The 72089-nt window shown below is 38.7% G+C and overlaps 2 protein-coding genes and 1 long non-coding RNA gene across 4 annotated transcripts in view; 1 reads left to right on the forward strand and 2 right to left on the reverse strand.

Moving 5' to 3' along the window:
- Positions 1-371: 371 nt before the first annotated feature.
- slc3a2a (solute carrier family 3 member 2a) lies at positions 372-11241 on the reverse strand. The gene is made up of 10 exons (XM_062066071.1): positions 11081-11241; positions 10250-10453; positions 9991-10175; positions 9318-9491; positions 8325-8419; positions 8117-8241; positions 3845-3954; positions 3492-3769; positions 3185-3404; positions 372-903 (listed from the first exon to the last, which is right to left on the reverse strand). Exons 2-10 carry the CDS (start codon positions 10444-10446, stop codon positions 764-766), a joined length of 1524 nt encoding a protein of 507 aa, XP_061922055.1. The 5' UTR covers positions 10447-10453; positions 11081-11241; the 3' UTR covers positions 372-763.
- An 18682-nt stretch (positions 11242-29923) lies between these two features.
- On the forward strand, positions 29924-60136 carry snx15 (sorting nexin 15). Of its 2 annotated transcripts, XM_062067024.1 has the most exons (7): positions 29925-30148; positions 44002-44158; positions 44222-44337; positions 49983-50247; positions 50317-50478; positions 53301-53495; positions 56781-56954. In XM_062067024.1, the coding sequence occupies exons 1-7, from the start codon at positions 30050-30052 to the stop codon at positions 56882-56884; spliced, it is 1098 nt and encodes a 365-aa protein (XP_061923008.1). In that variant the 5' UTR covers positions 29925-30049; the 3' UTR covers positions 56885-56954. The 2 variants fall into 2 exon arrangements, with proteins under 2 accessions (XP_061923006.1, XP_061923008.1); XM_062067022.1 differs by lacking the exon at positions 56781-56954 and adding an exon at positions 59791-60136 and having other exon boundaries at positions 29924-30148; positions 44002-44337.
- A 5053-nt stretch (positions 60137-65189) lies between these two features.
- The window catches only part of LOC133662248 (uncharacterized), a 52455-nt gene continuing 45555 nt past the window's right edge, over positions 65190-72089 (reverse strand). The window contains exon 3 of the long non-coding RNA XR_009828081.1: positions 65190-65858. This is a non-coding gene — a long non-coding RNA (uncharacterized LOC133662248). The remainder of the gene's footprint in view (positions 65859-72089) is intronic.

Genomic DNA, 72089 nt, shown 5'->3' on the forward strand with positions numbered 1-72089 from the left:
GGACAGCCCTAGGTGCTTTATAAACAAGCTCGTTGCAGCATAATATAAAGTGAACAGATGCGTTGATATTGTATGTACTAACAGCTCTTAGCAAGAGCTCTGTATGAACTGTACTTTTACAACAGATATGATTTATGTGCACCGTTGCCAGGTGCTGTATTACTTATGCCATCTTTGACATAAAAGGTGATGTTTTACAGATGGAAATTAGCTTAGCACTAAAATATATTTTGTAGAAAGCATGATGTTTACATAAAGTGAATTCAAAACATAACCATCAATAAATGAAGGTCAGGAGCAGTTAACTTTTTTTTTTTTACAAAAAGGCACCTTTAACCCCCCATGTGTGTCACACAAGACAAGTACAAGAGTTAGTACAGAACTTTCTGTTTATTAATTTCCGTTGAGAACTCTTTTCTTGTCATACACACCACTCCTTGCCACAGAGCCAAATGACAAATAAGTAAATCTTCTTAAGAAAATAAAAAAAGCCAAACAAGAATGGAATGTGAGACTTTAGTAAACAATATGCATTGAGTGTATGGCCGACACCACCAACAACACTTGAAAATAAAAATTGTAACAACCGGCCATATGCTGGTAGTTTGAGCCAAATCCTGTAAAATGTGTAAAAAGAAACGTTCTGTATCGTCCCAAATTCCTCAAATATCAGTTTGGCTATCGATTTATGTCTAAAAACAGAAAGCAAAAAAACCTAAAACCGTCAATCTAGTGGCGACTTGCCTGCAGCTTGACACCATCTTCAGCCTGTGTAGGGGAAGTGCAGGAGGACGCCTTGTCCAGGTGCCAGGGTGACTTTGTCCAGGGGGACTGTGGAATCTACCGCTAGCTCTGGATCTGTGGACACCTTCACTGTTGCAGACTCTGGCAACTTCATTTCATCTGCAGGAATGAAGAAGTGTGTTAAAAGAAAACACACACATATACATACACACATGAAAAAATGTGTACACATACACGATATTGCCAAAAGTCTTCCTAAACCATAGGGTTCAATATGATGTCGGTCCACCTTTTGCAGCTATTACAGCTTCAACTCTTCTGGGAAGGCTGTCCACAAGGTTGCGGAGTGTGACTATAGGAATTTTCCACCATTCTTCCAAAAGCGCATTGGTGAGGTCACACACTGATGTTGGTGGAGAAGGCCTGGCTCTCAGTCTCCGTTCTAATTCATCCCAAAGGTGTTCTATAGGGTTCAGGTAGTAATGGGCCCGGCAACACCGATGCATCGGCGCATGCGTCGAGCTCATAGAGCAAAACCCTGTGTCGGTGCGCGTACCGCTTTTAGAAAGTCACGTGACCGATCACGAGCTGTTTCGGTCACGTGACCGATACGTGACTTGTGTCACACTGACGCCTCCTCTGTGCCCTGTGAGCGGGTCTTTTCTACAGCCGGAGAAATAATAACTAAGAAGAGAAATCGTCTAAAATGTAATACGTTGGAAAAACTTTTTCTTTAAAATAAAAATGTGTAAAAAATTTTTTTTTTTAAATTCCCAGTCCACAAGCATCCTCATTCACAACACATTCTCTTAGATTTCCATGTTATGATACATGTTCACAATATTTATTGACTGTATCTAAAAAAGATAAAAAATATATTTGTATTTAAATTAAGATATGAAATAATCCTAAGTGAAATACAATGACTTGGTTTGTATTATTGTATATACTAGGTCATAAAATCAGTGTCGAGTCGGTCCATAGGTTGCCTGTAGGGATTTTTAATGTCCAGCAGATGTCAGTATTTAGTGACACAGTATCGACACAGTATCAATACAGTTTTGCAATGTGTCGAAACGCTTCATGACGCCTCATCAACCCATCACTAGTGCAGGCCAGTCAAGTTCATCCCCGCCATACTCTGTCATCCATGTCTTTATGGACCTTGCTTTGTGCACAGTCATGTTGGAAAAGGAAGGGGCCCTGAGAGCGGCCCGTTCTTTCACAAATGTTTGTAGAAACAGTCTCCATGCCTAAGTGCTTGATTTTATGCACCTGTGGCCGGGTCAAGTGATTAGGACACCTGATTCTGATCATTTGGATGGGTGGCCAAATACTTTTGGCAATGTAGTGTACGTTAAAACACAGAGACTATTTCATCCCTACAAGCCTGTAGGTTTCCTGAAATTTCTCTGCTCTTAAAATAAAAACAAAATATACATCAAATATATATTATAAATAAATATAAAATCCCCTGAAGATCAAATATATATTATAAATAAATATAAAATCCCCTGAAGAGCAGAGAAACCTGTGAAACAGGCTTGTAGGGATGAAATAAAACACACACACCTTTTTTTCATGACTATTTACATTGTAGATTGTCATTGTGGAGTTATGTACTTAACAAAAAAAGGTGAAATAGCTGAAAACATGTTTTATATTCTACTTTCTTCAAAATAGCCACCCTTTGCTCTGATCACTACTTTGCACACTCTTGGCATTCTCTCGATGAGCTTCAAGAGGTAGTCACCTGAAAGGGTTTTCACTTCACAGGTGTCATAGTTTTGATGCCTTGAGTGACAATCTACAAGGTAAATAGTCATGAAAATAAAGAAAACGCATTGAAATGAGGTGTCCAAATATATACACTACCGTTCAAAAGTTTGGGGTCACATTGAAATGTCCTTATTTTTGAAGGAAAAGCACTGTACTTTTCAATGAAGATAACTTTAAACTAGTCTTAACTTTAAAGAAATACACTCTATACATTGCTAATGTGGTAAATGACTATTCTAGCTGCAAATGTCTGGTTTTTGGTGCAATATTTACATAGGTGTATAGAGGCCCATTTCCAACAACTATCACTCCAGTGTTCTAATGGTACAATGTGTTTGCTCATTGGCTCAGAAGGCTAATTGATGATTAGAAAACCCTTGTGCAATCATGTTCACACATCTGAAAACAGTTTAGCTCGTTACAGAAGCTACAAAACTGACCTTCCTTTGAGCAGATTGAGTTTCTGGAGCATCACATTTGTGGGGTCAATTAAACGCTCAAAATGGCCAGAGAAAGAGAACTTTCATCTGAAACTCGACAGTCTATTCTTGTTCTTAGAAATGAAGGCTATTCCACAAAATTGTTTGGGTGACCCCAAACTTTTGAACGGTAGTGTATATATAAAAATGAGGACTAAAAAAAAAAAGGTGGTAGAACTTGCCTGTTGGCGGCAGCTTGAGTTGGAGCGTCTCTGTGGCAGAGCCCCAGTTGACCGCTGTGATGAATCGGTCACTCTGGTCCCAAGAGCGCAGGAAGGAGAGGGAGGAGGCGGACGACTGGAGAGAGTAGTAGTCGCCGTGAAGGAGGGAGCGCTCTTTACCTCGAAGGTCGCTGAGGGATTTGAACCAATTCCTCACTTCTATGTATTCTTTACGCTGAGCCTTTGCAAGACGGTAAGCAGAACACGTTGAAAAAATTGAATATGTGTTTTTTTATGTTAAAAAGCACTTTTTCTTCACCGCGCTTACCTCCGAAGTGTCGTTGACGTTAGCTCCCTCCTCAGGCTCTTTCTCGATGTCCCAAACCATCTTGGGAGATTTGTCGCCTAGCATCTGGAGGCCGATCTCATCGCCGTAGCTAAAAACGGGCGTGCCGGGCATGGTGAAGAGCAGCAGCTGATGGAGGCGGATCAGAGCCTGAGACGCAGCCCGTTTGGACAGCTGTTCTCCTTCGGCGGCGCCAAGACCCCAAGCGAGGCTTCTCTGCTGACTGTGCAGGGAGTCCAAGGCGTTGATGCGCTGCCCCCCTGCGGACCAGCACAGAATGGTTCACTTTCACACCTGAACTGCACTGGACTGGGTGACGAGTGCCGGCTGTTTACCTTGACTGTTGGTGCTGAGCAGGTCCGACAGCACCAGATCAGCACTGGACCCATTGACCAGCTGGGACAGCTCAGTGGCCGAAACGCCTTTAACCACACCCATCAGCAGCCTGACCAAATCAAACAAATTATTTTTATCTCCCTGAAGTGTCCACAAGGGGGAACAATTCCCAAGAATAATGTTCAGCGAATGTCAAAAAACTGCTCATAATGAATGCAGCCATAAAAAAAAGCCTATTTTGATAGTCTAAATCAGGGGTGTCAAACTCAAATACAGAGTGGGCCAAAATTTAAAACTGAACAAAGCCGCGGGCCAAGGTTGAACAAATGAACCTTTTAATAGGGACCCAAACAAGTTTTGCATTGAATATTCAACAAGCAAGGATTATATAACTTTATAGTGACATGCAAAATCGAGTTTCAAATAATAATAATAATTAAAAAATATCAATGGCATATCAAATACAATTTAAATAAAAATTCAATGCCTCTTTTCTATTTGCAGCCTTTGAAAATAAAATAACAATGAATAAACCAACCATTCAGGACTTTAAACTGCTCAGTTTGCAACACACTGATGTAATCTGATGTGCCCAAGCCAGATACCTGCCATCTTTTCTTGGATGCTAGTTCATTAATGTCGGGGCTCAGGCTTTGAGCTGAGGCAACCTTCATTGTCGAACGAAGGTGTTCATCAGTCATTATATCTCGTAGTCTACCCGGACCACAGTCTTGGGGGCGTCGTCACGTCCGCTTTTCATCCAGTCTAACAACGTGCCGGCCCAGTCACAAGATATGTGCGGCTTCTGTACGCACACACACGTGAATGCAAAGCACACTTGATCAACAGCGATACACGTTACACTGAGGCTGGCCGTATAAACAACTTTAACACTGTTAGAAATATACGCCACACTGTGAATCCACACCAAACAAGAATGACAAACACATTTCGGAAGAACATCCACACTGTAACACAACAGAACAAATACCCGGAATCCTTTGCAGCACTAACTCTTCCGGGACGCTACCACCAAACGCCCCCCCGCCCCCATACACACACACACCTTATAGCGTCCCGGAAGAGTTAGTGCTGCAAAGGATTCCGGGTATTTGTTCTGTTGTGTTTTTGTTGTGTTACGGTGTGGATGTTCTTCCGAAATGTGTTTGTCATTCTTGTTTGGTGTGGATTCACAGTGTGGCGTATATTTCTAACAGTGTTAAAGTTGTTTATACGGCCACCCTCAGTGTAACCTGTATCGCTGTTGATCAAGTATGCGTTGCATTCACTTGTGTGTGTGCAGAAGCCGCACATATTATGTGACTGGGCCAGCACTCGAACTGGATGAATAGCGGACGTGACGATTTGGGAGTCTCCCGGGAGGGTTGGCAAGTATGAGAATTAGCGGTGAATGTGGTGTTACCGCGGCACCGCCGCTGTATATAATCGGCGGGCCAGCTCTAGGGTTAATTTGATATCGCCTCAAGGGCCAAGTGAAATTACACGGCGGGCCAAATTTGGCCCAATTGTCTAAATCCTGTAATACATCGCTTACATTGCATAATCAGTAAGAAATACTATATTATACAGTAGGGATGTAACAATATCAAAATCTCACCCTACAGTAACACGGCACGATATTATTGCAGTGATGTCAACAGAAAACATGAGTTGGAAAAAATGGCATATTGTGGAAACTTAAGTGCTAATCACGCTAAATGAAAATTAAAAAAACATGCTCAAATACAACCCTATTTATTACTACCAAGACGTATTTTCAAAGTGCAAAGAACAGCGAAGGAACAGTGTGTCAAGTAACAAAGTACATAACTTTCAGGTGAGTGTCTTTAAACGGACATTGCAAACATGCTTTCATGAGGAAACCTTGATTCAAATGCCTCATGCTTTGATGTGTGGCATGCCTTACATCTTGGTTTTCCGTCAATCTTTTCCGGGTGATGATTAATGAAGTGACTTCTTGTGCTGCTTGTATTTCCCGATTTGTAGACGATCGCGGTCTGGAGAACATACTGTATGTTGCATGTCTTATACCTTTTCTCCTCTTTATTTTTCTTGACTTCGAAGCCAAAATGCATCCAAACGTCCTATTTTAACTTTTCGCTCTGCTATTATTGAGCAGCGGTGCACAGGGGATTCTGGGAAATGTGGTTTGCTTCTCAGACTGGCTCCCTCAATAGGGCCAGAAATTAAACTACATTGGTGGGTAGTTCTGCACGATTAATTGACATGCCGTCTTCAGTATTTGAGTGACAGCCAGAATTGTTGAGCCTCGCGTTTGTTCATCTCTCGCTTCAGAGAGAAAGACATCTCACTCTGTGAATCGCTTTTATTTAACAGTAGAATTACCTGAACGCAGTGAGCCCTCTTTTCAGTCTTTGTTTGGGTGGGCAGAGAGCGAAACACACACACACCGCATCCCTATTCGACACCGGTCAGTAAGAAGTGCCGCTAAGTAATAAAATCAGGATTTTGATTACAAAACCAAATGTCTTGTTATAGGAATATTTCAGCTTCAAATTGGATGGGCAAGATAAACCCAACACGGGCGAGCGAGCGAGAATGCCGTGATCATGTGACGGCAATAAACAAAAAGGTCGACAGTTTTTACAACTGGGAAGAAAAAAAAAGCACTTTAAGATGTTCAATGTTTAAGTTGCTTACAAAAATAAGAGTCCATTTTATTTATTTTGTATAACAAAGTTATTTACCTTCCAAAAACCATACAATGGTAAACAATTCCACAGCAATGAGAAATAAGTTCCTATCATTTTAAAAGGTTACTTGCATTGTTGTTATATTATGATTGTATTACATTATTAAAATAGCATAGATTTGATCGATTATTTCTTCAGTTTAAGAGCATGATGTCGACAAAAGCTCAGAGTCTGTCTGCATTAAGCCAAATATTATTGGATTGTGTTTTAATGTGTGGCACCTTGAGACAAGAATATGTTGACAGCCCGTCTAAAAGTAGCCATGTCTTTCTTCACTTATTTTCACATTTTTATGTATAAAAATCGCTAAATTCATCGCAATTGCAATTTAAAGAAAAAAAAATTGCAATTAGGTTGTTTTCTCAAAACCGCATTTACGGTCACAACATTATTGTGAGTTTTGAAACTGCGGTATGTACAATAACGTTACATCCTTGGTATTGTTGCGTCTGACCAGTCCTCCTCTCGGGGAATAAAAGTCCCTGGTCAAGCCCAAGTTCTTTCAGATGACATATATGTTGAGTAAGAAGGACCATCAAGACAGAATAGGAATATTATCAAGTTTTACTAAAGCTTTAGGAGACCAGTCCTACAGTCCGTTAATAGCGGCATCTAGAAGCGGTCTGAAAGCCAAACGGAAAGAGACAACTTATTGAATACGAAAACAGCCCCAACCCTGCCCAGGAAGGAATACAGCCTCATTGTTCTAATGCTGATAAGGTCAAAAGGGAGTATGCTATACTCTCACATTCCAACCCTTCAAGGAAAAGCACACAGTTTACAAGCAAAAAGAGTACACATGAGAAAATATTAGCTTCTTTAAACATGACTATGAATAAAGAAAGAACTACTGCATCTGGCTCTGATAAATCTTGGCTGACATTGCTTAACACGATAAGTAATGAATAATTCCGCTGATAATCACAGTGTAAAAAATAGCGTTCAAAATATAAAACATTTTCATGCATTTTAATCCATTCATCCGTTTTCTACCGCACCTGCTCAAGAAGTTGCATTAATGGTAAGAAGTATCTTATTTATTATTGGTTAGCTTCAGAAAAACAATGTTATTAAAAAGAATAAGAGACATATTATAAATGTTGGTCTTACTTAAAAATGCACGCATTTAGTTGTATTCAGTGTTAAAAAAATATTATATGGCTCTCAAGGAAATACATTTTAAAAATATTTGGCTTTCATGGCTCTCTCAGCCAAAAAGCTTCCCGACCCCTGATCTACGTCTATCAAAACATCTTCCTGCTGGAAAATGTAGAGTGAATTGACTTGTGAGCACCCTCTGGTGGATTCATAAATGCAGCACTCTCATTTCCCCTGCAGGTAGAACCATCAAACCACTTTGTAATTTATATTAACATTAAAAAAACAACTATTTACAATTTTAAAGCACAGAAAAATACATCTAGGAGTGAATGCCAAAAAGCGGGGGAAACAAACCCTCGGTTGTTGGATTGCTTTTCGTCTCCACGCCTAAAATTTGAAAAACTTTCCCACGTACATTATCTTTCCTTTGCTTACTTTTTTTTAGCATCCTCTGTGTCATTGCCTTGAAGTCTGGACCAGTCCAAAGCGTTGGGGGCTGAGGCGAGGTCGCCAATCTTGATGCCGTCGAAGCCCTTGTCGAGCCAGTGTTTTGCCGCAACCTGAAAGGCAACGTCAGCATTTTTTTTTAGCCGAAAGGACGCTGAAAGAAGGTCAGAGTGAATAAATACGTGACCATTCCTACCTCAACCTCATTTACAATATCGTTAAGGACATCATTGCTGAACCAGGGAGATGCTCCCAAATAGTTTGGAGTCAGGTCAAGCACCACAGAAATACCTGAAGAAAAATGAGGAATAATGGTCTTGACTAGAGAAGTCCGATAATAACAGACTGTCGATATTATCGGCCGATAAATGCTTTAAAATGTGATATCGGAAATTATCGGTATCGGTTTCAAAAAGTAAAATTTTATGACTTTTTAAAACGCAGCTGTACAGAGTGGTACACGGACGTAGGGAGAAGTACAGAGCGCCAATAAACCTTAAAAGGCACTGCCCTTGCGTGCCGGCCCACTCACATAATATCTACGGCTTTTCACACACACAAGTGAATGCAAAGCATATTTGGTCAACAGCCATACAGGTCACACTGAGGGTGGCCGTATAAACAACTTTAACACTGTTACAAATATGCGCCACACTGTGAACCCACACCAAACAAGAATGACAAACGCATTTCGGGAGAACATCCGCACCGTAACACAACATAAACACCACAGAACAAACACCCAGAACCCCTTGCAGCACTAACTCTTCCGGGACGCTACACCCCCCACTGCACCCCCCCCCCCCACACACACACACACACCTCAACCTCCTCATGAGCATGTCCCAAATTCCAAGCTGCTGTTTTGAGGCATGTTAAAAAAAATAATGCACTTTGTGACTTCAATAATAAATATGGCAGTGCCATGTTGGCATTTTTTTCCATAACTTGAGTTGATTTATTTGGGAAAACCTTGTTACATTGCTTAATGCATCCAGCGGGGCATCACAACAAAATTAGGCATAATAATGTGTTAATTCCACGACTGTATATATCGGTATCGGTTGATATCAGAATCGGTAATTAACAGTTGGACTGTATCGGAATATCGGCAAAAAAGCCATTATCGGACATCTTTAGTCTTGACTACGAGTTTTAATGATCAATAAGTGATTGTATGAGCACTCACCCTTCTTGTGGGCTTTCTCCAAGATCTCACACAGGTTCTCCTCGCTTCCCTGACTAGGGTCGATAGTTTTCAAGTCCAAAGTGTTTGAATTGTCCATCTGCACGGTGTGAAGTGGGCCGAGCACCAGACCTTTCACCTTCAGCTGGTTGAGGTTGTCCAATTTTTTCGGCACATCTGTACACACACACACACACAAACAAGCAAAACAGTTAAAAAGGAAGACACTGCTGCTTTGTTTGTGTGCTGACACAAAGCAGGAAGATGTGAACAATCCCTCCAGACCCTCTGGAGGCCCTGAGCACAAGAAGGTCTTTTATGCGAGAACGAGTCACGTGTATTGGATTTTTGCCAAATGGCCGTCGGAAACCTAAACCTCCCCTCTGGCAGAAGAATGCATCCTCCCATCTCTTTAAAAAACTTCAATGTGGAACCATAGATAAAGCGAAGGATATAAAATTGCAGAAGTTGTCTAACATTCAGCTGATACGATACGCTAAAGAAGTGACTCAGTGTCCTTTAGACGCTCTACTATGTCAGCAGTTTAGTATCAAGACCGCTGAACCCTGAGCTTTGTCACAAGACTCAACAATGAGGCCATTGCAACACATACCAAAGTCTGGTCTGGTGCGGTGGTACGGTTGAAAGAAGGAACTAAACAGTGCCACGTTAGTACCTGCCAGTCCATCTGAGAAAGCCTCAGGGTCAGATATCTGGTACAGAGGTCCCTCGTTCCACCAGTGCATCTCCGGAATGGGTTTGCAGCGGGGAGCCTGTACGATGATGACGATGGCTCCAGCCAGCATGCCCACCCAGCCCAGCCAGAAGAGGATGAGCAGCACCCAGCGGGTCCTCACCCATCTAAAAAGAGAAAGGCCTGGGAGTTTGATTGACCGACCCGATGAGAATTAAAAACACTGATGATGAATTCTTACCCTGGAGTGCCGGCAACCTTCATGAGTTCTTCCTTGGAAAGGCCGGTGAATGCGACCTCCTCCTCGGAGACCTTCACCTTGACGCTGCCGTTCTTCTCGCCTCCCACAGTCTGGCCCTCGCCGGTCATGGGCTGCTTCTCGGGGTCCAGCTCGTTGAGCTCCACGTCTTTCATGTCTACTTCCGAGTCCTTAGTCATCTTCAACCTGCAGTCAAGGAGGACAATTATACAGGGCGTGATTGCATCATTCCATTCAAGGCAAAAAAGTGGAGTAAAGGTGGCTTAAAAAAAATGCTAAAATATACCATTTTAATCGGACATTTTTAAAAAGTATTTTCTATCGAGACTAATACACGTTTTTAACTTTATTGAAAGAAAACGTGCGTCACCCGTGTGACGTAATGGGCCCTGAACGTTACACGAGTCAGCTAGCTAGCTTACTCACTAGCTAGCATGGACTAACCGGCTAAACTCGTCTAACGTACCTTTTTTTTTTTTAATAAGAAACATTTTACAACTTTTTTTTTTTTTTTAAGTCACCTCCGTGGCAAGACTGATTGTTTCCAGATGGCACTTTAGTTAGTTTTTGTTCGTGTCGTAAAAAATGTTGTTTCGAATATTAAATATAAAAAAATCATACAATCATAAATATACCGATTAAACGGTTATTTTGGATATAATACGAGTTGTTTTATTGTTTCCGCGGTTATTAATTTAAAAAAAAGAAGAAAAAAAGATGAAACCGCTTCCGTCATCAAGACAACAAAGCTGACGCGCACGTTGATTCACATTTACGGAAAAGTAGTGGATAAAGGAAAACATGGCGGTTTACCTGTGAGGTGTAAATTATAAGTCCGTCCTGTTTGGAAGTTATTTGCCGATTCTTTAGAAGGTACTTTCTTCTAATCCGCTCACCAAGGAGTTTTGTGTCTTTATGGCGCTGCTCTGCTGGCCACGCCTCCCACAGTAGAAAAGGGGAGAGGGAGGGAGGGAGAGGGTTCAATCCAAATATCGCTTATAACGATACCAAGAGTCGTATGATAGGATAGGCCAGGGATCGGCAACCCAAAATCAATCAATCAATCAATGTTTATTTATATAGCCCTAAATCACAAGTGTCTCAAAGGGCTGTACAAGCCACAACGACATCCTCGGTACAGAGCCCACATACGGGCAAGGAAAACTCACCCCAGTGGGACGTCAATGTGAATGACTATGAGAAACCTTGGAGAGGACCGCATGTTGAAAGAGCCATATTGGACCAAAAATACAAAAAAAAAATCTGTCTAGAGCTGCAAAAATTAAAAGTCTTATACAAGTGTTATAATGAAGGCAACAGATGATGTAAGTGTCTACATTAGCCTACTATCAAAATGACTTTAAAAGTCTTATATAAGTGTTATAATGAAGGCAACAGATGATGTAAGTGTCTATATTAGCCTACTATCAAAATGACTTTAAAAGTCTTATACAAGTGTTATAATGAAGGCAACAGATGATGTAAGTGTCTATATTAGCCTACTATCAAAATTACTTTAAAAGTCTTATGTAAGTGTTATAATGAAGGCAACACATGATGTAATTGTCTATATTAGCTATATTAGCCTACTATCAAAGGCTGACGCAAATCTTCGTTGACAGAAATGTTGTATTTAAATTTTTATTCTACACATTTTTGCAACATTGGAAATCATTAGTAAAATGGAGCCTTCTCACAGGATTAGATAACTTCTGGAAATGACTGGCTCAAAGTGGCCAAAGGTATAGATGTGTGTGTCCAAGTTAAAGGAAACGGCAGGCTGTCTTCTTCTAATGGATTCATTACAATCTTTGCGAGCTGGGTAACGTTTGCTGTGGTCTGGAACAACATGGGAAATGCAGCCAAAATTACATACAGATAATGTGTCACGAGACAAATTAAATACACAGAGGACACAAGTGAAGGAAATTAAATGAGCTCAAATATACCTACAAATGAGGCATCATGATGCAATATGTACATACAGCTAGCCTATTTAGCATGTTAGCATCGATTAGCTTGCAGTCATGCACTGACCAAATATGCCTGATAAGCGCTCCGGCAAATCAATAAAATCAACAAAACTCACCTTTGTGCATTCACGCACAGCATAAAAAGTTTTGTGGACAAAATGAGACAAAGAAAAGGAGTGGCTTAAAAAAATATTTCTGTGGCAGCATCGGAGAAAGTTGTACGTGTAAACAAACTAATGTGAGTTCAAGGACTGCTGAAATTAGTAGGACTCACCAAATACTCTCATCAGTGAAACATGTATAACATAAAAAGTGGGATTTCTAACACCTGGGAAGGTTTGTGTCATGTTTGTTCTCCTACAGAAACTATATTAAAACAAAAAATAAATGTTTTTTTTCATCTTTTTCCATTTTCACACATCTCTGAAAGAGGTCCAGGGAGCCACTCGGGCGGCGTTAAAGAGCCGCGGGATGCTGACTCCCAGTATAGGCCATAGTAGACTTATTTATCCGCCGATGAGGATATTATGTGGTTAAAAAAATGAATGACAGTCAGTATCATTATTGTTCGATTCTCTTCTGTTATTTTTTTACAAATACTTTTCACTTTTTGTTGTTCATGTTGTGACATTGTTAAAACGGTTATACTTTTAAAATGTTGAATAAGAATGACAGCCAATGCTTCTGTTTTGGTATTTTGCACTATAATATTAACATATTTTTGTTATTGTATTGCTCACAAATAGCTTTTGTTGATTTATTTTTTTTTGCCGACAAATCTTATCCTGTGTTTTATTCTGATTATGACCAACATACTAAAGCAGGGGTCCCCAAACTAACCGAAACCGGCCCGCCAGCGTACAAAATCTGGGCCGCGGGAAGTCCCAAGTTTAAAAATAAATAAATAAATAATATATATAATTTTTTTTATTATTCTTTTTAAATCTGTCCTTTCTAATACATTTTCTTACCACTTGTTACTCTCAGTGTCTCCTAGCCGCTCAAGCAAATCATAATATCTAAAAATGCATTTTCCCATCGATAACGTGACATCATCGCGCTCGGAATATATATATATTTATATATATATATATATATACACACAGTCATGGTCAAAAGTTTACATACATTTGTAAAGAACATAATGTCATGGCTGTCTTGAGTTTGCAATAATTTCTACAACTCTTATTTTTTCATGATAGAGTGATTGGAGCACATACTTGTTGGTCACAAAAAACATTCATGAAGTTTGGTTCTTTTATGAAGTTATTATGGGTCTACTGAAAATGTGACCAAATCTGCTGGGTCAAAAGTATACATACAGCAATGTTAATATTTGGTTACATGTCCCTTGGCAAGTTTCACTTCAATAAGGCGCTTTTGGTAGCCATCCACAAGCTTCTGGTTGAATTTTTGACCACTCCTCTTGACAAAATTGGTGCAGTTCAGCTAAATTTGTTGGTTTTCTGACATGGACTTGTTTCTTCAGCATTGTCCACATGTTTCAGTCAGGACTTTGGGAAGACCATTCTAAAACCTTAATGCTAGTCTGATTTAGCCATTCCTTTACCACTTTTGACGTGTGTTAGCCATTCCTTTACCACTTTTGACGTGTGTTTGGGGTCATTGTCCTGTTGGAACACCCAACTGCGCCCAAGACCCAACCTATGGGCTGATGATTTTAGGTTGTCCTGAAGAATTTGGAGGTAATCCTCCTTTTTCATTGTCCCATTTATTCTCTGTAAAGCACCAGTTCAATTGGCAGCAAAACAGGCCCAGAGCATAATACTACCACCACCATGCTTGACGGTAGGATTGGTGTTCCTGGGATTAAAGGCCTCACTTTTTCTCCTCCAAACATATTGCTGGGTATTGTGGCCAAACAGTCCAATTTTAGTTTCATCTGACCGCAGAACTTTCCTCCAGAAGGTCTTATCTTTGTCCATGTGATGTCAGATGAAACAAAAATTGAGCTGTTTGGATACAATACCCAGCAGATTTGGTCACATTTTCAGTAGACCCATAATAAATTCATAAAAGAACCAAACTTCATGAATGTTTTTTGTGACCAGCAAGTATGTGCTCCAATCACTCTATCACAAAAAAATAAGAGTTGTTATTGGAAACTCAAGACAGCCATGACATTATGTTCTTTACAAGTGTATGTAAACTTTTGACCACCACTGTATATGTATATATATATATACACTACCGTTCAAAAGTTTGGGGTCACCCAAACAATTTTGTAGAATAGCCTTCATTTCTAAGAACAAGAATAGACTGTCGAGTTTCAGATGAAAGTTCTCTTTTTCTGGCCATTTTGAGCGTTTAATTGACCCCACAAATGTGATGCTCCAGAAACTCAATCTGCTCAAAGGAAGGTCAGTTTTGTAGCTTCTGTAACGAGCTAAACTGTTTTCAGATGTGTGAACATGATTGCACAAGGGTTTTCTAATCATCAATTAGCCTTCTGAGCCAATGAGCAAACACATTGTACCATTAGAACACTGGAGTGATAGTTTCTGGAAATGGGCCTCTATACACCTATGTAGATATTGCACCAAAAACCAGACATTTGCAGCTAGAATAGTCATTTACCACATTAGCAATGTATAGAGTGTATTTTTTAAAAGTTAAGACTAGTTTAAAGTTATCTTCATTGAAAAGTACAGTGCTTTTCCTTCAAAAATAAGGACATTTCAATGTGACCCCAAACTTTTGAACGGTAGTGTATATATATATATATATGTATATATATATATACAGTCCGGCCAATTTTTTTTAACCCAATGCGGCCCCCGCGTCAAAAAGTTTGGAGACCCTTGTACTAAAAGAACAATCACAAAATCATGAAAGGACCTTGAAAATGTTGAAGTCAAAAGTATCAGTGTCAGCATCGGCGATACATACAACCCCAGTACAGTATGTCCTTGATGTCGGATCGAGGACAAAATATGCAAAATAGCCCGAGGCGACTCTTAGAATTAGACAAACTTTATTAATCCTACGTATAGACGAAACCCCAAAGTAGTTTGTGTAAAACTGTGAGTGTGAAAGTGTTGATTAACAGCTGAAACTCATTGTTTTACCTTTCACCCAGACTGTACAAGACAAAACTAGAAAACAGGGTCTGTAAAATGTGTCTTGTTACGAGGGACCGAGTACATGAGGATGCTCAAAAAATCCACAAAGTGAATCTGCCATTTTTGGTTAGCGGTGCCATTGTTTCCCTTTTACACAGGCCATACTTCAACTGACTCTTCCCAGGAAGTTCGTTCAATCCCCACCTAAATATTATTATAGAGGTTTTTTTTTAAATAGGGACAGATACAAAAACATAGACATCTGAAACAGTTATCCGATGCATGCATCACAGTGTTTGTAGCCAAAGCTAATTTACAACACTTGTCCCCAACAACAACAACAACACAGATCCAACATCATTAAAATAGGAAAATAAAAAATAGAATGAGTTGATAATAATGATAATAGTAATAATACACAGTGCAAACTAGATAAAAGCCAAAAATAATAATAATAACACAGACAAAGTGCAGACTAGATAAAAGCCAATAATAATAATAATAACACAGACAAAGTGCAGACTAGATAAAAACCAATGAGTAAAAATGAGTAAAAACTAAACATGGGAACACGATTGTTGCTCAACTAGCCATCATTTTGTTTGTTTTTTGAAAGTGACAAGTGCAGGTTTACTTTTCAAAGTGTCCGGTAAAGAGTTCCATAGTTGTGGTCCTTTTATTGAAAAGGCAGTCTGGGCAAAAGATGTTCTACGGAATGGAACACAACAGTTGCCTTTTGACACTGCTCGGGTGGTAGATCTGGTACCACTTTGCAGTCTTGTAATTGCCTTGCAGAGCAATTGGGGAGCAGAGTTATGCAAGCATTAAAAACCAGTTTGACTGTGTGTAACAAAATAAAATTGGTAAAACTTAAAATATTGAATTTGGTTAAAATTTGGCAATGATGATATCGTATACTCTTCTTGTCTAGAACTTTCAAGGTGCGGTTATAAAGACACTCAATGGTCTTGATTGATGACTGGTGTGCCTGGCACCATGTGGTTAAGCCATATGATATGTGTGACAGAATCATTGCATTCATAAAAGTAAAAGCACAGCTAAGACTTAAGCAGTGTCTTATAATCTTAAAACAGCCTAGGTTTGCCTTCATGGTTTTACACATTTTCTTAATGTGACTTTTAAAATTCAGCTGATAGTCTATGATTATGCCCAAATATTTGACTTCAGGTACTTGTTCATTGAGCTCCTCATTAATTTTTATATTCAGGTTTGTTTGAGGTAGCTTTTTTATGGAGAAGCAGACAGAGTTAGTCTTTTTAGTGTTTAGGGTTAAACAGGATGACTCCAGCCAAGATGCTATTTTGTCTAATTGAGCATTTAACTTCTCAGCAACTAGAGTACAGGTCTTACCTGATGTATATACCACTGTGTCATCCGCATACATCTGTAAATTTATATCTGTGCATACATCTGGTAGGTCATTGATGTATAGACTGAATAGTATAGGTCCCAAGACACTACCCTGAGGTATCCCTGTTTCTATTTTGCGGAAGGAAGATCTCACATTATTAATGGTGACACATTGTTCACGGCCCTTTAGATATGTCTCAAACCAGGACAATGACTGTTTGGATAAATTGAATTTAGTTAGTTTTGAAATTAAAATGTCATGATTGACTGTATCAAATGCTTTTTTTAAGTCTAGAAATACTGCACCGACCAGCTTTCCTTTGTCAAGAGAATGTTTGATCCTTTCAGTTAAAAAACAAGTGGCAGATTCTGTAGAATGGTTACGTCTGAATCCGAATTGTAGGGGAGTCAAATAGTGATTTGTCTCAAGGTGGTGCATTAGTTGTTCCGAAACAATCTTCTCCAGGACTTTAGATAAAACTGGAAGAAGGCTGATAGGTCTATAGTTAGATGTCATTCCAGCATCACCAGATTTTAAAAGTGGTATTACCTGTGCAGTTTTCCATCCATCTGGGAATTGCCCAGTTTTAATGGAAATATTAATAAGATGGGTAAGAGGCTGTATAAGGATGCCGCTATATTTTTTAAGAAAAGCTGTGTCTAGGTTATAAATATCCTTTGAGTAGGTGGTGTTTAGGTCATGTATGACATTTAGGACAGTTGTCTGACTAACCTCCTTGAGCTGAAATGAGCTGTCTTGTTCATTAGGTATGTCTGTTGTTTGATCATCATTAGTCCTACAAGAGAAACCAGAGGAAAGGTTTTTGACAGATTCTATAAAGAATTTATTGAACTCATTTGAGACTTGTGTACAAGATGTAAATAGAACCTTCTATACTAGACACATAGGCAACGATACATTGTGGAAATGATGAGTTTTGATGCTTAGGTGTGCATTGAGCTTTATCAAAAGTTTCATTGATGAACTATTTAAATGATTAATTGTGATGAGATTTCCACCGCTGCTTGTGACTCATTACCATTAACAGAGTGGGGGTTGCATTGTATTCTCTCTGATGACATTACGCACACAGTCAGGCAGCAAACCCTTAGATAAAACAGGGGTCGGCCACCTACAAGGTTTAAAGAGGAATTGGACCAAAAATAAAAAAATAAAAATCTGTCTGGAACTGCAAACAATTAAAAGCCTTATATAAGTGTTATAATGAAGGCAACACATGATGTAAGTGTCTATATTAGCTATATTAGCCTACTATCAGAGACTGACGCAAATCTTCGTTGACAGAAATGTTGTATTTTGATTTTCATTCTATACATTTTTGCAACATTGGAAATCATTAGTAAAATGGAGCCTTCTCACAGGGTGAGATAAATCCTGGAAATGACTGGTTTAGAATAGTCAAAGGTATAGATGTGCATGTCCAAGTTAAAGGAAACGACAGGCTGTCTTCTTTTAATGGATTTATTGCAATCTTTGCAAGCTGGGTAATTAAGTTAAAGTACCACTGATAGTCACACACACACTAGGTGTGGCGAAATTATTCTCTGCATTTGACCCATCACCCTTGATCACCCCCTGGGAGGTGAGGGGAGCAGTGAGCAGCAGCGGTGGCCGCGCCCAGGAATAATTTTTGGTGATTTAACCCCCAATTCCAACCCTTGATGCTGAGTGCCAAGCAGGGAGGTAATGGTTCCCATTTTTATAGTCTTTGGTATGACTCGGCCTGGGTTTGAACTCACAACCTACCGATCTCAGGGCGGACACTCTAGTTTGCTGTGGTCTGGAACAACATGGCACGCAAAGAACTATGAGAAATGCAGCCAATATTACATACAGATAATGTGTCATGAGACATGCAAATATAAATTAAATACACAGAGGACATAAGTAAAGGAAATTAAATTAGCTCAAATATACCCATAAGGCATAATGATGCAATATGTACATACAGCTAGCCTAAATAGCATGTTAGCATAGATTAGCTTGCAGTCATGGATTGAACAAATATGCCTGATTAGCACTCGAGCACATCAATAAAATCAACAAAGCTCACCTTTGTGCATTCACGCACAGCATAAAATGTTTGGTGGACAAAATTAGACAAAGAAGGAGTGGCATAAAACACGTCTTTCTGTGGCCGCATCGGAAAAAGTTGTACATGTACACAAACTATGGTGAGTTCAAGAACCGCCAAAATCAGTAGAACAAAACGACGCTTGCCATATGCTCTCATCAGTGAAGCGTGTTTAATATAAACAGTGGGATTTCTATCAATGTCATGTTTGTCCTCCTACAGAAAATATATTAAAACAAAAAATATATTTTTTTCGCCATCTTTTTCCATTTTCACACATCTCTGAAAGAGGTCCAGGGAGCCACTAGGGCGGCGATAAAGAGGCGCATGCGACTCTAGAGCCACGGGTTGCTGACCCCCGAGATAAAACAACAACAACAACAACAACAACAACAACCCAGTATAAAGCATACAGAAGGCCCACCAATGCCAATGAGGGTCGTCACGTTCACAGTGCGTCCAAGTCACGATACTAAAATAACTGTTTACACTCGCTGCAGGTGTGGAGTTACAGCCGTTGACATGCTTCTGGGAAAAATCCCCCCCATGGAAACTAAATGTCACGTACAAGCAGTTCCACGGTATGTCTGCAGATATTGTGTTGTCGCTTGCCACTATTCCAGAAGGAGATGGTGTTACATTCATTCATTTATAGCTTTGCGTTTAAAAAATATGATGCATCATATGAGAAAAAGCATTTCTAAGGTTAAGAGCAGGGATGTCAAACTGGTTTTCATTGAGGGCCACATGGCAGTTATGGCTGCCATCAGTGGGCCGCTTGTAACAGCCAATAATGTAGGAATTTGCCTCTGGATTTCATGATTAATTCTATAAATTGTTTTAAGCAGACTGTCAATTTTAAAGTTAAAGTTAAAGTACCACTGATAGTCACACACACACGCTAAATGTGGTGAAATTACTCCCTGCATTTGACCCATCCCCTTGTTCCACCCCCTGGGAGGTGAGGGGAGCAGTGAGCAGCAGCGGTGACCGCGCTCGGGAATCATTTTGGTGATTTAACCCCCAATTCCAATTTAATTCCCCAATTACAGTAAAAACTTTACATTTACAAAATTTTACTGTGAAATATAGTGTTTTTTAATTATTATTTTTACAACATTTTACATTATATGGAAAAACAGTACGACTGTTTTTTTTGTTTTTTTTGGGGTGGGGGGATTTTACGGAAAAAGCTTGCAGCTTAGTTGCCGGAATTTTTGTGTTAAATTGACATTGGTTTTTACAACATTATATTGTTAATGGAAAAACAGTACAAGTTCTTTTTTTATTCTGGCAACTTCGCTGCCAGTTTTTTGACCGTAAAAGCAAACGTACCGTCTTTCCATTTCCAATACTACACTGTTAAAAACAACAACCCTAGATTTTACAGTCAAAAACTGGCAGCTCAGTCAACAGAATTTTAACACGAAAAACAGTAGTAGTTTTTTTTTCAATTTACAGTAATATGCTGTAAAGAACAACGTAACATTTATTGTCATTTTTTAAAATTAATTTGATGGGTAGTTTGCTGTAAAGTGAAGTATTTTTATTTAGACAAAAACATGGACAAGCGGTAGACAATGGATGGATGATGTTTGGAAAGTATTATGATATACTGCAATATTTGTTGCAATAATGGATACTATTCAAGTTGAAAAGGTATACAATTTCAAGCAGTACATATATTTTTTTCTGTCAAAATTTAAAGTATACTGCCAATTTTAAAGTTAAAGTTAAAGTACCACTGATAGTCACACACACACTAAATGTGGCGAAATTACTCTCTGCATTTGACCCGTACCCTTGTTCCACCCCCTGGGAGGTGAGGGGAGCAGTGAACAGCAGCGGTGACTGCGCTTGGAAATCATTTTGGTGATTTAACCCCCAATTCCAATTTAATTCCCCAATTACAGTAAAAACTTTACATTTACAAAATTTTACTGTGAAATATAGTGTTTTTTTAAAATTTTTTGTGAAATGGAAAAACAGTACCACTGTTTAGTTTTTTGTTTTTTTTGGGAGGAGGCTTATGTTAAAAGCTTGCAGCTTAGTTGCCAGGATTTTTGTGTTAAATTGACATAGTTTTTCTTCCGTAAAAACAAACGTACCGTCTTTCCATTTCCAATAATACACCGTTAAAAACCACCCTAGATTTTACAGTCAAAAACTGGCAGCTCAGTCAACAGAATTTTAACGCAAAAAACAGTAGCAGTTTTTTTTTTCAATTTACAGTAATATGCTGTAAAGAACAACGTAACATTTATTGTAATTTTTTAAAATTAATTTGATGGGTAGTTTGCTGTAAAGTGAAGTATTTTTATTTATATTTATATTTTAATTTTAAAGTTAAAGCAGCCACCGCTGCTGCTCACAAGGGTAATTTCACCACATTTAGTGTGTCACACTAAATGTGGTGAAATTACCCTCTGCATTTGACCCATCCCCTTGTTCCACCCCCTGGGAGGTGAGGGGAGCAGTGAGCAGCAGCAGTGAGCAGCAGCAGTGGCTGCGCTCGGAAATCATTTTGGTGATTGATTGATTGATTGATTGATTTAACCCCCAATTCCAACTTAATTCCCTAATTACAGTAAAAACATTACATTTACAACATTTTACTGTGATATATAGTGTTTTTTTTTAATTTTTTATACAACATTTTACGGTAAATGGAAAAACAGTACCACTGTTTTTTTTTTGGGGTGGGGGGATTTTACGGTAAAAGCTTGCAGCTTAGCTGTTGCCAGAAGTGTTGTGATGGTTTTTTGGTTTTTCTACCATGAAAAAAAACTTTTTTTCCATTTACAGTAATACACCGTTAAAAACAACAGTCAAAAACTTGTAGCTTAGTCAACAGAATTTTTACGCAAAAAACAGTAGTAGTTTTTTAATTTCAATTCACAATGATATGCTGTAAAGAACAGTGTAACATGTATTGTCTTTTTTTTTTTTTTATTAATTTGATGGGTAGTTTGCTGTAAAGTTAAGTTTGGTTTTTTTTAACTAAAAATGTTTGGAAACATATACTGTAATATTTGTTGCAATAATGGATATTATTAAAGTTTAAAAAGGCATGCAATTTCAAGCAGTACATATATTTTTTTCTGTCAAAATTTAAAGTATACTGCCAATTTTAAAGTTAAAGTACCACTGATAGTCACACACACACTAAATGTGGTGAAATTACTCTCTGCATTTGACCCATCCCCTTGTTCCACCCCCTGGGAGGTGAGGGGAGCAGTGAGCAGCAGCGGTGGCCGCGTTCGGGAATCATTTTGGTGATTGATTGATTGATTGATTGATTTAACCCCCAATTCCAATTTAATTCCCCAATTACAGTAAAAACTTTACATTTACAACATTTTACTGTGATATATAGTGTTTTTTTTTATTTTTTTCAACATTTTACGGTAAATGGAAAAACAGTACCACTGTTTTTTTTTTGGGTGGGGGGATTTTACAGAAAAAGCTTGCAGCTTAGCTGTCGCCAGAATTTTTGTGTCAAATTTTCATTGTTTTTTCTACCGTAAAAACAAACTGTCTTTCCATTTACAGTAATACACCGTTAAAAACAACAGTCAAATATTGTAGCTCAGTCAACAAAATTCGAATGCAAAAAACAGTAGTAGTTTTTTTTCAATTCACAGTGATATGCTGTAAAGCAGTGGTCCCCAACCACCGGGCAAGAAATAAAAAAAATACAATAAAAAATTGTTATTATATATATTTTTTTAATTAAATCAACATAAAAAACACAATATATACACTACCGTTCAAAAGTTTGGGGTCACATTGAAGTGTCCTTATTTTTGAAGGAAAAGCACTGTACTTTTCAATGAAGATAACTTTAAACTAGTCTTAACTTTTAAAAAATACACTCTATACATTGCTAATGTGGTAAATGACTATTCTAGCTGCAAATGTCTGGTTTTTGGTGCAATATCTACATAGATGTATAGAGGCCCATTTCCAGCAACTATCACTCCAGTGTTCTAATGGTACAATGTGTTTGCTCATTGGCTCAGAAGGCTAATTGATGATTAGAAAACCCTTGTGCAATCATGTTCACACATCTGAAAACAGTTTAGCTCGTTACAGAAGCTACAAAACTGACCTTCCTTTGAGCAGATTGAGTTTCTGGAGCATCACATTTGTGGTGTCAATTAAACGCTCAAAATGGCCAGAAAAAGAGAACTTTCATCTGAAACTCGACAGTCTATTCTTGTTCTTAGAAATGAAGGCTATTCCACAAAATTGTTTGGGTGACCCCAAACTTTTGAACGGTAGTGTACATTATATATCAATATAGTTAAATACAGTCTGCAGGGATACAGTCCGTAAGCACACATGATTGTATTTCTTTATGAAAATTAAAAAAATAAATAAATAAATAAAATTAAAAAAATTAAAAAATCCCCCCCCCCCTGGTCCGTGGGACAAATTTTCAAGCGTTGACCGGTCCCCAGCTACAAAAAGGTTGGGGACCACTGCTCTAAAGAACAGTGTAACATGTATTGTCTTTTTTTTATTTTATTAATTTGATGGGAATTTTGCTGTAAACTTAAGTTTTGTTTTTTTTAGACTAAAAATGTTTGGAAACATATACTGTAATATTTGTTGCAATAATGGATACCATTAAAGTTGAAAAATGCATGCAATTTCAAGCAGTACATATATTTTTTTCTGTCAAACGGAAAAAAATCTATTACATTTAGTGAGAAAATATGAAGTACTTTATTGACACATATCAGATAAAATGAGGTCGCGGGCCAAATCTGGCCCCCAGGCCTTGAGTTTGACACCTGTGGTTCAGAGGGTTTGTATTTGCTGACATCCATGCTTATTATTTATGCTTCACAGCTCATAAGTCCTTGTCCACGTGAGGCCCGGTCAAAAGCAACCTGTTACTCAGCGTCGACTCCTCCAAGAAGGCAAACACTCGCCATCTGTTGCTGTTTTTAACTTGTGTGTGTGCTCGGCTGTCCAAGAACTGTTGGCTGTAGCATGTGTTGGGTTCGGGCCTGCAGGACACAGAACTATATACTTTTACTCTGGCGGTGCTTCTTTCTGGGTTGTGTGTTGGGGGTTGGGGGTGTGAAAAGGAATGCGGGGAAACAAAAGGCGGAGTGCAAAGAAAGAGGGGAAAAGGGTTGGAGCCTGCAAGGGGAAAGGCAGGGATGTGTCAACATGTTTGTGAGTTTGGGGCGCAGAACAATTTGGAACATCATTTTGCATGCAATGGGGTCACGGGTAATGATAGAACCATGCACAGCCTGCCAAGCTCTAGCTAGTGTTTCTGGAAATGCTTTCCCACTAAACCAGCACCATTAGGATGTATTTTAAACCAAGTTCTCCTGTACAGTACAAAGAAAAAAATGTTGACTTGTGCATCCGTGTTTTTTATCTTGCCTCGGGCGGTATAGCTCAGTTGGTAAGTGGCCGTGCCAGCAACTTGAGGGTTCCATGTTTGATCCCCGCTTCCGCCATCCTAGTCACCGCTGTTGTGTCCTTGGGCAAGACACTTTACCCACCTGCTCCCAGTGCCACCCACACTGGTTTAAATGTAACTTTGATATTGGGTTTCACTATGTAAAAGCGCTTTGAGTAACTAGAGAAAAGCGCTATATAAATATAATCCACTTCACTTCAATTCACGCTGCATAAAGTGGCAAGAAAAGCTTGAAAAGCTGGTTTGACGAAGTGTGAGTGAGTGCTGACGGATGCACATGCGTGCACACATGCTGAGCCCCACTATAAATTCCTGTCTGATCTTCTGTGGGAGTTTATTTTGCAAGCCAGCACAAGGTTAAAAAAAACCAAAAAAAAAACCCAACAAAACCAGTTCAGACCGGTCTGCGGTGAGGGCTCTGCTTTCAAGTACTTCTATGGAGAGGGAAAATAAAAAAGAAGTCTCACAGATCACACTTGTGCTTTCCTGCATTCCAATCCCCATGCAAGGACACTATGTGGTTAGTTAGTTGTGTGTGACCTTTAGGTAACACAAAAGAGAAAAGTCAGGAGCAGGGAGTCAGTTTGTGGGATCATTGTATTATTTATTGCTTTATGGTCACTGATAGCACAGTGATAATGTTGGTGTACATTAACCTATTGTGCAAGTACAGTACATGTTCAGTAATTCATGAAGCACAACAGGCGTGGACACACCTTTTCTAAATTAATAAAACTATCACTGACACGGCGCCATATCACCAGCAGAGTGGCGCAGCGGAAGCGTGCTGGGCCCATAACCCAGAGGTCGATGGATCGAAACCATCCTCTGCTATTTTTTTTCCCCCCATTTATTTGTTTATATAAATTGGGACAATGCCTATTCATCAACATAGACAGAGCAACAATGTAAACATCCCGTTGGATAGTACAAATCTTTCATCCATTTTCTATGCAGTTTATCTTCACTACGGTCGCGGTTAAATTGACACCAAACATAGTACTACTATTTTTTTTTTTTTTGCAATGTGTACAGTCATTGGAATTAAGTACTATGTTTGATGAATACTATTAGGTTCCAGCACCCGCTGCAACCCCGAAAGGGACAAGAGGTAAAAAAAAAAAATGTAAGGATATTATGAGACGCGCCTTGTATGTTCATTTTAGGCCACCGTAGGTCACGTGGCCAAAGGCCCGTATGTTGCTGCGTTTAAACTAGTGGGTAAATTATACAGTCTGGTGAGGGGGTGGAGCTTAAATGCGGTATTAGGGAAGGGGGGAGGGGAGAGTGGGGAGGGGGGAGGGGAGAGACACTAAATAATGTAGCAAGGCTTTGGATTTACACTGTATGAAAAAAAAATTGAATAGGAATTTTACCTTTGCAACCTCATTATACTTTTGGCTAAGTTTTATATTCTTAAATGTAAGTTTCTCAATACCCGACCTGTTCTTTGTGCCTCTAAAAAAGAATTAGAACTCTACGTTAAAACACTCTCTACCTCTAACAACCAAAAATCTGTGAAAACGATGATGCTGTGTTCCAAATTTTAACTATTTACTGAACTTGTGTGAGTCTATGGCTTTACACTTTGTTATATATATATATATATATATATATATATATATATATATATATATATATATATATATATATATATATATATATATATATATATATATATATATATATATATATATATATATATATATATATATATATATATATATATATCAGGGTGTACCCCGCCTTCCGCCCGACGCCAAAAGGGACAAGCGGTATATATATATATATATATATATAAATAATAAAATAAAATAAAATAAAAAATAATGTAGCAAGGCTCTAATGGGATATCTTAAGATATTGCTCTGTTTATTGCAGTTCTGAGTGTTGCTGGGTCGGGTTTGGTTTTGGAATTGGATTGCATTGTTATGGTATTGCTGTGTTCCAATCGATTTTTTCCCACACCCCTAGTATATACCAATATAGTCTGTACTCGCTCTCCAGTACAGTAGGTGGCGGTTTGCACCTTTAACATTGGTTGCGACCCGCCGTATAATGAAGAAGAAGAAGTTAGCGCCTTTGTCACCAAAAATGATTCCCGGGTGTGGCCACCGCTGCTGCTCACTGCTCCCCTCACCTCCCAGGGGGTGATCAAGGGTGATGGGTCAAATACAGAGAATAATTTCGCCACACCTAGTGTGTGTGTGACAATCATTAGTACTTTTTTATTTTTCTTTTCTTTTTGTGGGCGTGACCATCTGTAGGTATGACTGCATTTGACTGAAATAAAGGAATCAAGGACAAGATCAGCTCAGCCTTTTCTGTATCATCATGGCAAATATCCATATATCCATTTACTACCGCTTGTTGCTCTCGGGGTCGCGGGGGGGGGGTGCTGGAGCCTATTCCAGCTGCATTCGGGCGGAAGGTGGGGTACACCCTGGACACCCTTGTATGACACATTTTTTGTGTCTGCTTTGTTATTGTCACAGATGGAACTTCCCCAGTTTGTTGTATTGTCTGAAACAGGACATGGCAACAATGTACATTTGTATTTATTTATGTACCATGTATTTGTTTTCAGCAAAATGTAGCGTTCACATATTGTTTTTGATGAAAATAAAAATAAACTGAGTGTACAATTACTTTTTATTAGGGATGTCTGATAATGGCTTTTTGCCGATATCCGATATTGTCCAACTCTTTATTACCGATACCAATATCAACCGATACCGGTACATACAGTCGTGGAATTAACACATTATTATGCCTAATTTGGACAACCAGGTATGGTGAAGATAAGGTCCTTTTTAAAAAAATTCATAAAATAAAATAAGATAAATACATTTAAAAAAGAAAGTAAAACAATATAAAAACAGTTACATAGAAACTAGTAATTAATGAAAATGAGTCAAATTTACTGTTAAAGGTTAGTACTATTAGTGGACCAGCAGCACGCACAATCATGTGTGCTTACGGACTGTATCCCTGGCAGACTGTATTGATATATATTGATATATAATGTAGGAGCCAGAATATTAATAACAGAAAGAAACGACCCTTTTGTGTGAATGAGTGTGAATGAGTGGAAATGGGGGAGGGAGGTTTTTTGGGTTGGTGCACTAATTGGAACTTGTGTTTTTTATGTTGATTTAATAAAAAAAAATTAAAAAACGATACCGATAATAAAAAAATAAACCATACCGATAATTTTCGATATTACATTTTAAAGCATTTATCGGCCGATATTATCGGACATCTCTACTTTTTATTTAATTCTATTTTTGTATTGAACAACAAACATACATTTATAATTCACACAAAAATCAAGGCACTTTCAACATTAAGGAAAGAAAACAAAAGCAAATACCGAGATAAATAATACTAAAAAAGACAAAAAGGGCTTTTGTAATCTTAATCATCCTCTGAGATTTGATTGATAATTGTAACCCATTAAGCCAATTAGAAAATGTAGGCCTTACTTTCATAAATCGACATTTGTGTAGAATTTTGTTTTGCCTGGAGCATAATAATGTTGACAAATATTTCTATCTTACAGTAAAAATACCAAATTTGATCTCTTCTATAGAGAATGGGGACATCTCCACTCCCTTGTTGCTCAGCCAGTCTCTGATGTCCTCCCAAAAGACATGTACACTCTCTCATTCCACAAACAGATGATTGACATCCTCTACAGCAGTGTTTTTCAACCACTGTGCCGCGGCACGCTAGTGTGCCGTGAGACACAGTCTGGTGTGCCGTGGGAGATTATGTAAATTCACCTAATTGGGTTAAAAGTCGGTACATTTTAAGCCTACTTTATTACTTCTCTTTGTGCCCTTGTGTGCACGATCCTTTCCATCCTTTGTAACTTAGCTACTGTGTGGAAAATGTTCCCTTGTGGATCATTGAAGTTTGTCTAAGTCTAAAAATCTTTTTTGCAAACCAGTAATTATAATCCGCAAATAATGTGCCGTTGTTGAGTGTCTGTGCTGTGTAGGGTTCGGCAGACTAACCATGTTATACTCCTCCATATCAGTAGGTGGCAGCAGGTAGCTAATTGCTCTGTAGATGTCGGGAACATGGTTTGTCGTAATCACAATATGCAACCGACAGCGTGCAGGTAAAAAAGGTATCTCATTTTTAAACCAAAAATAAACAAAAGGTGAGTGCCCCTAAGAAAAGGCATTGAAGCTTAGGGAAAGCTACGCAGAACAAAACTAAAACTGAACTGGCTACAAAGTAAACAAAAACAGAATGTTGGACAACAGCAAAGACTTACGGCGTGTTGAGCAGGGACGGCGTCCACAAAGTACATCCGTACATGACATGACAATCAACAATGTCCACACAAAGAAGGATAGCGTCCGCACAACTTAAATAGTCTTGATTGCTAAAACAAAGCAGGTGCGGGAATAGCGCTCAAAGGAAGACATGGAACTGCTGCAGGAAAATACCAACAAAACGGGAAAAAACACCAAAATAGGAGCGCAAGACAAGAACTAAAACACAGGAAAACAGCAAAAAAACTCAAAATATGTCACGCCGTGATGTGACAGGTGGTGACAGTACACCTACTTTGAAACAAGAGCTATAGTGATGCATGCTTGGTTATCAATCAATCAAGCAATCAATGTTTATTTATATAGCCCTAAATCACAAGTGTCTCAAAGGGCTGTACAAGCCACAACGACATCCTCGGTACAGAGCCCACATATGGTTTGAATTCATATCCAACAACTGCGAGAAGAACTTCTTACTGTCAATATCCGCATTTTTTCAATGGAAAAAAATGTGCCTTGGTTCAAAAAAGGTTGAAAAACACTGCTCTACAGCAGTGGTTCTCAAAAGGGGGTACGCATACCCCTGGGGGTACTTGAAGGTATGCCAAGGGGTACGTGAGTTTTTTTTAAAAATGTCTGTCAAAAAGAACTGTGAAAAAAAATGCAACAGTGCAATGTTCAGTGTTGACAGCTAGATTTTTTGTGGACATGTTCCATAAATATTGATGTTAAAGATTTATTTTTTTGTGAAGAAATGTTTAGAATTAAGTTCATGACTCCAGATGGATCTCTATTACAATCCCCAAAGTTTCAAACTTTAAGTTGATGATTACTTCTATGTGTAGACATCTTTATTTATAATTGAATCACTTGTTTATTTTTCAACAAGTTTTTAGTTATTTTTATATCTTTTTTCCAAATAGTTCAAGAAAGACCACTACAAATGAGCAATATTTTTGCACTGTTATACAATTTAATAAATCAGAAACTGATGACATAGTGCTGTATTTTACTTCTTTATCTCTTTTTTTCAACCAAAAATGCTTTGCTCTGATTAGGGGGTACTTGAATTAAAAAAATGTTCACTGAAAAAAGGTTGAAAAACACTGCTCTATAGCTCCACAGCGCCAAAACCTTGTTTCAAGCGCCCTCAGGCGGTTGTTCACTGTCACTGCATCGTTTTCTTTTAATTTCCCATCATTTGAGCTCTAGCGTGACCTGGTGGATGTATGCTTCGTTACAATTGGATGAGATATTATTATTGCATTCAACATAAATGTTTATACAAGTACAATATTTTACCCACATATATTTTTTTTAATCAATCCAGCGAGGTTAATCAAACATTAACAAATACCGTTAATCAAAAAACGTCCTGACCTCAACGTCCTCCTACGTCATTACGCACGTTGTGACGTCACCAACCCGGAAGCGAGTAGTGTGTGCTGGTCATGGTGGTAATGTAAGTCTGACAGCTTGCCTTAGCTGCTTTGCTGGGATTTTTTTTTATAATTACCGAAAGAGGACATGTCCCGAAAAGCCAAAGAAGAATATTACCGCTTCTTTAGCGTGACTGAAACACGCACACACGAGAAAGGACACACGGAGTACAAAGTGACAGCAAGGGTTGGTTGTTTTTTTACTCTCTCTGCTTTGCCATGATCTTGTTGTTTAGCGAGATTAATGTCAATGTCTTATCATTTTATTTACATCGATTACAAAAACATAAATAAGTAGATGAGGCAATTCCTGAAGGAATTGCGTGTGAATGCTCCAATGCTGAAGTTGAACTGAAATGCTGACAACATATGAATGTAAGAATAGTTTGAATGTTGAAGGACAAGCGGTAGGAACATGGATGGATGGAGTTTGAATTTCCAGGAAAAATGGAATTTGGTTTAGAACTTGGGAAAGTGTTAGTTGGATGAGTTGAATGTGTTGATGTTGGAATGGTTTGAAAAGGTTGAAAAATGTGGGAATTGTGGAAGTTTAAAACAATGGACAATTCATTTTGAATGGGGGAAAATGTCCCTGAAAACTGGGAATTCTTGGAAATCCGGAATTTTTAAAAAAAAATTGTTGAAGGAGAGCACACAATTTTAAACAGGCTGAATGTTTTGGAGTTGGAACGTTTTGAATCGGATGAAAAATGTGGGAGTTGTGCGACTTTGAAAAATGTCCCATTCATCCATCCATTTTCTACCGCTTGTCCCTTTTGGGGTCGCGGGGGGTGCTGGAGCCTATCTCAGCTGGTTGGTGTTGGAATTTTTAAAATCGGTCGAGAAATGTTGAAGTAGGAACATGTTGAATTGAGAAATGGTAATAAGGAATTCCAGGAGTTTCGTAAAAACCGGGAATTTTTCCATTTCAATAAATAACTTCTATTTTTGTCCTGATTAAGAGGAATGTTTGGACGGTGGAACGGTTGAAGTAGGTTGAAAAATGTGGAAGGAGTAGTCGCCAGAAAAAAGGGTCAAAAAAGAATTAAAAAAAAAAGGGAATTCCTGGAATTCCTTTGAACTTGGAAAAATCATAGTTTGAATGTGCAGTGTGAGTGAAGTATGTTGAAGGTGGAATGGTTTGAATCGGTTGAAAAATGAGAATTGTGGAAGTTTAAAAAAATTTACAATTCATTTTGAATGGGGAAAAATGTCCCTGAAAACTGTGAGTTCTTGGAAATCCGGGAATTTTTCCAAATTCTTGAAGGAGAGCACACAATTTTGAACAGGCTGATTGTTTTGGAGTTGGAACGGTTTGAATCGGATGAAAAATGTGGGAGTTGTGGAACTTTGAAAAATGTCCCATTCATTTCAAAGGGAATTTCGGGAAAAGCGGGATTTTTTTTTTAGAAAATGTTAAAAGACTTGAATGTTCTGAATGAGTTGAAATCGTTGGGGTTGGAATTTTTCATATCGGTCGAGAAATGTTGAAGTAGGAACATGTTGAATTGAGAAATGGTAATAAGGAATTCCAGGAATTTCGTGAAAACCGGGAATTTTTCCAGTTCAAAAAACAACTTTGTTGTTTGTCCTGATTAAGAGGAATGCTCGGACGGTGGAACGGTTGAAGTGGGTTGAAAAATGTGGAAGGAGTAGTCGCCAGAAAAACGGGTCAAAAAAGGGTTTGGAAAAAAGGGAATTCTGAGAATTCCTGGAATTTTTTTGAACTTGGAAAAATCATAGTTTGAATGTCCAGGGTGAGTGAAGTATGTTGAAGGTGGAATGGTTTGAATCGGTTGAAAAATGAGAATTGTGGAAGTTTAAAAAACTTTACAATTAATTTTGAATGGGGGGAAAATGTCCCTGAAAACTGGGAATTCTTGGAAATCCGGGAATTTTTTAAAATTCTTAAAGGAAAGGACACAATTTTGAACAGGCTGAATGTTTGAGTTGGAATGGTTAGATTCGGATGAAAAATGTGGGAGTTGTGGAACTTTTAAAATGTCCCATTCGTTTCAATGGTAATTTTGGGAAAAGCTGGATTTTTTTTTTGAAAATGTTAAAAGACTTGAATGTTCTGAATGAGTTGAAATGGTTGGTGTTGGAATTTTTCAAATCGGTCGAGAAACGTTGAAGTAGGAACATGTTCAATTGAGAAATGGTAGTAAGGAATTCCTGGAATTTCGGGAAAACCGGGAATTTTTCCAGTTCAAAAAACAACTTTGTTGTTTGTCCTGATTAAGAGGAATGTTTGAACGGTGGAGCGGTTGAAGTGGGTTGAAAAATGTGGAAGGAGTAGTCGCCAGAAAAAAGGGTTTAAAAAAAGGATTTGTAAAAAAGGGAACTCTGTGAATTCTTGGAATTTTTTTGAACTTGGAAACATCATTGTTTGAATGTCCAGGATGAGTGAAGTATGTTGAAGGTGTAATGGTTTGAATCGGTTGAAAAATGTGAGAATTGTGGAAGTTTAAAAAATGTACAATTCATTTTGAATGAAGGAAAATGTCCCTGAAATCTGGGAATTCTTGTAAATCCGGGAATTTCTTAAAATTCTTGAAGGAGAGCACACAATTTTGAACAGGCTGAATGTTTTGGAGTTGGAACGGTTTGAATCGGATGAAAAATGTGGGAGTTGTGGAACTTTGAAAAATGTCCCATTCATTTCAAAGGGAATTTCGGGAAAAGCGGGAATTTTTTTTTAGAAAATGTTAAAAGACTTGAATGTTCTGAATGAGTTGAAATGGTTGGTGTTGGAATTTTTCAAATCGGTCGAGAAATGTTGAAGTAGGAACATGTTGAATTGAGAAATGGTAATAAGGAATTCCAGGAATTTCGTGAAAACCGGGAATTTTTCCAGTTAAGAAAATAACTTATATTTTTGTCCTGATTAAGAGGAATGTTTGGACGGTGGAACGGTGGTAGTGGGTTGAAAAATGTGGAAGGAGTAGTCGCCAGAAAAAAGGGTCAAAAAAGAATTTGAAAAAAAGGGAATTCCTGGAATTTTTTTTAACTTGTAAAAATTATAGTTTGAATGTCCAGGATGATTGAAGTATGTTGAAGGTGGAAAGGTTTGATTCGGTTGAAAAATGTACAATTAATTTTGAATGGGGGGAAAAAGTCCTTGAAAACTGGGAATTCTTGGAAATCCGGGAATTTTTTAAAATTCTTAAAGGAGAGCACACAATTTTGAACAGGCTGAATGTTTTGGAGTTGGAACGGTTTGAATCAGATGAAAAATGTGGGATTTGTGGAACTTTGCAAAATGTCCCATTCATTTCAAAGGGAATTTCGGGAAAAGCGGGAATTTTTTTTTAGAAAATGTTAAAAGACTTGAATGTTCTGAATGAGTTGAAATGGTTGGGGTTGGAATTTTTCAGCTCGGTCGAGAAATGTTGAAGTAGGAACATGTTGAATTGAGAAATGGTATTAAGGAATTCCTGGAATTTCGGGAAAACCGGGAATTTTTCCAGTTCAAAAAACAACTTTGTTGTTTGTCCTGATTAAGAGGAATGCTTGAACGGTGGAACGGTTGAAGTGGGTTGAAAAATGTGGAAGGAGTCGTCACCAGAAAAAAGGGTTTAAAAAAAGGGTTTGAAAAAAGGGAATTCTGTGAATTCCTGGAATTTTTTGGAACTTGGAAACATCATAGTTTGAATGTACAGGATGAGTGAAGTATGTTGAAGGTGGAATGGTTTGAATCAGTTGAAAAATGTGAGAATTGTGGAAGTTTAAAAAATGTACAATTCATTTTGAATGGGGGAAAATATCCCTGAACACTGGGAATTCTTGTAAATCCGGGAATTTTTTAAAACATTCCTGAATGAGAGCACACAATTTTGAACAGACTGAATGTTTTGGAGTTGGAACGGTTTGAATCAGATGAAAAATGTGGGAGTTGTGGAACTTTGAAAAATGTCCCATTCACTTCAATGGGAATTTTTTTAGAAAACGTTAAAAGACTTGAATGTTCTGAATGAGTTGGTGTTGGAATTCTTCTAATCGGTCGAGAAATGTTGAAGTAGGAACATGTTGAATTGAGAAATGGTATTAAGGAATTCCAGGAATTTCGTGAAAACCGGGAATTTTTCCAGTTCAAAAAACAACTTTGTTGTTTGTCCTGATTAAGAGGAATGTTTGGACGGTGGAACTGCTGAAGTGGGTTGAAAAATGTGAAAGGAGTCGTCACCAGAAAAAAAGGTTTAAAAAATGGGTTTGAAAAAAAGGGAATTCTGTGAATTCCTGAAATTTTTTGGAACTTGGAAAAATCTTAGTTTGAACGTCCAGGATGAGTGAAGTATGTTGAAGGTGGAATGGTTTGAATCGGTTGAAAAATGTGAGAATTGTGGAAGTTTAAAAAATGTACAATTAAATTTGAATGGGGGAAAATGTCCCTGAAAACTGTGAATTCTTGGAAATCCGGGATTTTTTTTTTTTAATTGTTGAAGGAGAGCACACAGTTTTCAATCAATCAATCAATCAATCAATGTTTATTTATATAGCCCTAAATCACAAGTGTCTCAAAGGGCTGTACAAGCCACAACGACATCCTCGGTACAGAGCCCACATACGGGCAAGGAAAAACTCACCCCAGTGGGACGTCGGTGAATGACTATGAGAAACCTTGGAGAGTACCGCATATGTGGGTAACCCCCCCCCCCCCCCCCCCCCCCCCTCTAGGGGAGACCGAAAGCAATGGATGTCGAGTGGGTCTGACATAACATTGTGAAAGTCCAATCCACAGTGGATCCAACAGGAAACCATCCCGAGCGGAGACGGGTCAGCAGCGCAGAGATGTCCCCAACCGATGCACAGGCTAGTGGTCCACCCGGGGTCCCGACTCTGGACAGCCAGCACTTCATCCATGGCCACCTATCTATGCAACTCCCCCTCGCAAGGGACAGGGGAGAAGAGGAGAGAAGAAAAGAAACGGCAGATCAACTGGTCTAAAAAAGGGGGGTCTATTTAAAGGCTAGATTATACAAATGAGTTTTAAGATGGGACTTAAATGCTTCTACTGAGGTAGCATCTCTAACTGTTACCGGGAGGGCATTCCAGAGTACTGGAGCCCGAATAGAAAACGCTCTATAGCCCGCAGACTTTTTTTTGGCTCTGGGAATCACTAATAAGCCGGAGTTCTTTAAACGCAGATTTCTTGTCGGGACATATGGTACAATACAATCGGCGAGATAGGCTGGAGCTAAACCGTGTAGTATTTTATACGTAAGTAGTAAAACCTTAAAGTCGCATCTTAAGTGCACAGGAAGCCAGTGCAGGTGAGCCAGTATAGGCGTAATATGATCAAACTTTCTTGTTTTTGTCAAAAGCCTTGCAGCCGCATTTTGTACCAACTGTAATCTTTTAATGCTAGACATAGGGAGACCCGAAAATAATACGTTACAGTAATCGAGACGAGACGTAACGAACGCATGAATAATGATCTCAGCGTCGCTAGTGGACAAGATGGAACGAATTTTAGCGATATTACGGAGATGAAAGAAGGCCGTTTTAGTAACACTCTTAATGTGTGACTCAAACGAGAGAGTTGGGTCGAAGATAATACCCAGATTCTTTACCGAGTCGCCTTGTGTAATTGTTTGGTTGTCAAATGTTAAGGTGGTATTATTAAATAGATGTTGGTGTCTAGCAGGACCGATAATCAGCATTTCCGTTTTCTTAGCGTTGAGTTGCAAAAAGTTAGCGGACATCCATTGTTTAATTTCATTAAGACACGCCTCCAGCTGACTACAATCCGGCGTGTTGGTCAGCTTTAGGGGCATGTAGAGTTGAGTGTCATCAGCATAACAGTGAAAGCTAACGCCGTATTTGCGTATGATGTCACCCAGCGGCAGCATGTAAATACTAAAGAGTGCAGGGCCAAGAACCGAACCCTGGGGAACTCCGCACGTTACCTTGACATAGTCCGAGGTCACATTGTTATGGGAGACGCACTGCATCCTGTCAGTAAGATAAGAGTTAAACCAAGACAAGGCTAAGTCTGACATACCAATACGTGTTTTGATACGCTCTAATAAAATATTATGATCGACGGTATCGAAAGCGGCGCTAAGATCAAGAAGCAGCAACATAGATGACGCATCAGAATCCATCGTTAGCAATAGATCATTAGTCATTTTTGCGAGGGCTGTCTCCGTAGAGTGATTTGCCCTGAAACCGGATTGAAAAGGTTCACAGAGATTGTTAGTCACTAAGTGTTCATTTAGCTGCTGTGCAACAATTTTTTCGAGAATTTTGGAAATAAACGGAAGGTGGGACCAAAGCAAGGGATCCTGACCATGAGGTCAGGATCGAGGTTAGGTCTTTTGAGCAGAGGATGAATAACCGCTTTTTTGAATGCTAGGGGAACAGTGCCGGAGGAAAGTTTATAATATTTAACACTGATGGACCTAATAATACAAACAGTTCCTTGATAAGTTTCCCAGGAAGTGGGTCAAGTAAACATGTTGTTTGTTTTATCCCACTTACACGCTGTAATAATTCCTCTAATGTTATTTAATCAAAAATAGAGAGACTATTTTGGAGGGCAGTGTCCGTCGTATATACAGTCGTATTTGTGTTAATAGAACCCAGTTGTAGCTGGGATGCGTTGTCTTTAATCTCCTTTCTAATGAGTTCAATTTTCTTATTAAAGAAATTCATAAAATCATCTGCCGAGTGGGTGGAGCTACTGGGAGGAGTCCCTTGTTGGGTTAGCGATGCTACTGTACTAAACAGAAATTTAGGATCGTTTTTGTTGAGGCGGATGAGATTTGAGTAGTATTTAGCTTCAGCTAAGGTAAGCATGCGTTTATAAGTTATTAAACTATCACTCCATGCTTGATGGAAAACCTCAAGTTTAGTCGCGCGCCATTTGCGTTCCAGTTTTCTACATGATAATTTATGAGCTCTAATTTCTTCTGTAAACCATGGGGTGCGCCTTTTAGGGGCCCTTTTTTGCTTTAGCTGTGCTATACTATCAATAATTTCACGCAAGGCATCGTCAAAGTTGTTAGTGAGGTTATCAATAGAGCCGACATAATTTGGGAATGGTGCCATTACCGAAGGCAGTAGGTCAGCAAGAGTCATCGTTGTGGCAGCATTAATGTTGCGGCCGCTATAGCAGTTATTATTATTATTAGCTTGTTGACAATGAGTCAAAACTTCAAATTTTATAAGGTAATGATCGGACATTACTTTAGTATATGGAAGTATCATAACTTTGGAGGTGGTGACACCCCTGACAAGCACTAGATCGATTGTATTACCGTTGCGATGCGTGGGTTCATGTATTATTTGTGTAAGACCACAGCTATCAATTATGGTTTGGAGCGCCACGCACTGCGGGTCTGATGGGGTATTCATATGGATATTAAAGTCCCCCATTATGATTATATTGTCGGCGTGCGTCACTAGATCAGCAACGAACTCTGAGAATTCACTGATAAAGTCCGAATAGGGCCCAGGGGGGCGGTAGATAACAGCCAGGTCGAGAGGTAGCGGTGTGACAGACCTCATAGTAAGCACCTCAAACGATTTATATTTATTATTTAGGTTAGGGGTAAGGTTTACATTTTCATTGTATATTAGTGCGACACCCCCTCCCCTTTTAAGAGGACGGGCAACATGCGCATTCGTATAGTTAGGAGGAGATGCCTCATTGAGCGCAAAAAATTTGTCTGGTTTGAGCCAGGTTTCGCTAAGACCAATGACGTTAAGATTGTTGTCTCCAATTACCTCATCAGGAAGCGTCACTTCCTGTCAATGAGAAAGGACGCAAAGAAGAAAAGCTCCGCTTCTGCTACCGGAGTTTTTGTTAAGTCTGAAGATTTTGACCACTGATTTGACCACTGATTTGCGATCACAGCCACAGGAGAGTCACCTGGCATCTTCGATCTGATTTTGGTCAGTTGAGAGGCACTGATACGCTGAAATAAGGCGAGTGGAAGAGCCGTTAGCCTCAAGCCAAAGGCGCCTCCCGCAGTTCAAAGCGGTTGCCTAGCAACCAAAAGTTACGGCGAGTTTACAGCTGTTTTAAAGTGATCCCGACGTCGCAGAGTGATATAAGTTGACAGGCTGACACCTCAAATTGATCTCTGAACGGCGCAAGGTACGAAATTGTTGAAAAAACAAATTAAAAGTGCCGCAAGTCGCTAAAGAAGTAACTGCCCTTAAGACATAAGAGGCGCTGACGTCAGTGACTGCCGCGATGGCAAAAGTTAAAGGATTGACTGGAAAGACTGATTTGAAGCTGGGCACAGGACATGATGGGATTCAAGAAGGGATACTACAGAAAATATTCCAGGAATTTAAAGAAGAAATGATAGAAAAATTGGAAGAATTGATGGATGGATGGAAAGAGGATATGAAAGAAATGAAAGAAGAAATGAAAGAAATGAAAAAAGAGAACAACTCCAGAAATAAAGAAGCCACTGAAATGAGCAAACAAATGACGATCCTTCAAGAAGACAACAACATGCTGAGGAACATCATAGATGAAATGGATCAGGATAAACGAATGAATGATATCATTGTGACAGGGCACCGAATTAAACCAAGATCCTATGCGAAAGCTGTGAATAATGAAGGTGAACCAGATGAAATGGATATGGTCTCAGCAGAACAGCAAGTGGTCAACTTTCTGCAATCAAAAGAAATTGAAATTGACATTAATACCATCGAAACATGCATCCCACTGAACGGAAGAAACAACAACGCCACTCCAGTCGTGCTCGTGAAACTCGTAAACAGAAAATCTAAAATGGCATTGCTGAGACAGGGAAAGAAGCTGAAGGGAACAAATGTGTACATGAATGAGCATCTCACAAAACGTAATGCTGGAATCGCCAAAAAAGCACGCGACTTGAGAAGGCAGGGAAAAATCCAGGGAACTTGGAGCACCAACTGTAAAATCTACATCAAGCTGAATGGAAGTCCAGAAGCAAGAGTAATTGTTGTCCATGACATCAAGGACCTGGACAATTTTTAAAGTTTACACAGCTACCACAACAACGATGATAATGGACTCTGACAGAAAACAAGCACCTAAATTCAGCATCGGCACTACTATGTTCCAAGGGACGACTAAACAAGAGGACCTAGATTCAGGATTGCATCCACCTACACTTATAGAGATTATTGAAACAACATCAAAGTTTGTTGAACAAGAAAATATGGAACTAAAAAATTTCTGCAACAAAGATCACAAAAACCAGGATTTGGAAAATGATATAGATCCAGATACAAATTTTTTCTCCCACATCAGTAATAGTTGTTTTTATTATACAGATGATCAATATAATAGCAACATTGAATGTGATAACAAATTGTCAATTATTCATTTTAATAGTAGAAGCTTGTATGCAAATTACAACAACATTAAGAACTTTTTGGAACACATCAACGAACCCTTCAAAGTGATTGCTGTCACAGAAACATGGATTGATGATAAAAAAGGAATAGATTTTGATCTGGAGGGATATGAACTAAACTACATCAACAGAACCAACAAAAATGGAGGAGGAGTAGCTGTGTACGTGATGAAGAACCTGAACTACAAAGTGGTAAAAAACATGTCATTTGCCATAGATAATATCTTAGAATGTATAACCATTGAAATATGTCAGGAAAAAAGCAAAAACATATTCATCAGTTGTATATATAGATCACCTAAGTCAAGTATAGAAACATTTGAAGAATGGATCAAGGCTACTTACATGGACAATGGTCAAAGAATAATGTTCTTATGTGGTGACTTTAATATTGACTTATTGAACCCCAACATGCAAAAGTCTATTGATACAATGTACAGCATCAGTCTATATCCTAAAATCACAAAGCCAAGCAGAATCACAGGACAATGTGCCACACTTATTGATAATATTTTTACCAATGATTTTGATAATAACACTACAAGTGGTCTACTTATAAGCGACGTTAGTGATCATCTGCCAGTTTTTACAATATATGATGGAAACTACAAGAAGAACATGGAAGACAAAAGGACATTTCGAAGACTGTGCACAGAGAAGAGGATGACTGCCTTCAAAATTGAGCTACAAAAGCAAGATTGGGACAATGTGTATAATGAAAAAGAGGTTGATGAAGCATATGAACATTTCTTAAACAAGTTCATAATACTTTATGACAAACATTGTCCATGGATACAACTCAGTAACAAGCAGAGAAAGAATAATCAACCATGGATGACAAAAGGATTAAAAAATGCTTGTAAGAAGAAGAATACACTATATAGAAAATTTATAGAACAAAGAACTATAGAGGCAGAAATTAAGTACAAAAAGTATAAAAACAAGTTAACAGACATACTACGATCATGTAGAAAAGAATATTACAGTGAATTATTGGACAGGAACAAAAATAATATGAGAGCAACATGGGGCATCCTCAATAGCATTATTAAAAATGGAACTAAGAGGGACTACCCTCAATACTTCTTAGATGAAAATAAAAAAAATGACAACATAAAGGAAGTAGTTGAAAGCTTCAATAATTATTTTGTAAATATTGGACCAAAATTGGAAGAAAGGATTCCAGACCCAGTTCCAATTGAGGACTATAATGATACCACAGAGCGAAATCCCAACTCCATGTTCCTCAGTAATGTGACACAGGAGGAAATAGTTACAATCGTGAAAAAATGTAAATCTAAGACTTCAACTGATTGTAACGGAATTGATATGGGAACGATAAAAAAGGTTATTGAAGAGATCTCAGGACCATTAATGTATATTAGTAACCTATCATTTCAAACAGGTACATTTCCAAACAAAATGAAAATAGCTAAAGTTGCACCAATTTATAAGACTGGAGACAAACATCAATTTACAAATTATAGACCTGTTTCTCTACTTCCACAATTTTCTAAAATCATTGAAAAACTGTTCAATAACAGATTAGAAAGTTTCATAAATAAAAATAGAATACTCGAAGAGAACCAATATGGATACAGAGCTAATGTTTCAACTTCAATGGCTTTAATTGAAATTACAGAAGAAATTACCAATGCAATAGATAGTAAAAAATGTGCGGCAGCGGTTTTTATGGATCTAACTAAAGCATTTGACACAATTAATCACAATATTTTAATCAAAAAACTAAACGATATGGCATCAGAGGGTTAGTCTTAAACTGGATAAGAAGTTATCTAACGAACAGGGAACAATACGTGAAGCTAGGCGAACACACGTCTACAACGCTAAATATATCCTGTGGTGTACCTCAGGGATCAATATTAGGACCTAAATTATTCAATCTCTATATAAATGACATTTGTAAAGTTACAAAAGATTTAAAGTTAGTATTATTTGCGGATGATACAACAGCGTTTTGTTCAGGAGAGAACACACAGGAGATAATACAAATAATAACAGAAGAAATTAACAAATTAAAAAGATGGTTTGACAAAAACAGACTATCGTTGAATCTTAGTAAAACTAAAATAATGCTATTTGGTAACAGTAGAAGAGAAAGTCAAACACAAATACAAATAGACGGAATAGAAATTGAAAGAGTAAACGAAACCAAATTTCTAGGTATAATGATTGATGATAAATTGAACTGGAAATCTCACGTAAAAAATATACAACATAAAGTTGCAAGAAACACGTCAATAATGAATAAAGCAAAACATGTTCTAGACCAAAAATCCCTTCATATTCTCTACTGCTCACTAGTGTTACCATATCTGAGCTACTGTGTAGAAATATGGGGAAATAATTACAAAAGTACACTTCATTCATTAACGGTGTTACAAAAAAGATCAGTTAGAATAATACATAATGTTGGATATAGAGAACATACAAACCCTTTATTTATTGAATCAAAAATACTGAAATTCCACGACATAGTGAATTTGCAAACAGCTAAAATTATGCACAAAGCAAACTATAACCTGCTACCCAAGAATATACAACAATTCTTCTTAAAAAAAGAGGAGAAATATAATCTTAGAGAAAAACGTAATTTAAAACATTTGTTTGCACGTACAACACTTAAGACCTTCAGTATATCAGTATGTGGAATTAAATTATGGAATGGATTAAGTAAAGCAATCAAACAATGTACTAATATGATACACTTCAAGAAACTCTTCAAACTTAAAGTGTTTACAAAGTACAAAGAAGAAGAACCATGACAAACATTCTCAATTTATTTCATCCATCCATTCATTCATTCTTAAAGTAATCTTACTTATCTCATCATATGAAATATGACTTACTTCACCAATTATTATTATTAAATTCTTACTATTATTTATTTATTTATTTTTATTGTGATTACTTATGGAGTTTATTGTGAAAAAATTGTGAACAGGAAGTGAACAAAAAGTTTTGCAACTGTTATGTAAAGAAAGGGGGTAGGATTAAATAAGCTCTGCTTCTTCCTACTCCTTTTCGAACATGTTGAAAAGAAACTGGAAATTGTGATGTATCATGTTGTATGCTTGCATGTTCGAAATAAACTCAAAACTCAAACTCAAACTCAAACTAATAACGCCTTGGGAGACAATGATCTTATGTTTAAAAAGCCCATATTATAGGTATTGGGCTGTTTTGACGAGTTTTTGTTAAGATTATCCGTAGTGGCAATATTAACAATGTTGCGTTTATTATGCGTAGTGCACTTTAAATAGTTTCGACCATATCTAGGAATTGATATGACGGGAATTTTCCGATTGTTTGCTTGGTGCTGCAATAGACTGGACATATCATAATTTGCCACCTCAGTAGAATGCATGTCCACCTCTGACACAGACACAACAGAAAAAACATTATGTGAATTGTGTATTATTCTAAGAGAATTGCTATGCGTACATGGATTATCCAGCCTGGCGCTGGCTAGTTCTTGCTTAACTGACTCGTCACCTGGACTAACAGACATTGTAATTGCCTGTGACCGGGCTTTCTCTAGTGTAGTCAGTCAAGTGAGACTTAAATAGTAGTCTATGTTTCTAGACAGGATGATGGCGCCTTCCTGGTTAGGGTGAAGGCCGTCTCTCATCAGCAAGCCTGGTTTGCCCCAGAAAGAGGGCCAGTTATCAATAAACGTTAGTCCCTGTTGCCTACAGTAGCTAGCCAGCCACTTGTTAAGCGAGACTAATCTGCTATATCTCTCATCATTGCCTCTCGCAGGCAGGGGGCCAGAGACAATTACTCGATGCCTGGACATCTTTCTGGCGAGATCACAAGTCCTGGCTATGTTTCTCTTTGTAATCTCTGACTGTCTCATTCTAGTGAACAAGCTGAATGTTTTGGAGTTGGAACGGTTTGAATCGGATGAAAAATGTGGGAGTTGTGGGACTATGAAAAATGTCCCATTCATTTCAATGGGAATTTTTTAGAAAATGTCAAAAGACTTGAATGTTCTGAATGAGTTGGTGTTGGAATTCTTCAAATCGGTCGAGAAATGTTGAAGTAGGAACATGTTGAATTGAGAAATGGTATTAAGGAATTCCTGGAATTTCCGGAAAACCGGGAATTATTCCAGTTAAAAAAACAACTTTGTTGTTTGTCCTGATTAAGAGGAATGTTTGGACGGCGGAACGGTTGAAGTGGGTTGAAAAATGTGGAAGGAGTAGTCGCCAGAAAAACTTGTCAAGGGAAAGCCCGCGAGTCCCGTACATGTACCGTTTGAAGTTGGAACGGTTTGAATCGGGTGAAAAATGTAGAAGGTAGAGTGCGCCAAAATCTGGAGAAGAAGAAGTTGAATAAATAGATGAGTTTTGGTGTAGAAAACCATACTTTGGAGCATTCTCACAATTAAATATTCGTTGTGTGTCTAGGTTGCTTAACAATGGTGCATTGTGTGCAGTGACCTCAGTCAATGATGAGAACTTGTGATGAAGTTCATGAGGTCTTTTAACCCCATTACCACGTTTCCTTATCGCCTAACAGTAATGGCTGCCTTGATTTCTCCTTGCAGACAGATCGACAACAAAGCCAAACCAAAATGCTTCTACCACTCCATGGCTTTCTCCCTGAACAAATGCATGTTTATGCTCAATACGGTTGATCTTGTTTACAGTTTGTCTCCAAGCTTCGTCCGGAGGACGTGAAGGAGGTGGTTGTGTGGAAGAGATACTCGGAGCTGAAGAAACTCCACGGCGAGCTAGCCTACACACACAGGAACCTGTTCAGAAGACAGGAGGAATTTCCGCCGTTTCCACGAGCGCAAGTTTTTGGTATGAATGCACACGTCTTATTCGTTATGAGTGCTTATAATTGTGCTCTTTTTTCGTTTTCAGGACGATTTGATGAGGCTGTGATCGAGGAGAGGAGGAGCGCTGCAGAAGCCATGCTGGTGTTCACTACAAGCATACCAGCGCTTTATAACAGCCCCCAGCTGAAGGACTTCTTCAGGGTGAACACACACACACACACACACACACACACACACACACACACACACACACACACACACACACACACACACACACACACACACACACACACACACACACACACACACACACACATTCTTTTATTTGTCACCTTTTGAGACCTCCGAAAAAGGCCTCTTTAGGACCACCCTTTGTAGATATATAAAGATTTGTATTTACTACAATAATAATGTATACAAATGTAAAAAAAAAAGCTTGATGTTAAAAATGAGTTGGAATTTCACAAGAAAAAGGTCACAATTTCACAGGAAAAACGTAAGAATTTTGGCAGTATTCTAATAAAAGTCGTAATTTTACTCAACGCAAGTCAACATTTTACAAGAAAAACTGAACATTTGTGCAATATTATGATACAAGTTGGAATTTTACTCAATAACAGTCGCAATTTTACAAGAAAAGCTTAACATGTTGACAATTTTATGAAAGGTCGTAATTTTACGCGACAAAAGTCACAATGTTTATAAGAAAACTTTAAAATGTTGGCAATATTGTAATAATAATCGGAATTTTACTTGGCAAAATTATGACAAAAGTCATAATTTTACTCAAAAAATGTCACTATTTTACAAGAACAACAAAAAAATTGGCAATATTGTAACAAAAGTCAGAATTGTTTATATGACAAATGTCACCATTTTGCATTCAAACTTAATAATTTTACATAAATAACTAATCATTTTACGAAGAAATATTGCAATATTACAGAAACAGAAAGAATATGAGAAATTGTTCCCAATTTTATAAGAAGTCGACACACTGAGAAAAAGACTGCTTTTTTAAAAGTTTTTTTTAAAGTTTTTGTTTGTAATTGGTTTTTTATCTTCATTATTTACTTCAAGTTATTAAGGTATGTGTCTATATACATATTTATTTATTTATTTTTTAATAATTTTGGCCAAAGGGGGCGCATTTCAATTTCTTACACACACTTGTGATTTCATATGTTGACCAGAGGGGGCGCACTTTTAAAACCGACACAAAGTCAATTTGAAAAATCCCTCCTTTTTGGGACCACTCTAATTTTGATAGATTTGATAGAAATGAGACATTCTCTATTAGATGCAATGGTTTTCTGTATTGGGACCATGCTTTCGGTCCTAACTTGTTCACCGGTCCTCACATGGAAGGTACTTTTCCTTGTTGGTGTCTCAAGAAGGGTAGAACTAAATGAACACACACACTCACACATACTGGTTATCATTTGGAATGGGGACCAAGTTTTTGATCATCACTTGTGGACACCACCCTTTCTACAGGTTGTGGAGGCCTAAAAAAAATTAGGTAAAATGGCCATGGCCCAGTTAGCTCATACACGTCTTTAAATCTCTGGATTGATGAAGTAATGTGCTGATCATTCTTACTGGGGACCATGGGGAAAAAGAGTTAATATGGTTCATGGGGACCAAATTTAAATAATTTTGCATAATTCACACAAATTTGTACGTGACTACTGAGGACCTTTTAAAAAAAATAAAAAAATAAAATAAATAAAAGTTCTACTTAAATATGACATGATCCTCAGAATACAGCACTAAGCTGTCCTCTAATAGGAAGTTTCACCACTTAAATGTTAAAGCAAATCCTGCATCGTCTGTGACATTACTGAAAACTGCTATTTAGCAGTAATGAAGTTGTCTGCAACTCCAACTACCATATATAGAAGGATGGAAAATTCTGAATGTGAATCATACTTTAAGGTAAAAATGTTTTATAATCATGCTGTATGAAAATGTCATCCTAAGGAACACTAAACCAGATTTTGTTTTTGGAAAAATATTAGTTTTTATTTTATTTATTATTTTTATTTTATTTTATTTTTTTTAAATTATTTTAAACAACATACAAAACACAAGATACACTTACCATTAGTGCATCAACCCAAAAAAAACCTCCCTCCCCCATCCACACTCATCCACACTCATTTACACAAAAGGGGCTGTTTCTTTCTGTTATTAAAAACTTCTGGTTCCTACAATGTAGAATAATATAGTCTGCAAGGGATACAGTCCTTAAAGCACACATGATTGTGCGTGCTGCTGGTCCACTAACATTTTCATTAATTACTATTTTTTATGTAATTGTTTTTATTCCTTTTTATTCAAGAAAAAGTATTTTATTTTTGTATTTATTTATCTCACTTTATTTTATTTAAAAAAAATAAATAAAGGACCTTATCTTCACCACACCGGGTTGTCAATGAAATCAGATTGTTCAAAAGGGTTCTTAAAACCAGGTCCAGTTCAGATTATGTCCAGATCGGGCTCAGCAACACACCTTCACCTATGTACACTGAAAACCAGGAAAAATATTAGTTTTAACTAAGGATGGATACCATACAGCAGGGGTCACCAACGCGGTGCCCGCGGGCACCAGGTCGCCCGTAAGGACCAGATGAGTCGCCCGCGGGCCTGTTCTTAAAAAAAAAAAAAAAAAAAAAATATAAAAAAAAAAATATATATATATATATATATTTAAAAAAAAAAAAAAAAAATCTACATAGAAAAAACACAAGATACACCTTCAATCAGTGCATCAACCCAAACAACCTCCCCCATGCACACTCATCCACACCCACTCACACAAAAGGGGTTATTTCTTTCTGCTACCAATATTCTGGTTCCCACAACATAGACAACACATCTGCAAGGGACACAGTCCCTGAAGCACACATGATTGTATAGGCTGCTGGTCCACTAACATTTTCATTAATTACTATTTTTTATGTAATTATTTTTATATTGTTTTACTTTCTTTTTTATCCAAGAAAATGTTTTTTATTTATTTATCTTATTTTATTTTATTTTTAAAAAAAGGGCCTTATCTTCAACAGACCAGGTTGTCAATTAAATTAGATTTGTTTAAAGGGTTTTTTAAACTAGGCCCAGTCCAGATAATGTCCAAGTCGGACTCAGCAACACACACCTTCATTCATGTACACAGAAAAAAATTAGGGAACACAACAGATTGCATATAATTTATAAACAAAATTACATTTTCAAAATAAGCATTTATGTACAGTCCATATTATGTCCAGGTCACTCAAATTAGAGAACACAACAACAGATATCATATAATCTATAAACATAATTATACTTTCAAAATAAGCCTTTGAGGACTTCTCATCTTTTTTTTAATGTTTTTTGGCATCATTATCGTTTTCAACCATGTAACTTTCTAAAGTTAGAAAATACTGAATACCGGTAAATGTTTTAAAGAAAGTAATACTAAGTGAATATCTGTTTTTGGCCTTAAAAATAAACATTTTACCGAGTACTATAATTAAATTGACTAAATCATGATTGTCAATGAACTCTCCTAAAATAACAGAAACCACATTAAGCTTCATAAACAAGCCAATCCTTAAACACATTTTTTCAACTTCCACCCAAAACAAAGACACAATATGACAATACCAAAACAAATGCAGGGTGGATTCAGGCTCTTGACAACAAAATCGGCAATCATCTGACTCTGTCATATTCCATAATTTTAACATTTTTCCTGTGGGTAAGAAGTTCTAAATAATTTTAATTTGAAAATAACGATTTTGCACATCGATAGTGGTTTTATAGATTAGTTTGAATATGGCATCCCATGGCAACGGGCAGTCAAAAAAGTCCTCCCATTTTCCATTTGTGTTGTGTGAGGCAGCCTTCAAAGAATTCTTTATTAAATAAAAATTATATATTTTTCTATTTATTTTAGTTCCTTTTTGCCAACTACAATTTCTTATTAGAGGTTTACAAACTAATAATTTAGTAGTTCCATAATTAATTATTTGTTTCCATCTTTTCCCAATTACTCCAGTTAGTTGATAAAATGAAAAGCTTGAGCAAGCATCACCATACATAGCTCTAAATTCATCATACTTCATAATTTTACCATTATCATTGATAATATCATTGACAAAAATGATTCCTCGTTCAAACATATTTTTCCAAAAGAAAGGCTTTCCATCTATTACAATATTAGAGTTCATCCATATTAACTGCTGCAAAATATCGTCTCTTTTTTCTGGCACATAAAATTGAAAACACCACTATGAGTGGATTGTTTCCTTTATGAACCCCGCCATGTTTCCCAGCAGACTCTCTGGGAGGGGATCACTTGTAAAAAAGGATACAATTTCTTTTGATACAGTACATGTTTTTTGTCCAACAGGACATTTGTGTACCACTCAATGTTTAAATACATCTTTGGAACAATTGATGCTTTTAAAGACAGACACATAGCTTCAAGGTTGAGAAGTTTCAGGCCCCCATATTCATACTCTTTGTACAAAACCTTTCTTTTAATCTTTTCTGGTTTGCCGTTCCAGACAAAATCGAAGACCCTCAGCTCATAAATCTTAAAAACGTTTTTAAGTTGGCAATAGACATTTTACCATACAAGGTTAGGGATTTCCCTTTCCATAATTGCATAATTTTGTCCAGCTTTCTTAGTCGATTATCATAATTTACTGAGCCTAGATCTTCCAGATTTTCTGGGACAACAACACCAAGTATGTTAACTGGTCCATCTGTCCACAAAACAGGCACTTTGCATTCCATTCGAAAGGACGTTCCCTTTAGATTTCCGATCCTTAACATTTTACATTTATCATAATTAAGCTTAAGGCCAGATTGCTGTGAAAATATGTCCAAGAGATTAAGAAGGTTCCGCAAACAATGAGGAAAAATCTTATCTTTGTGAATCAGCCTTTTCTGACATGAACTTCATCAAGAACAAACACAGAACACGCCTCACTGATGCACATCTGCAAGACTCACTCAGAGTTGCAGTGTCAAGTTACACACCAGAGTACAACACACTAGTTAACAGCATGCAATGCCAGGCTTCCCACTAACTGACAAAGAAACAGATAACAGATTTGGTGTCCAGTTCAAAGTGTGACATGATTTAAAAATTTGAGAGTTTACTTTTGTATTTTACATGAGTTATTATTTGTACAAACATGGTGCAAAGTAATTCATGATTTGTTAAAAAATGTTAGTGGCTAGCTAGTTAAAATGGGATATTGTGATTTCACAAGACTGTCTTAGAAGTGATCATTTGAAAATGTTCAATTTGAAAAATGTGCACTTAGAGAAAATATATAAATAAAGTGTTGCATATTGATATTTATCTGTTTCTATATATATTTATTGTGAAAAATCATTAAGATGATCAGTGTTTCCACAAAGATAAATATCATTAATTAATAATAACAGAGTTAAAGGTAAATTGAGCAAATTGGCTACTTCTGGCAATTTATTTAAGTGTGTATCTAACTGGTAGCCCTTTGCATTAATCAGTACCCAAGAAGTAGCCCTTGGTTTCAAAAAGGTTGGTGACCCCTGCCATACAGAATCACAGTACTATTAATGGTTAAACCTTTTTAAATGATTAACATCATTGATTAACATGATTAACATCATTTAAAAAGGTTTCCCTTTAGGGGACCTGTTTTTTTGTCCCCATACCGTCAGAGGTCCCCTAAAGGTGACTGTGTAAACAGAGCGATGTCCCCATTAAGTAAGCATTGCCAGAACACACACACACACACACACACGCTTTGATAAGTCACAGTCACATGCAAGCATGGGTTTTTTTCCTCCCTCCTCAGGGTGGTGAGGCCACGAGGCCTCTAGATCCTTCTCTAGCATCCTCTACCGGGCCCCTGCCTCCCCCTCTAATTCCCCTCCCCAAGCGGGGGGCCTTAGACTGTGAGCCAGCAGAGGAGGAGGTGGGAAGGGAGGCGCCCACCTTGCCTCAAGACCTCGGCACCAACTTGAGCATGGACGTTGGAAAGCCGGAGGTGGCGGCCGAGGCCTACAGCGAGGCGGGAAATGATGGAGACGTGTGCACAGACGCCGAGCTGGATGAAAGAGGTACGAGGCGTGGAAAAGTCATCCATAAACGACTTCAATGACTCTTCTTTGTGATGACACAACCTCCAGATGTGTCTCCGGCAAAGACGCACATATCACAAGAGTCTCAGGAGGAGATCGATTCGCTGTTTGACTCGGTGGCAGATGAATGTGCCTCTCCCCCGAAGGAAGAAGTTTTGCCTCCGTTGTCTGACAGCGACCTGGCTGTCTTTGACCCCTGCTATAAACCAGGTGAACCACCATTGGAGGACAAATTCCCACCATTTTATCACTTAATAAGGCATTATCATTTTTCAATTAAGGCATTCTTTTTTTTTAACATACCTTGGACTTATCTACAAACCCCGTTTCCATATGAGTTGGGAAATTGTGTTATATGTAAATATAAACGGAATACAATGATTTGCAAATCATTTTCAACCCATATTCAGTTGAATATGCTACAAAGACAACATATTTGATGTTCAAACTGATAAACCTTTTTTTTTTTTTGCAAATAATCATTAACTTTAGAATTTGATGCCAGCAACACGTGACAAAGAAGTTGGGAAAGGTGGCAATAAATACTGATAAAGTTGAGGAATGCTCATCAAACACTAATTTGGAACATCCCACAGGTGAACAGGCAAATTGGGAACAGGTGGGTGCCATGATTGGGTATAAAAGTAGATTCCATGAAATGCTCAGTCATTCACAAACAAGGATGGGGCGAGGGTCACCACTTTGTCAACAAATGCGTGAGCAAATTGTTGAATAGTTTAAGAAAAACCTTTCTCAAGCAGCTATTGCAAGGAATTTAGGGATTTCACCATCTACGGTCCGTAATATCATCAAAGGGTTCAAAGAATCTGAAGAAATCACTGCACGTAAGCAGCTAAGCCTGTGACCTTCGATCCCTCAGGCTGTACTGCATCAACAAGCGACATCAGTGTGTAAAGGATATCACCACATGGGCTCAGGAACACTTCAGAAACCCACTGTCAGTACCTACAGTTGGTCGCAACATCTGTAAGTGCAAGTTAAAACTCTCCTATGCAAGGCGAAAACCGTTTATCAACAACACCCAGAAACGCCGTCGGCTTCGCTGGGCCTGAGCTCATCTAAGATGGACTGATACAAAGTGGAAAAGTGTTCTGTGGTCTGACGAGTCCACATTTCAAATTGTTTTTGGAAACTGTGGACGTCGTGTCCTCCGGACCAAAGAGGAAAAGAACCATCCGGATTGTTATAGGCGCAAAGTTGAAAAGCCAGCATCTGTGATGGTATGGGGGTGTATTAGTGCCCAAGATATGGGTAACTTACACATCTGTGAAGGCGCCATTAATGCTGAAAGGTACGTACAGGTTTTGGAGCAACATATGTTGCCATCCAAGCAACGTTACCATGGACGCCCCTGCTTATTTCAGCAAGACAATGCCAAGCCACGCGTTACATCAACATGGCTTCATAGTAAAAGAGTGCGGGTACTAGACTGGCCTGCTTGTAGTCCAGACCTGTCTCCCATTGAAAATGTGTGGCGCATTATGAAGCCTAAAATACCACAACGGAGACCCCCGGACTGTTGAACAACTTAAGCTGTACATCAAGCAAGAATGGGAAAGAATTCCACCTGAGAAGCTTAAAAAATGTGTCTCCTCAATCAATCAATCAATCAATGTTTATTTATATAGCCCTAAATCACTCCTCAGTTCCCAAACGTTTACTGAGTGTTGTTAAAAGGAAAGGCCATGTAACACAGTGGTGAACATGCCCTTTCCCAACTACTTTGGCACGTGTTGCAGCCATGAAATTCTAAGTTCATTATTATTTGCAAAAAAAAACAAAGTTTATGAGTTTGAACATCAAATATCTTGTCTTTGTAGTGCATTCAATGGAATATGGGTTAAAAAGGATTTGCAAATCATTGTATTCCGTTTATATTTACATCCAACACAATTTCCCAACTCATATGGAAACGGGGTTTGTATTCAACTTTACTCATGTATCTGTACAGTATGACTTTATTAATAACTTTACTATTATAGATATTCATCCTGTCGTTTTACTATTAAAAAGTGGTACACTGGCTCATGTTGAACACAGGAAGTGAACAAATTTACCGGTAATTACGTTGACTCTGCTTCTTCCGTCTCCTTTTGGCATATGTTGACCTGTGTCGCTGAAAACGTGACGTGCTTCCAAGTGATCCTGTGCGCATGTTTCACATAAACAACATTCTTTTGGCTCTCTTGGTTGCTTTGTTGGGTCTGCTCCTGTCTCTGGCCATGCTCCCCCCACCACAGCAGACGATGGCGTGGAAAGTTAAAATTAGATAAAGTACCAATGATTGTCACACACACACTAGGTGTGGTGAAATTTGTCCTCTGCATTTGACCCATCCCCTTTTTCACCCCCTGGGGGGTGAGGGGAGCAGTGGGAAGCAGAGGTGGCCGCGCCCGGGAATCATTTTTGGTGATTTAACCCCCAATTCCAACCCTTGATGCTGAGGAGGTAATGGGTCCCATTTTTATAGTCTTTGGTATGACTCGGCCGGGGTTTGAACTCACAACCTACCGATCTCAGGGCGGAAACTCTAACCACTAGGCCACCACAGTGTACATGGTTTTTTGTTGTTGTTGTTTTACTTTTGTAGTTGTATGTAGAAATGGCTGGTTGCATCAGCTCTGCTCTTTTAATGTATTTAATGTCCTTTGTGTTCTTTAATGTTTCCCTCTTACATACATGCTTATGTGTGCGATGGCTATGAGGTTTTTTCCCCCCTTGGCCTCACTGTTCTCAATTCCTCAAACATCAGTTTGGCTATCGATTTAAGTCTAAAAACAGAAACCAAAAAAAAAAAAAGTTTTTCACCCCTCCCTAGCATTTACCTGTTTCTCACCTTATTTGTAAGGGGCACCGGAAGTTGGCAGACCCGTCAGCGATCCTGTTCTGTCTGCTCTTGAATGGGATTTTGCTGAAAATCTTAATTTCCCCTCGGGGATTAATAAAGTCTTTCTGATTGTGATTGTGATAGTTACCATTTCGGCTAACGCAGCCATTTCCTTTCGTTCTAGACGGTTCTGAATCCTCCGATAACCATTTGGAGTTGTTGTCGTTGCCTGCGAGCAGTCTGGAAAAGGAGGCCGTTTATTTGAACCTGGCTTCTGCCAAGCTGACGTCCGCGATGGCGAGCGAGGAGGAGGGAGACGTGAGCGCTGCCATTTGCGGCTACAGAACAGCAGTGGACATACTGATCACTGGAGTGCAGGGTGAGAACAATGTGCTTCATTTTGCAAATAAACAAACCCTGTTGTCGGACGGGATCTCTGCTCACAGTGCAGAAACAACACTTTTGTAGTCACAGACAAACAATTCTGTTATCTTGTACTTTGATAATTAAATTATTTGACTAGCAGTAGGTCTTTAAAGGCCTTATGAAATGAACTTTTTTTATTTAAACGGGGATAGCAGTTCCATTCTATGTGTCATACTTGATCATTTCGCGATATTGCCATATTTTTGCTGAAAGGATTTAGTAGAGAACATCGACGATAAAGTTCGCTACTTTTGGTCGCTGATAAAAAAAAAACCTTACCTATACCGGAAGTAGCGTGACGTCACAGGAGGAAGGGCTGCTCACATTTTCCCATTGTTTACAATGCAGCGAGAGAGATTCGGATCGAGAAAGCGACGATTACCCCATTAATTTGAGCGAGGATGAAAGATTTGTGGATGAGGAACGTCAGAGTGAAGGATTAGAGTGCAGTGCAGGACATATCTTTTTTCGCTCTGACCGTAACTTAGGTACAAGCTGGCTCATTGGATTCCACACTCTCCTTTTTCTATTGTGGACCACGGATTTGTATTTTAAACCACCTCGGATACTATATCCTCTTGAAAATGAGAGTCGAGAACGCGAAATGGACATTCACAGTGACTTTTATCTCCACGACAATACATCGGCGAAACACTTTAGCTACCGAGCTAACGTGATAGCATCGGGCTCAAATGCAGATATAAACAAAATAAATAAACCCCTGACTGGAAGGATAGACAGAAAATCAACAATACTATTAAACCCTGGACCTGTAAATACACGGTTAATGCTTTCCAGCTTGGCGAAGCTTAACAATGCTGTTGCTAACGACGCCATTGAAGCTAACTTAGCAACGGGACCTCACAGAGCTATGATAAAAACATTAGCGCTCCACCTACGCCAGCCAGCCCTCATCTGCTCATCAACACCCATGCTCACCTGCGTTCCAGCGATCGACGGAAGGACGAAGGACTTCACCCGATCATCCGTGCGGTCGGCGGCTAGCGTCGGCTAGCGCGTCTGCTATCCAAGTAAGTTCTCCTGGTTGTGTTGCTACAGCCAGCCGCTAATACACAGATCCTACCTACAACTTTCTTCTTTGCAGTCTTCATTGTTCATTAAACAAATTGCAAAAGATTCACCAACACAGATGTCCAGAATACTGTGGAATTTTTTAGATGAAAACAGAGCTTTTTTGTATTGGATTCAATGGTGTACCAATACTTCCCGTTCAACGATTGACGTCACACGCATACGTCATCATACATAGACGTTTTCAACCGGAAGCTTAGCGGGAAATTTAAAATTGCACTTTATAAGTTAACCCGGCCGTATTGGCCATCATTGATATATAAACTATCAGACTGCGTGGTCAGTAGTAGTGGGTTTCAATAGGCCTTTAAAGGGGAACTGCACTTTTTTAAAATGCTGGCAATTATTCACAATCCTTATATGAGATAAGAACATGTATGCATTTCTTTTTTGTATATTCTATTTTGTAATAATCGCCTCCTTCTAGGTGTCTAGCAATGGTGCTAACAGGAGTAATCCACTTTGCTTATTTATCACTCACGTGTTTACGGAGCACTAACTAGCTTGTATGCATACTGAGCTGCTGTCCATGCTCATGATCGCTTGTTATCTGGTGAAAGTTATTTCTAGATTTTAAACCATGCCTCTCACCTGGATAGAAAACGGTTGTGGACATAAACCGAGAAATTAGTCATCTGTGACGTTCAACCTATGGCGAGAAAGACACAAAAGACGCTAGTTTGCACTGGCTTTATTTTTTTTTTAAACCCTTCGCACAGATTATGATTAATTCTTCATCTAAACGTCAAGATTTGAACATCCCACCAGTGGGCATCCCAGTGAGAGCATACATTGTACAGTAAGTAATGATTTTATTATGTTTGTTGTCTCTCACAAAGTTATTAGTGATGGGCATACTTGCCAACCCCCCCGTTTTTAGCGGGAGACTCCCGGTATTCAGCGCCTCTCCCGATAACCTCCCGGCAGAAATTTTCTCCCGACAAACTCCCGGTATTCAGCCGGAGCTGGAGGCCACGCCCCCTCCAGCTCAATGCGGACCTGAGTGGGGACAGTCTGTTCTCACGTCCGCTTTCCCACAATATAAACAGCTTGCCTGCCCAATGACGTCATAACATCTACGGCTTTTAGAGAGTAGAGTGCACAACTGCGCACACAACAAGGAGACGAAGCAGAAGAACAAGGAAGTTACAGACATGGCGACGCCGTCGACGAGCAAGATGAAGAATTACGCTTGCAAGTTCCAAAACGAATGGAAACAAGAATTTCAGTTCATCCAGGACAGTTCGAAGGGGAAGGGGTATGTAATTATGTTGCCTGTACATTTTGTAAAACAGACTTCTCCATTGAACACGGTGGCCGAGTCATGAACGGAGGAGAAGTTAAACAGGACAATACTGCCATCTACTGGATATCCCCCGGGACACTGAAATTCAAGTATTTATTTTATTTATATGTATAATAAAATAAATAAATATATATATATATATATATATATATATATATATATATATAGCTAGAATTCACTGAAAGTCAAGTATTTCATACATATATGTATATATATATATATATATATATACATATATATATATATGAAATACTTGAGTTGGTGAATTCTAGCTGTAAATATACTCCCCTATTAACCACGCCCTTAACCACGCCCCCGCCCCCCCCCACCCCCCACCCCCACCCCCCACCTCCCGGTATCGGAGGTCTCAAGGTTGGCAAGTATGGTGATGGGTGATAATGAGCTAACAGTAGCGACGCTACATAGCTTAAAGGGAAACTGCACTTTTTTTTGGAATTTTGCCAAATGTTCACAATCATTATGAGAGACAAGAACACGTCTTTTTTTTTAGGATTCTAAAGATGATGAAAAAAAACGCTTGCAAAATACGACAAGTGGGTGTCACTATTGTAGCCTTCAAAGTCCTCTAAAACAACTTCAAAACCCTCAATCACCGTTTTATATACACCGCAAGAATATATATAATGTAGTTACAGACACATTCATAACAATATGTAATATGTTCAATATTTACTGTATTTTGGTCATTTTAAGCATTGTCAGAGATTATTTCCTCAGCGCTTTTATTTCCGTTCCCATAGCAACGCACTTCGGACTTCCAGGAAATAATGTGTGTTCCTACTTCCGGAAACAAACACGTGTGTTTTCTAATCATGACAGACTTGGTAACAGACGACATTTTTGGACAAATGAGGAGTCACAAGTTCACAACCTTCCTTATCTTTTTGAACCCGAATATAAGGAGGATGAACCGCTGGTTATAGAAGCAAGCACCAAGAGAGAGTGAAACGTTGGAGCAGACAAATGCCGAGTGGGTTAGGTCAGTGTGACTTGCTGCTGCAAATGTGGTACTTGGAGACAAGCAATTTCAACATAAATGGAGTGCTTACCCAAATCAACTACAAAAAAAATGTCCGGGGCCAGCTGGACCAAACGTTTAACTGTTCATTGAGTGAGTCAGTAAAATATTGATCATGATGCACGCAGCACATCTGGCTTGTTATTACAACTACAGTTCATACGCTGTCGAGCTAGCTGTGTATAAACATAACATGAAATGTGGGCTAATACTTTACAGATACTGTAATATGATTGTTCATGTTTTTTCAGTCAGTGCAGATTGGTGTCCTATCGCATTGTGTTGTGCTTTACTAACTTAAAAGTGATTCAGCTTACAGCTAATACCGTAGCATGCCGTCCCAAGATGACATGTTACTACGCTAGAAAAAGAGTTATTCAGTGTGTGCTCTCACAGTAACAATGTTCCTACAGCTTGGTTATTATACAGGTTAAGGAATATAACTGAAATATTATTGGCGGTTTTTGGATGCATTTTCAAAGTGACTTAGCGGCAGAATGGAACACTCCCATTAGTTGCATTGCTAGCCACCTAGAACAAGCAGATTATTACATATACATATACACTACCGTTCAAAAGTTTGGGGTCACATTGAAATGTCCTTATTTTTTAAGGAAAAGCACTTTACTTTTCAATGAAGATAACTTTAAACTAGTCTTAACTTTAAAGAAATACACTCTATACATTGCTAATATGGTAAATGACTATTCTAGCTGCAAATGTCTGGTTTTTGGTGCAATATCTACATAGGTGTATAGAGGCCCATTTCCAGCAACTATCACTCCAGTGTTCTAATGGTACAATGTGTTTGCTCATTGGCTCAGAAGGCTAATTGATGATTAGAAAACCCTTGTGCAATCATGTTCACACATCTGAAAACAGTTTAGCTCGTTACAGAAGCTACAAAACTGACCTTCCTTTGAGCAGATTGAGTTTCTGGAGCATCACATTTGTGGGGTCAATTAAACGCTCAAAATGGCCAGAAAAAGAGAACTTTCCTCTGAAACTCGACAGTCTATTCTTGTTCTTAGAAATGAAGGCTATTCCACAAAATTGTTTGGGTGACCCCAAACTTTTGAACGGTAGTGTGTGTATATATATATATATATACACTACCCCAAACTTTTGAACGGTAGTGTGTGTATATATATATATATATATATATATATATATATATATATATATATATATATATATATATATATATATATATATATATATATATATATACACTACCGTTCAAAAGTTTGGGGTCACCCAAACAATTTTGTGAAATAGCCTTCATTTCTAAGAACAAGAATAGACTGTCGAGTTTTAAAAGAAAGTTCTCTTTTTCTGGCCATTTTGAGCGTTTAATTGACCCCACAAATGTGATGCTCCAGAAACTCAATCTGCTCAAAGGAAGGTCAGTTTTGTAGCTTCTGTAACGAGCTAAACTGTTTTCAGATGTGTGAACATGATTGCACAAGGGTTTTCTAATCATCAATTAGCCTTCTGAGCCAATGAGCAAACACATTGTACCATTAGAACACTGGAGTGATAGTTGCTGGAAAAGGGCCTCTATACACCTATGTAGATATTGCACCAAAAAACAGACATTTGCAGCTAGAATAGTCATTTACCACATTAGCAATGTATAGAGTGTATTTCTTTAAAGTTAAGACTAGTTTAAAGTTATCTTCATTGAAAAGTACAGTGCTTTTCCTTCAAAAATAAGGACATTTCAATGTGACCCCAAACTTTTGAACGGTAGTATATATATATATATATATATATACATATATATATATATATATATATATATATATATATATATATATATATATATATATATATATATATATATATATATACACATATATATAATACATATATATGTCTATATTACACATATATATAATACATATATATGTCTATATTACTACCGGTATATACACATGTATATATGAAAAGTTTGGACACACCTTTTCATTCAATGCGTTTTCTTTATTCTCATGACTATTTACATTGTAGATTGTCACTGAAGGCATCAAAACTATGAATGAACACATGTGGAGTTATGTACTTAACAAAAAAAGGTGAAATAACTGAAAACATGTTTTATATTCTAGTTTCTTCAAAATAGCCACTCTGCTTTGCACACTCTTGGCATTCTCTCCATGAGCTTCAAGCACACCTGTTAAGTGAAAACCATTTCAGGTGACTCCCTCTTGAAGCTCATCGAGAGAATGCCAAGAGTGTGCAAAGCAGGGTGGCTATTTTGAAGAAACTAGAATATAAAACATGTTTTCAGTTATTTCACCTTTTTTTGTTAAGTACATAACTCCACATGTGTTCATTCATAGTTTTGATGCCTTCAGTGACAATCTACAATGTAAATAGTCATGAAAATATAGAAAACACATTGAATGAGGAGAAGGTGTGTCCAAACTTTTTGCCTGTACTGTATGTATATGTAAAAATATCGTGCCAAAGGTGGTATCAAAGTATTCAAGTGTTTGCTTCAAACTTAGGTTCATATTTACATAACTAGCATTCAGATCAAAACAAGGAGTTAAGAGTGACAGATAATGTAGGTAACTTGCTCCCCTGTTATACACATACACGTCCGCAGATGCGCACACAGCATTGGCTTGTTGCCAATTATAAGCGCAGTCAAAACCGCCCACGTCCCAGCTAACCATGTTTAGTTCCCCAAACGTTGTGATTACCTTAGTGAACTGACTGAATTTTGTAACAAATTAGAATAAATTTTTAAAAAAAACTTACGTATTGACTATATTATCTATTGACTCTTCTACTTGACTGTAGGTGATCCAGATCCAGCTCGGAAGGAGTCCGTGAAGAGAAGGATAGCACAGTATCTGGAACATGCTGAGATGCTGGTGGACAGACAGGCCGCGTCCTGCTGAGTAAAATAAGACTCTCAGCATTGATCTTTCAAACACATCATCACACGTCTGTTTGGACCAAAACATTCACTCGACACTGTAAACACTCCTGAGGTACAGCACACACGCTAGAGTCAACTAGTTTCATTTAAAAGGATAAATATATTTTGTGTTGAACTTACTTCGTTTTAACTTCCTTGCATTTTGCACTGTTTTCTTAATAAATACAATATTGATTGAAGTCACAGACTGCAGTTATTGACAAGGTGCAGTTAACAATATTACCACTGAGAGGCGCTGTATCATTCACTACAGTCCCCCATACATGCTCAATTTTAAACACTATTTTTTTGTTAAGGTTGTATTGTATGCACAATTGAATAAGGAGTTGGAGAAAAAGGTAACACATATATAAGTGTACTTATTTTTAAATGGACAGTATGCAGTTGTAATTTGTCTGGTTGTACAGTACATTTTTTGTTCACCACAGCTTTTGAGTCATACTTTTTAAAAATATATTTCACTTTTTGCTCGCATGATGCATTGCTATTTTTACTATCTAATATATATATAAGGAGTAAGTACATACACTGTCCCATTACGTTTACTTGATGTGAATAACCACATTTGGAATGATTTTATTACCGTAATTACGCAACTTTTCACACATAGCATTCCTTGAACGTTAAACTGTTAACAATAAGCTGTTTATTAGAACAGCAAATGTGCATTTAACAAAAATCCCAGCAGTGTTTCAGGTAAAGAAAGCAAAAGTGTATCCAATGAAAATAAGTAGCATCACAGCAGATGTTTGGTAATTTAACCTGTGAGATTTTTACCTGAAGAAATGTTTTTGTTATTCGGGACATATTCCTTTTGTCTAAGTTAACATCACCGCCTGACAATTATCATTGTCTTTTCGGTAAAAACAGTGTAGAAGTGTCTGGCCATCTACCTGCTAACTAAATACTCTGTGCGATTCAATCCAGGGGTGTATTTAGTCATTTTGCGGCCCAAAGCAAACATACTTATTGGGGCCTTCCACATAACAACAACATCATTTAGCATGTTGTTACAAGCTACCATGCATTAAAGCGTTGCAAACTGCACAATGAGTATCACTTTTACTGTAATTGATAGGAAGTTAAGAACATTAAAAAACATTTAATAAAGTGTAAGCCATTTTCCGGAGATAATTATTGTGTTTGTGCAATTGGACCGGATGTGACGCGCTATTGTGAATGCCGTGGACTTCTTACGTCTACCAACGAATCAAGTCTTTTTTTTCAACGGCTCTTTTAAGTGAACGATGAGAACCCATCGGCAGTTGCGATAAGTTTGTTGGCGAGCCATTTGTTATGCACATGCAGATACAGCATCTGCGATTGCCCAGGTTGCCTAGCAACTGGATTACAATGTCAAAGAAAACAAAACGGTATTTAATTCACTGTTGTGAATTAAATGCTGCACCCCACCAGTTAGGGTTGTACAATTTTATATTCACATTTTTATCATGTCCTAATTTTTCTTATATATATATATATATATATATATTAGAAGGTCTTATCTTTGTCCATGTGGTGTCAGATGAAACCAAAATTGAGCTGTTTGGCCACAATACCCAGCAATATGTTTGGAGGAGAAAAGATGAGGCCTTTAATCCCAGGAACACCATATCTACAGTCAAGCATGGTGGTGGTAGTATTATGCTCTGGGCCTGTTTTGCTGCCAATGGAACTGGTGCTTTAAATGGGACAATGAAAAAGGAGGATTACCTCCAAATTCTTCAGGACAACCTAAAATCATCAGCCCGGAGGTTGGGTCTTGGGCGCAGTTGGGTGTTCCAACAGGACAATGAAACCAAACACACGTCAAAAGTGGTAAAGGAATGGCTAAGTCAGGCTAGAATTAAGGTTTTAGAATTGCCTTCCCAAAGTCCTGACTTAAACGTGTGGACAATGCTGAAGAAACAAGTCCATGTCAGAAAACCCACAAGTTTAGCTGAACTGCACCAATTTTGTCAAGAGGAGAGGTCAAAAATTCAAGCAGAAGATTGTGGATGGCTACCAAAAGCGCCTTATTGCAGTGAAACTTGCCAAGGGACATGTAACCAAATATTAACATTGCTGTATGTATACTTTTGACAGCAACTGAATGTGTGTGCTGTAGCGCCATCTTTTGGACGAGTTCGCTCACTGCAGGTGCTGCGGGTTGAACGTCTACAGTATTTCCTTCTGTTTAGTGCCTTGAACTAGGGCTGGGCGATATACAAATCCAGTTTCCATATGAATTGGGAAATTGTGTTAGATGTAAATATAAACGGAATACAATGATTTGCAAATCATTTTCAACCCACATTCAGTTGAATATGCTACAAAGACAAGATATTTGATGTTCAAACTGATAAACATTTTTTTTTGTGCAAATAATCATTAACTTTAGAATTTGATGCCAGCAACACGTGACAAAGAAGTTGGGAAAGGTGGCAATAAATACTGATAAAGTTGAGGAATGCTCATCAAACACTTATTTGGAACATCCCACAGGTGAACAGGCAAATTGGGAACAGGTGGGTGCCATGATTGGGTATAAAAGTAGATTCCATGAAATGCTCAGTCATTCACAAACAAGGATGGTGCGAGGGTCACCACTTTGTCAACAAATGCGTGAGCAAATTGTTGAACAGTTTAAGAAAAACCTTTCTCAACCAGCTATTGCAAGGAATTTAGGGATTTCACCATCTACGGTCCGTAATATCATCAAAGGGTTCAGAGAATCTGGAGAAATCACTGCAGGTAAGCAGCTAAGCCCGTGACCTTCCATCCCTCAGGCTGTTCTGCATCAACAAGCGACATCAGTGTGTAAAGGATATCACCGCATGGGCTCAGGAACACTTCAGAAACCCACTGTCAGTAACTAAAGTTGGTCACTACATCTGTAAGTGCAAGTTAAAACTCTCCTATGCAAGGCGAAAACCGTTTATCAACAACACCCAGAAACGCCTTCGGCTTCGCTGGGCCTGAGCTCATCTAAGATGGACTGATACAAAGTGGAAAAGTATTCTGTGGTCTGACGAGTTCACATTTCAAATTGTTTTTGGAAACTGTGGACGTTGTGTCCTCCGGACCAAAGAGGAAAAGAACCATCCGGATTGTTATAGGCGCAAAGTTGAAAAGCCAGCATCTGTGATGGTATGGGGGTGTATTAGTGCCCAAGACATGGGTAACTTACACATCTGTGAAGGCGCCATTAATGCTGAAAGGTACGTACAGGTTTTGGAGCAACATATGTTGCCATCCAAGCAACGTTACCATGGACGCCCCTGCTTATTTCAGCAAGACAATGCCAAGCCACGTGTTACATCAACGTGGCTTCATAGTAAAAGAGTGCGGGTACTAGACTGGCCTGCCTGTAGTCCAGACCTGTCTCCCATTGAAAATGTGTGGCGCATTATGAAGCCTAAAATACCACAACGGAGACCCCCGGACTGTTGAACAACTTAAGCTGTACATCAAGCAAGAATGGGAAAGAATTCCACCTGAGAAGCTTCAAAAATGTGTCTCTCAGTTCCCAAACGTTTACTGAGTGTTGTTAAAAGGAAAGGCCATGTAACACAGTGGTGAACATGCCCTTTCCCAACTACTTTGGCACGTGTTGCAGCCATGGAATTCTAAGTTAATTATTTGCAAAAAAAATAAAGTTTATGAGTTTGAACATCAAATATCTTGTCTTTGTAGTGCATTCAATTGAATATGGGTTGAAAAGGATTTGCAAATCATTGTATTCCGTTTATATTTACATCTAACACAATTTCCCAACTCATATGAAAACAGGGTTTGTATATTTTTTAAATTGATCGATATCGATTACTATTGATACTTAATATGACTTAAAACAATTTCCAATTTACCAAAGGTGCTATTTTTCAGTGGAGAGTGTCTGGTAACCAGGTAGGATGAGCGCTGCTATGGTAATAAAAATAAATAAAGAATATTTGAAGGTAGTTGCAGATTTGAGACACTAGATGGCAGTAGTGTATAAGCTATTGAACACTGCACAGAGTAGTTTGGGAAACTGCTCATTAAAACGACACATTGGAAGTGTCAGGATGTTGCCGCACGTCTGCATTAAAACCAACAAAACTAAAGTTTCTGTTATTGAGTTGATATATCAAGATATCACAGCTTCTCTTCTCACTCCATGCAGAGAATCCACAGCGAAACAGAAAGACGGCGCGACCACACTAGTGTTATGAGAGATGTGTGTGTGTTGGGTGAGTGACGTCAGTGAGTGAGTGGACGAGGGGGGAGAGCGACCGGTAGCATGCAGCAGTAATGCCGACTGGTGAATGTCTCCGGTTGTGCCCTGCAGAAATAAGAATAAAGCGATCAAATTGTCACAAATCTGCGGCATTGCCATTACAACCTGAAAGCAGAGCATGACCCAATGTCGGGTAAAGTGAAGGGTGTTACCCCTGACAAAAACATCAGCCCTGGAGAGAACGTCTCACCAGCGCTCCTCAACTACGGTCTGGAACTGGGAGGCGGGAGCCGAACAGCAGGAAAGGTGTAGTTGATACTGTTACGTTACGCAAAAAAGTTGGCACAGGGGCATTTTTACCACTGTGTTACATGGCCTTTCCTTTTAACAACACTCAGTACACGTTTGGGAACTGAGGAGACTAATTTTTGAAGCTTTTCAGGTGGAATTCTTTCCCATTCTTGCTTGATGTACAGCTTAAGTTGTTCAACAGTCCGGGGGTCTCCTTTGTGGTATTTTAGGCTTCTTAATGCACCACACATTTTCAATGGGAGACAGGTCTGGACTACAGGCAGGCCAGTCTAGTACCCGCACTCTTTCATCATCGCTTATGTGCAATGATTTCTCCAGATTCTCTGAACCTTTTGATGATATTACGGACCGTAGATGGTGAAATCCCTAAATTCCTGGCAATAGCTCGTTGAGAAATGTCGCTCTTAAACAATTTGCTCACGCATTTGTTCACAAAGTGGTGATCCTTGATTGTGAATGACTGAGCATTTCATGGAAGGTGCTCCCAATTAGCCTGTTCATCTGTGGGATTTTCCAACTAAGTGTCAACTATCAGTCTTTTTTGCCACTTGTGCCAGCTTTTTTGAAACATGTTGCAGGCATCAAAATCAAAATCTGCTTGTATTTGCAAAAAATGTAGTTTTCCAGTTCGAACATTACATATCTTGTCTTTGCAGTCTATTCAATTGAATATAGATTGAAAAGGATTTGCAAATCATTGTATTTTGTTTTTATTTACGATTTACACAACGTGCCAACTCCCCTGGTTTTGGGTTTTGTACCCCTTTTTTTGGTCTACACCGTTATTGTTTTGCATCTTGAAATAATGTTTGAGTTTGGAAGTAAATAGTGAACACGATGCAGAGCAGCAAGGAAGCGAGGCAAGGAAGTAGAAAAAGGTGAAAGGACAACATGCAGTGTGCAGTGTTGCTGCGACTGGAACCTTGTTTGCCCCGAAGGAAAACACCAAAGGGCTCGCATCAGAGAAACATTTCAGGAATATGGCAGTGTAGGAGTGAGGTTGCATGGGTGCACATATAATGTTGTGTCCTTTGAGGGTGTGAGCAAGCTCCAATTAAAGCATGAAGTTTGCTGGAGTGAGGGGGGGGGGGGGGACGGGACGATGACGAAGGACAGGAGCGAGGGATGAGGGATGAGTGGAAGGACAGACGGATGGAGAGGGCTGACAAAAGAAGAAAACAAAGAAAAATAGCAGTAGAGGGTAGAAAAAGGAGGGATACGATTTGAGGATAAGCAGAGATCATCCATCTATTGTTGAGGGGATGGAAAAAGTCACCCTGCCTCTTCGTCCTCCTCTATTCATCCCCCTCTTTTCCTGGCACTCTGCTTTGAGCACTGTGGTGGGGAGGATAGAGGGATGAGGATGACAGATAACGCCGCTCCATCCTGTTCCACATCATCTGTGTGGTGCTCCACCTGTGAAGTGCAGAGACAAAGAGAAAGGTGCAACATTAGCATGCTGAGAGTGTCAGCACTCCTCTTTTTGCTCTCTCCCTCCATCCCCAACACCCTCTTTCCATCCATCCATCTCTGCCTTTTTTTCCTCCTCGCTGGCCACTGCAATTATGCCATCAAAACACTCCATGTCTGAGTGCATAGCGCTCTCTCACTCGCATGCGCGCACACACACGCGCACACGTGGGGCATCAAAAGAGAGGCGTGTGTGCATAATTTAGTGGTGTGTGTGCGTGTATGACAGCTGTGTGTGTGTATGTGTGTGTGTGTGTGTGTGTGTGTGTGTGTGTGTGTGTGTGTAAGCATCTCAGTCTGCAAAAACTGCTTCTCCAACCTTTGACACTCTTTATACTGTGCATGCTTATTCTAAAATGTCCTGCATGCATGCACACACACACACACACACACACACACACACACACACACACACACACACACACACACACACACACACACACACACACACACACACACACACACACACGTACACACACACAGACTAGGCTAATGGACACGTTGAAACACAAGCCGCTATGACCTACATGCCTATTAAACCAAACACAACACTCTGACACCTTTGGTTGACCACACACACTCATTGCTTTTGTTTTTGTTGCTTCCTTTTTGTACCTTTCTCAGCCTCTACAAAAACACACACACACACACACACACACACACACACACACACACACACACACACACACACACACACACACACACACACACACACTTTAGAAGTGTGTATATTCCTATTCTCTGGCTGTTCGTTGTCTGTTTTCACCTTGCCCTCAGCTATTTGGTGCGTACTTTTAGGCCTCTCTCTCTCTCTCTCTCTCTCTTTTGCACCCCCCCCCCCAAGCCGCCCCCACACACACACACACAGTATCACTCATATGTTTCACCGTTACTGTCTTGACAAGATGTGTCCTGCAGAACAGCTGACAAGGTATGCATGGAGCAGTAGTGCAGGAGTCGAACATGATCATTGAGGCAAATGAGTATAATGTGAAGGCTCAGCTGCAGAGACAATGTGTTGTGTCCTCATGCATGTCCAACCATGGAGGGGTCCCTCACAAAAGACCGGACGAATAGGTTCTTAAACTAGAGACAGTAGAACACACCTGTCATTTAGAGGATTTTTGATGGTAGCTAAACATACATACATATACAAACCCCGTTTCCATATGAGTTGGGAAATTGTGTTAGATGTAAATATAAACCGAATACAATGATTTGCAAATCCTTTTCAACCCATATTCAGTTGAATATGCTACAAAGACAACATATTTCATGTTCACTCTCAAACTTTATTTTTTTTTTGCAAATAATCATTAACTTTAGAATTTGATGCCAGCAACACGTGACAAAGAAGTTGGGAAAGGTGGCAATAAATACTGATAAAGTTGAGGAATGCTCATCCAACACTTATTTGGAACATCCCACAGGTGAACAGGCAAATTGGGAACAGGTGGGTGCCATGATTGGGTATAAAAGTAGATTCCATGAAATGCTCAGTCATTCACAAACAAGGATGTGGCGAGGGTCACCACTTTGTCAACAAATGCGTGAGCAAATTGTTGAACAGTTTAAGAAAAACCTTTCTCAACCAGCTATTGCAAGGAATTTAGGGATTTCACCATCTACGGTCTGTAATATCATCAAAGGGTTCAGAGAATCTGGAGAAATCACTGCACGTAAGCAGCTAAGCCCGTGACCTTCCACCCCTCAGGCTGTACTGCATCAACAAGCGATATCAGTGTGTAAAGGATATCACCACATGGGCTCAGGAACACTTCAGAAACCCACTGTCAGTAACCACAGTTGGTCGCTACATCTGTAAGTGCAAGTTAAAACTCTCCTATGCAAGGCGAAAACCGTTTATCAACAACACCCAGAAACGCCGTCGGCTTCGCTGGGCCTGAGCTCATCTAAGATGGACTGGTACAAAGTGGAAAAGTGTTCTGTGGTCTGACGCGTCCACATTTCACAAAATTGTTTTTGGAAACTGTGGACGTCGTGTCCTCCGGACCAAAGAGGAAAAGAACTATCCGGATTGTTATAGGCGCAAAGTTGAAAAGCCAGCATCTGTGATGGTGTGGGGGTGTATTAGTGCCCAAGACATGGGTAACTTACACATCTGTGAAGGCACCATTAATGCTGAAAGGTATATACAGGTTTTGGAGCAACATATGTTGCCATCCAAGCAACGTTACCATGGACGCCCCTGCTTATTTCAGCAAGACAATGCCAAGCCACGTGTTACATCAACGTGGCTTCATAGTAAAAGAGTGCGGGTACTAGACTGGCCTGCCTGTAGGCCAGACCTGTCTCCCATTGAAAATGTGTGGCGCATTATGAAGCCTAAAATACCACAACGGAGACCACCGGACTGTTGAACAACTTAAGCTGTACATCAAACAAGAATGGAAAATAATTCCACCTGAGAAGCTTAAAAAATGTGTCTCCTCAGTTCCTAAACGTTTACTGAGTGTTGTTTAAAGGAAAGGCCATGTAACACAGTGGTGAACATGCCCTTTCCCAACTACTTTGGCACGTGTTGCAGCCATGAAATTCCAAGTTAATTATTATTTGCAAAACAAAAAAAAAGTTTCTGAGTTTGAACATCAAATATCTTGTCTTTGTAGTGCATTCAATTGAATATGGGTTGAAAAGGATTTGCAAATCATTGTATTCCGTTTATATTTACATCTAACACAATTTCCCAACTCATATGGAAATGGGGTTTGTATATACACACACACATACATACACACATATATATACACATACATACATATATATACATACGTACAGTCGTGGTCAAAAGTTTACATACACTTGTAAACACCATAATGTCATGGCTGTCTTGAGTTTCCAATAATTTCTACAACTCTTATTTTTTTGTGATAGAGTGATTGGAAAAAAAACATTCACGAAGTTTGGTTCTTTTATGAATTTATCTACTGAAATTGTGACCAAATCTGCTGGGTCAAAAGTATACATACAGCAATGTTAATATTTGGTTACATGTCCCTTGGCAAGTTTCACTGCAATAAGGCGCTTTTGGTAGCCATCCACAAGCTTCTGGTTGAATTTTTGACCTCTCCTCTTGACAAAATTGGTGCAGTTCAGCTAAATCTGTTGGTTTTCTGACATGGACTTGTTTCTTCAGCATTGTGATGTCAGATGAAACACATTTGAGCTGTTTGGCCACAATACCCAGCAATATGTTTAGAGGAGAAAAGGTGAGTCCTTTAATCCCAGGAACACCATTCCTACCGTCAAGCATGGTGGTGGTAGTATTACTGTCTGGGCCTGTTTTACTGCCAATGGAACTGGTGCTTTACAGAGAGTAAATAGGACAATGAAAAAAAAGGATTACCTCCTAATTCTTTAGGACAACCTAAAATCATCAGCCCGGAGGTTGGGTCTCGGGCGCAGTTGGGTGTTCCAACAGGACAATGACCCCAAACACACGTCAAAAGTGGTAAAGAAATGGCTAAATCAGGCTAGAATTAAGGTTTTGGAATGGAACTTCCCAGAGTCCTGACTTAAACGTGTGGACAATGCTGAAGAAACAAGTCCATGTCACAAAACCAACAAATTTAGCTGAACTGCACCAATTTTGTTAAGAAGAGTGGTCAAAAATTCAACTAGAAGCTTGCCAGAAGCTTGTGGATGGCTACCAAAAGCGCCTTATTGCAGTGAAACTTGCCAAGGGACATGTAACCAAATATTAACATTGCTGTATGTATACTTTTGACCCAGCAGATTTGGTCACATTTTTAGTAGACCCATAATAAATTCATAAAAGAATCAAAAGTCATGAATGTTTTTTGTGACCAACAAGTATGTGCTCCAATCACTCTATCACGAAAAAATAAGAGTTGTAGAAATGATTTGAAACTCAAGACAGCCATGACATTATGGTCTTTGACCACAACATACATACATATACTGTATACTGGCATGAAATTTAAATTTGGGATCTTTTTTTTCTGATGATAATAGGGGTGTAACAATTGATCGATAGATCGATTTATATTTCTAAATTTCAGGTATATCGATTTGTGCTCGGCAAGTTCACCTTTCGGAAGATAGGTATCGAGCCAAGATCGTTTTAAAAGGGAATAGATGGTTTTAATCGATACTTCAAAAAGGGAAACATTGGATTTACGAACGGCAGACTCTATATGAATTTGAGCTCTTTTAAAAAAAGAGGCGGTGAACGTTGAGTCTTTTTGCCCGTGTGTGACGTCATCATGACGGTGGTGGAGAAAGGTCATAACAAACTATTACAAACTGTTACTGATTGGAGGTGGACTACTGGGAAAATAACTGCTATTTGATTTAGCAAAGTTACGGACTTGAAAGCAGCGGAATAAATTAGCCTTAGGGAGACTGCACTTTCCACATAGTTCACTGAAGCTAGAGAAGACATTGTTAATATAAAGGTCCCATAGTCTGACCAGGCCTGAGCTCTGCCATCGAAGAAAAAAGCTCTACCGGTATATGTGTTATTATGAATGAGGCTGTCGTTAGAAATCCTTGGAGTCCAAAAGTGCATCTAAATTGAGACCAGATTCTAAGAGTAGAGATAGCAATTGGGTTACATGTAAACTGAGATGATCGAAAAGGCAGTTTTAATGTAAGCAGAGCTAGGAGCGAGGTAGAACATGGTTCAGCTTCCCGTCTGCACCAGCATAGTTCAGGTTCGCGGATCCCAAAAATCCTTTTGTGTAAATTGGCTGCCCAATAGTAAAATCTTAAGTTAGGGAGTGACTAACCACCTACAGACCCAAGCCTCTGTAAAAATTCTCTCCTTATTGTCACGACGTGGACTATGAGGGGGTTTGTTTTCCCGAAATGCAAGCAAACCAGACTGGACATGGCTTGAAGGTAAATACATCTTTAATTTTACTATAAAAAAGGAACAAACAAAAGGCGCGCACAAGGCGGAGATACAAACTTGGCTAAGAAAACAAAACTGACACTTGGACAGAAACTAGGGACATAAAACAAAACTTACGTGGCATGGCATGAAGCATTAATTATGGTCTCAAGGGTAATCATGGCATGAAGTGAGCAGAGGTAACAGAGGTATCATCAGGTAGTAAGGATAATGTCGCCAGGCCGACTGCCTGGCAATTACAAGCTTAAATACTAAAGTCTCATCATTAGTGACAACAGGTGCGTGACTCAAAACACCAGCAGCAGGTGAAAATCATATGCCACCATGGCAACCAAAACAAGGGAGTGTAAACAGGAACTAAAAGCGTCCAAAACCCAACAGAACATAACCAAAACAAAACATGACCACAGAACATGACACTTATCCAAGGAGTTTTTCTTTTACAAATAAAGGATGACATTAATTTATTTACAGCAATAAAAAAGGAGTTTGGTAAAAAGATCAGAAGATTTTGGAAAATATACAGAAAGCGTGCAAGCACGTTTATTTTGATGCAATTAACCCTACCTGCTATAGTTATGTGCAAATTATTCCACTTTTCCGGATCAGATTCAAGCTTGCCAATTAGGGGTGTAAAGTTATTCTTGTAGAGATCTGGCATCCTACGACAGATGTGTATACCCAATTACTTAAAGCTTTTTTTTTAGACATTTTAAATGGAAGATAAGCATCGGGAATCTCAAAAGCCAAGTAATTTACAGGGAAACAGTCACTCTTTGAAAAGTTCAATTTATAACCTGAAAAAGTTCCAAAAGTACTGAGAAGTTCAACTGTCTTAGGGATGCTAGTTATTGGATCTGAAATAAACAGTAACAAATCACCTGCGTATAGGGAAAGTGTATGTTCCAAACCACATCTGCTGATTCTTTTGCTAAAACTAGCCGATTCAAGTGCAATAGATAGAGGTTCAATGGCCACGGACAACAACAACGGGCTCAGAGGGCACTCGTGACGGGTTCCTCTGCTAAGTGTAAATATTGAGATTACATCCCATTGGTGCTTACGGACGCTTTAGGGTGAGAGTATAATAGTGCTATCCAAGATATGTAATTAGACCCTATGCATAACCTTTTTAAGACTTCTAACAAATAACTCCACTCCACCCTGTCAAAGGTCTTCTCCGCATCCATGGAAACCACCAATTCTGGTGTCTTCCCATTTGATGGGGAAAAAATAATGTCAAGGAGGCTTTGTATGTTGGAAAAAGAGTGTTGGTCTGG

The sequence above is a fragment of the Entelurus aequoreus genome, linkage group LG12 (assembly GCF_033978785.1).
Source record: "Entelurus aequoreus isolate RoL-2023_Sb linkage group LG12, RoL_Eaeq_v1.1, whole genome shotgun sequence".
Lineage (NCBI taxonomy): Eukaryota > Metazoa > Chordata > Actinopteri > Syngnathiformes > Syngnathidae > Entelurus > Entelurus aequoreus.

Excerpts from the sequence above, each read along its gene's own strand:
- slc3a2a (XM_062066071.1), bottom strand. The coding sequence starts at position 10,446 with ATGACTAAGGACTCGGAAGTAGACATGAAAGACGTGGAGCTCAACGAG. Across the intron at positions 9,492-9,990 it reads TTTCTCAGATGGACTGGCAG|ATGTGCCGAAAAAATTGGAC; the intron begins GTACTAACGTGG and ends GTGTGTGTACAG. Across the intron at positions 3,405-3,491 it reads ACGTCAACGACACTTCGGAG|GCTCAGCGTAAAGAATACAT; the intron begins GTAAGCGCGGTG and ends CGTCTTGCAAAG.
- snx15 (XM_062067022.1), top strand. The coding sequence starts at position 30,050 with ATGTCCCGAAAAGCCAAAGAAGAATATTACCGCTTCTTTAGCGTGACT. Across the intron at positions 50,248-50,316 it reads CGCCGAGCTGGATGAAAGAG|ATGTGTCTCCGGCAAAGACG; the intron begins GTACGAGGCGTG and ends CACAACCTCCAG. Across the intron at positions 53,496-59,790 it reads ACTGATCACTGGAGTGCAGG|GTGATCCAGATCCAGCTCGG; the intron begins GTGAGAACAATG and ends ACTTGACTGTAG.